General features: G+C 38.8%; 1 protein-coding gene and 1 pseudogene across 1 annotated transcript; both read left to right on the top strand.

Moving 5' to 3' along the window:
• Positions 1-11,155: 11,155 nt before the first annotated feature.
• On the top strand, positions 11,156-13,133 carry LOC101023711 (annotated as a pseudogene).
• Positions 13,134-46,958: 33,825 nt separating this feature from the next.
• Positions 46,959-59,185, top strand: CGA (glycoprotein hormones, alpha polypeptide). The gene is made up of 4 exons (XM_003897874.4): positions 46,959-47,328; positions 56,385-56,491; positions 58,221-58,405; positions 58,855-59,185. Exons 2-4 carry the CDS (start codon positions 56,392-56,394, stop codon positions 58,930-58,932), a joined length of 363 nt encoding a protein of 120 aa, XP_003897923.2. The 5' UTR covers positions 46,959-47,328; positions 56,385-56,391; the 3' UTR covers positions 58,933-59,185.
• Positions 59,186-72,089: the final 12,904 nt, after the last annotated feature.

Here is a 72,089-nt window from a genome sequence, read left to right as displayed (position 1 = left end):
TTCAGCAGCTAAATTTACTTTCCTTCAGCTCTTCATGTATAGATACTTTTCATTCACATGAACCTTTGTATTATTTACAACTAATTCATGGTATTATGACGATGGAGAATTTAGCAAGAAAATATTAACTTACTTCTCTAAATCTCCCCTGAGATTAACGACTTGCAAATGGATTCTTTGTCAGAGATGCAGTCTCCATTTTTTAACACCAAGATAGTCTCCTTACACATCTATCCTCCTACTTGATCAGGGACAAAATATCACTTTTGCTGAAAGCAAACCACTGCTTTGACAGCAATCAAATGATCAAAATTTCACTTTACAGATATAAATTGTTAATGGATTTTTGTAGAAAAAAGTTGTGAGTGATGAATGAGGGAAAACTGAAGGAATCTAGGAGAAACAATTTTGTGACTCATTCAAAAATAAGGATTTAAATGTATTGCTAAATCTTGTTTCTCAGAAGTATTATTTTAATAATTCCTTCAATAATTTTTAGACTACCTTCAACATTGAACCAAATTGCCATAATCTGTAACTGCATGATGTTTCCAAATACAGTCAGCCCTCTGCATCTGTGAATCCCACATCTGTAGGTTCAACCAACCATGGATTGAAAATATTTTTTTAAAAAAAGAATGGTTGTGTCTGTACTGAATATGTGCAGACATTTTTTCTTGTTATCATTCCTGTAACAACACAACCATTTATACAGCATTTACATTGTATTAGGTATTACAATTAATCTAGAGGTAGTTTAAAATATCCTGGAGGATGTGCATAGGTTATATGGAAATACAACACTATTTTATTTTTTAATTAAAAATATATTTTAAAAATTTTTATTAGAACAGTGGTCCATGTGCATACACCATTTTATATAATGGACAAGCATCTGTGGATTTTGGTATCCTCAGAGGTGGGGGTTTTCCTGAACCCAATACCCCATGGATACTGAGACATGACCATATTGATGGATGTGGTCCTTCTCCATTTTCTTTTGTTCCCATAACCCTTCCCAGTAGTTAGGCCACCATTGCCCCAAAGTTCATCACAATAGAACCAAAGAACCAAGGTAGCGACTTCCTGTTTTTGTTTGTGTGAGTATTAATACTGGGTGTCTACTTGATTGGATTGAAGGATGCAAAATAGCGATCCTGGGTGTGTCGGTGAAGTTGTTGCCATGGAGATTAACATTTGAGTAAGTGGACTGGGAAAGGCAGACCCACACTTAATCTGGGTGGGCACAATATAATCAGCTGCCAGCATGGTCAGCATAAAAGCAGACAGAAGAACGTGAAAGACTAGACTGGCTTAGCCTCCCAGCCTACATCTTTCTCATGTGCTGGATGCTTCCTGCTCTTGAACACTGGACTCCAAGTTCTTCAGCTTTGAGACTCAGATTGGCTTCTTTGCTCCTCAGTTTATAGATGGCCTACTGTGGGACCTCACCTTGTAATCGTGTGAGTCAAAACTCCCTTTTTTTTGAGATGGAATCTCGCTCTGTCACCCAGGCTGGAGTGCAGTGGTGTGATCTCGGCTCACTGCAAGCTCTGCCTCCTGGGTTCACACCATTCTCCTGCCTCAACCTCCTGAGTAGCTGGGACTACAGGTGCCTGCCACAACACCCAGCTAATTTTTTTATATTTTTAGTAGAGATGGGGTTTCACCATGTTAGCCAGGATGGTCTCGATCTCCTGACCTTGTGATCCGCCCGCCTCGGCCTCCCAAAGTGCTGGGTATACAGGTGTGAGCCACGTGCCCAGCCAAGTCAATACTCCTTAATAAACTCTCCTTTATATATACATCTATTGTATTAGTTCTGCCCCTCTAGAGAACCCTGTCTAATACAATTTGCTTGCTTGCTTGCTTTTTAAGTTCAAATGTTCAAGTCCAAGTATAATACAGAAAATATAGGCGGTATAACATTTGACAAAATACCTAAGTGAGTTCCACTCTGCCCCCATCTTCCTTCATTTTGTTAAAGAAATACACTATTCAATGACACTTGTTAAAGCATGTTAAAGATGTTATTCAGGACCATGATGATAGGTATTGGGACCATGGCACTGTGATTTTGCACTGGAGACAGATTGGTCTTAACTCTAAAGATAGCATGGACAAGTGAGAATTTATAGCCAAAGAGCAGGATGGGGTCAGTGGATAAAAAATTACTGTAAGAGGAAATATTAGGGTGGTGAGAGGGATTCTGACTAAATAGACCTAAACAAGATTCTTGCTGAAGATAGGCCAGGGTGACTCAACATCACCTGGGGGATGGTAGGAGATGAGGAACTGATCGGATAACAAGGGTGATCACATGTCAACAGTGGAGGGTTCTTGCTAAGCTGACTTAGGGTTCTTTGCTAAAACTGGATTTTGGAAGGAAGTACATAGATGGGCCTAAGAGAAGGTTCAGGAGCCTGGCTAAAGCAAGAAATCTTTGTCAATTCCTACCTGAGAGCAAATTAAAAAACCAAAAATCCTCTTCCTGTGCTGGAAGAGGGAGAGAACATTGGAAATAAAACAAAAGAGACCCCTAGAAAAGAGCCCTGCACCTGTCCAAACCAATCCCTGGATAGGGAGAGGGATGATCTGATAGACTATTGAGATAAATTTAGGTATCCAAGAGTGTGTGTGTCTAGTGTCCTGCTTTTTGCCAGGTGGCCCTATGGATCAGATGAGATGTTTGGGATAGCCTAAACAATAAAGAGACTTCCGAGACTTCCAGGAAGAAGTTCAGTTGCACACAACTTGTTCTCTCTTTCATCCTTAACTCTTTTAAAAACTGTACATAGCAGATACATAATTAATGAACTAGAGCTATTTATAAAAATATCAATGAGGCCGGGCATGGTGGCTCACACCTGTAATCCCAGTGCTTCAGGAGGCCAAGGCAGGTAGATTACTTGAGGTCAGGAGTTCGAGACCAGCCTGGTCAACATGGTGAAACCCTGCCTGTACTAAAAATATAAAAATTAGCCCAGGCCTAGTGGCAGGCACCTGTAATCCCAGCAACTTGGGAGGCTGAGACAGGAGAATCCCCCTTGAACCTGGGAGATGGAGGTTGCAGTGAGCCGAGATCGTGCCAGTCTGGACAACAAGAGCAAAACTCTATCTCAAAAAAAAAAAAAAAAAAAATCAATGAATTAAACAAATATTTATTGAATGTTATGTGTGATCATTTTAGAGAACTAAAGAGGGAGTAATATGCAGCCCATACAATCAATGTTTTAAGAGTCATAGAAAGGAAAAATTCAGAGTGGAATGAAGTAAGACTCATGGAAAAAGCAGGTCTTGGGTGGGAGGTGGCAACCTATTTAGTAAAAATAAAACAACTCCTTCCAGAAAAAAGAAAAAACAAGCAGTCAAGGAAAGAATAGGTCTTCAAAAGGATGGTCTTTTATTTCTGGAATCCCCTCTAGGCTAAACTCAATCACTAAAGCATGAAAATATAAAACTGCAAAAGAATTGAAAACCAATAATAAATGACAACTCCTGTTCCTCTGAAATTGTTCAATCCAGCAATTAGTAAAGAAATGCTCTTTGTGGCCGGGCGCGGTGGCTCAAGCCTGTAATCCCAGCACTTTGGGAGGCCGAGACGGGCGGATCACGAGGTCAGGAGATCGAGACCATCCTGGCTAAAACGGTGAAACCCCGTCTCTACTAAAAAATACAAAAAACTAGCCGGGCGAGGTGGCGGGCGCCTGTAGTCCCAGCTACTCGGGAGACTGAGGCAGGAGAATGGCATAAACCCGGGAGGCGGAGCTTGCAGTGAGCTGAGATCCAGCCACTGCACTCCAGCCTGGGCGACAGAGTGAGACTCCGTCTCAAAAAAAAAAAAAAAAAAAAAAAGAAATGCTCTTCGTTAAGGATTAATTGTGGATGTAGATATACTAAACGACTTCACTTCAGCAGGCAAAAGGGAATTACAGCTTTTTGTTTTTGTTCCCTGGTTAGTCTTCAGGCAGCAATGTTAAAAAACACCAAAATTATTCTGAAAAGTAAATTTCCCTAAAGAATCAAGTCCTTATGTTAAGGACCAAGTGCTGCAGTTTGAGGGAATTTCTCGGGTGCTAAATTGTGAAATCATTGTGTGTGTGTGTCTGTGTGTCTGTGTGTGTGTGCGTGCGTGTGAGAGAGAGAGAGAGTTTCTTGAGAAAACTCTTTCACCTGTACCTCTTGGCTAAGCCTGTTGCTTCATTACTTCCTGCAGATGCTTTTCCCAGAAGATATAACTATTTCATTACTTACTCTGAAAGGGTATTGTGAAGCTGCTATGGAATAAATTGTGTCCCTTTGAAATTCTTATATGAAGCCCTAACCCTCAGTATGATAGTATTTGGAATGGAGCTTTGGACAGTAATTAGGTTTAGATGAGGTCATAGGGCTGGGGCCCCATGATGGGATTAGTGCCCTTAAAGAAGAGATGCCAGATAACTTGCCCTCTTTCTCTCCCTGCCATGTGAGGATACAGCAAGAAGGCATCTTCTGCAAGCCGGAAAAAAGGTTGTTGCCGGAACTCGATCATACCAGCATCCTGATCTTGGACTTCCAGCCTCCAGAACTTCAAGAAAATGAATTTCTGTTGTTTAAGCCACAACAACAGTATTTTGTCATGGCAACCCAAACTGACTAAGAAGCATTGCATTTGCCAGCATGAGGATGCTTTCTGAATGTCAAGTGGTTATTGACTTTTAGTCTACTGGAATGCATTATCATGAACATAAACTACTGCCGCTTACTACTTATATATCATCATGTCAGTGCTGGAGCTGAGTCTAATTACAAAATGCCAGTGGCAAAGAGACACCAACTGTTACTGTTTAAGAGAGTAGTTATACTACTAGACAGCAGAACTAGGCACAAATGGAAAAGAAGCCCTTAATGTTAGCTCAGAGATTAGGAAGCCTCACATCTTCCTGTGTAAGGGCCATGCTTTTACAATTTGGATATATCACAAACTTTCTGTTTATGATAATCTTTACTTATTACCATCTATACAGAGCTCAAGATGTTTTTGCTTGATATGTATGTCTAGTTGAACAAGTATAAACCCAAAAAGCACTCTAATGCTTATGATTTGAGCTGCAATAGCAGACTCTATAGCAATGCCTTCTTTGAAAGTGTGGTGTAGAGAACCTTCAGGATATTCAGACTGAATGACTCAATGAATCCCAGGTTGGTTGAATGGCTTGAATCAGGTATGAGGGCATGTGTAGGAGAGAAACTGCTTGAGTTATCTAAGCCATTCCTAAGCCACGAACATAAATTATCAGCCCCACCTTTTGGAGAGAGTCACATTATCTCATAAATTATGGTGACTGTGCTATATACACAGAATCAGGGGATGTCTGCATGAAAGTAATGACTAGAAGCTACTTTTGAAGACTTGTAAGAACAGTAATTTTTCCTCAAGTGCAAATTCCCTTTATATGAAATTCTGGTATACTTAACCTCATTTCTATTCGTGTTTTGGTAAGCATGAAAATTTTATTTCTAAAATAGGTTACTATTTTGGGGGGCAATTAAGAAAAGAGTGCTGGTGTGGTGGCTCAGGCCTATAATCCCAGCACTTTGGGAGGTCAAGACAGGCAGATGACTTGAGCCCAGGAGCTCGAGACCAGCTTGGGCAACATGGCAAAATCCTGTCTCTACAAAAAAATACAAAATTTAGCCGGGCATGTTGGCACATGCCTGTAGTCGCAGCTACTCAGGAGACTGAGGCAGGAGGATCACTTGAGCCCAGGGTGGTTGAGGGTTCAGTGAGCCATAATTGCACCACTGCACTCCAAACCGAGTGACAGATGAAGATGGACTCTCAAAATAAATAAATAAATAAATAAATAAATAAATAAATAAATAGTCTGGGCACAGGGGCTCACACCTGTAATCTCAGCACTTTGGGAGGCCGAGGCAAGCAGATCACTTGGGGTCAGGAGCTTGAGACCAGCCTGGCCAACGTGGTGAAACCCCGTCTCTACTAAAAGTATAAAAATTAGCAGGGAGTTGTGGTGTATGCCTGTAATTCCTGCTGCTTGGGAGGCTGGGGCAGGAGAATGGCTTGAACTTGGGAGGCAGAGGTTGCAGTGAGCCAATATCATGCCATTGCACTCCAGCCTGGGGGACAAGAGTGAAACTCCATCTCAAAAATTAATTAATTAATTAATTAATTACATTTAATTAAAAATAAAAAGAGAATTAGAAATAGAAAATAGGAAAATGATAAAAATATTGATGGCATATTAGGAGAACAAAAGTTTAGAAATTAAGCTAGAGAAAGAAAGATGAAAACAAATCCAGCTATGGGAATCACCCTGCTACATCTGTTAGAAACAAGGAACTGAGACACCTCTGAAAGGGCAGGTGGACTGGGGGCTGCCTTTAGGCCTATGGTGGGATTCTGGGGGCCAATAGTAAACAGTATTGGGTCACAAATGCAGAAAAGCTTTAAATATTTGAATGAAGAAGCAGGCACACAAAAAGAATAACTTTTAGGATGTCTATTAACCTATAGAAAAGTTAAACAAGTTTACCAGCATTTCCTTGAAACTACAAGGACAGCAGATTCTAAAAAGTTTCTCATAATCTGGAAACGTAAATGTAAATTAATTTATGGTGCTCATCATTATCCATTTGAAATGTTTTAAAATCCAGCTTTAACCTTAGCCCCTATCTAATAGATCAAATGCACAGTGAAAGGAAGACTGTATTTGACAGACGTTTTTACATCTGTTCAGTTTCACTATATATGGATATAAGATATATATACATAATATATATATATATGATATATATAAAAAAGACAAGTTTACCCAAACATGTTGATACAAAGTGGGATAAACATTATAAATGATCTCAATTTCAGACAGGATTTACTGCTAAATGAGTCCAGGTCAGGACAGGTTTTGCTGCCAAGTGAGTTATGAATGCATTTTCAGTTTTAGGAGAGTTTTAGACTTCAGATGCAGAATCGTGGGATTGCAAACCTATATTACTTTTTTTTTAAATGCCAAAACTCAGTTTTGGCTAAGAATTATAGAGTTGTGCCAAGTAATACTTTTTCAACTATAATTGAGGTCATACAATCTGTTTTGCACAAAGTATAGAGTACAAAGGAACAGTTATGGTATCTCCGAAAGGAGTTATGTAGACATTCCCCCAGAGTAACTCTAGGCACAGAACCATTGGGACAATCTTGTCTTGTGAAGCTGGTCATAGGAACACACTCAAAATTTCCACAACTTTTTCAAGTGTCCTTGTTTTTGACAAAGTAGAAGAAGTAAGTAATCCTATTTAGCACACACTTTTGGTCCCACAGATTGTCAGGAGATCAGAGTAGTTCAATTATGGGATGTTTAGCCTATTCATTCCAGGATACTAATTCACTCCATCAAACTCCAGTTTGCTCCCGAACAGTTAACAGCGTGTTCTGCTCAGGTTTCATAATGAAGTGTGTGTGTGTGTGTGTGCGCGCGTGCACGCGAGCGTGTGTATCTGTTTACCAGTAGCATGCTCTCAATTCCTCTCTCTCTTTCAGTATTGCTCCCTTTCTCTCAATATCTCTCTCTCAATATCTCTTTCTCAATCTATCTCTCTTTCTCAACAATTTCCCAATTTTGCTGCTAGGAAAAAAGGTTGCATTGGCTATTACCAAGCGTCAGACTAGGAACAGGTATGCTTTTGACTATTTCGCCCTTTATTAGTTCGAAAATTGCAACTCAGCCTGCAATTATTTTAGCACAAACCAAATCAAAAGAAACATAAACACTGATACCAAACCACGGCATCCTAGATATACAAAGCAGAAGCATTTCAGGAAAAATCAATAGACTGAACAAACAGAGAAACAGAAAATAGTAAATACAGGGAATGTGAGGAAAAATGGATGACAGCCTCCTAGAGTAACTGAATATTGGCTCATAACAGAAAATAAAGATGGAAAAGCAGTGTGAGACCAGGCGTGAACTGATGTGCATGGGCTAAAATGCTCCCATTGCTAATCTTTGTCACCTCTGTGATAAATGTAGGGGGAATAATATTTTTTTATAGCAATAGCTAATGTACATACGGCAGTTTTTATGTGCCGGATATTATCCGGGTGTTTTATATAAATTAGCTTATTTACTTCCTACAGCAACCTTATGAAGAGGGTACTACTACTACTCTCATTTTATAGGCGAAAGGACTAAAGCACAGAGTAGTTCAGTAAACCAGCCCAAATTTTGCAGAGCTAGGAAAGCATGGAGGTGGAATTTAAGCCCAGATAGCTTCTTCTGTCTTCACTGTTAACAACCATCATATTCCAGTGACAAAATAAGTATGGGGACCAACTAGAGAAAGAGTCATTGTAGAACTAGGTTGGAGCGGAAGTGAGAATGTCTAGTGGATTTTTTTTTTTTTTTAAGATGGAGTCTTGCTCTGTTGCCCAGGCTGGAGTGCAGTGGCACCATCTTGGCTCACTGCAACATCCACCTCCCAGGTTCCAGTGATTCTCCCACCTCAGCCTCCCAGGTAGCTGGGATTACAGGCGCGTGCACCATGCTTGGCTAATTTTTGTATTTTTAGTAGAGATGGGGTTTCACCATGTTGGCCAGCCTGGTCTTGAACTCCTGGTCTCAAGTGATCCACCTGCCTTGGCCTCCCAAAGTGCTGGGATTTCATGCACGAGCCACTGCGCCTGGTCCCTTTTGATGAAAGATAGAGGTTGATATTCTTGCCTGCTGAGTTTAGAGCTCAGAGACTGTTAAATCTGGAGTTGTGGCAGCCACTTGCTATCACATGGACACTTTGCCTGCTACCACCACAATAGAAGAAAAAGTCAGGGTGTGGAGAGAGGCCAAACTCTGAAAATAAGACTTGAGCCTTGAATCCAGTCATGTCCAAACTCTCTCTCTTACTCAAGTTTTTAGTTGTGTGAGGCAATAGATTCTCTTTAACAAACCTCATTTGTATCGGGTTCTTTGTCATTAAAAAATGTACTAGCAAATACAGAGTAAGAGTTTGGAAGAGAAATAAGGTTGGTTTCAACAACTCATGCTTGAGGTTGTCAGTAAAACAATAACTGGAGATGTTCCATAGATACTTGGGAATATAAACTAAATGAAAGGTCACATGCAGAGATGCCTGTTCAGAGACTCCTTCAGCAGTTAGAGTTGATTATAAAGAGACTAATTGAGCAATGAGTGTGAGTTAACTCTACAACTCAGGTGGTTGTACAATTGAGTGGAAAATCAAAGATGGAGCTCCAGGGAAGTGTTCTTCTTAATATTTTCAAAATACATGTGCCCGGTCAATAAAATTTTTAAGAAAATTTTCCAATGTAGGCTTAAGTTGTTGCAAAGTGTATACTTTTCTGCCTATTCTGACATTTTAAAGTAAAATGGTTATATCACTCTCTTAAATATATCATATGAATTCCAAAAGCTGTACCAATTTAATATTTATGATAAACCATTAAAAAATACATGCACAAACTCTTCTTTAACATAGAAATGCACATCGTCAGCTTTTTTCTTGAACTCATTTCAATTATATTTCCCTAAAGTATTTTACCCTAAAGTAATATATTTTAATGCTTAGAAATATTTAATAAATCATTTTATACTTCTCTCCATAAAAAATATGTATAAAAACTGAACCTAAGGCACTTTTATTTTCTGTGATTATAGGGCTGTATGCTAAAAATGCTTTTCTAGATTGAGGTATTAAAATGATTTTCAGTACCAACATACCAAAACAAGGTATATATGTTACGATTTGGTAACTAATTATTAATATAAACCATTTTGGAAATGCATGTGGAAATAGCTGTTAGTTATATCATTGCCACCTCTATGCCACCTGCGGTGGTAATAATGATAATAGGAATAATAATAGTAGTAGTTAACATATATTGAATTTTATTATGTGCCAGGCATTGTCTAAATCCTTTTCCTTTTAGTTTACTTACTCTTCGCAGCAACACTATGATGTGGCGACTCTTACTACCCACATTTTAAGTTTGTCTCTGGATTACTATTACTTACGATTACTTATCACTAGAAGAAAATGGGATTTTTAGTATCGATTCTACTTTTTAATTTTAATGATGTACAATCTGAGAAATCTTTACTCCCATAAGTAACTAATGGGAATAGAAGGTTTTATTGTGGCAGTATTACTCAATATTTAAAACTTCGTTCAAGTTACATGCTAAAAAATTGTATTTTTATTTTATTTATTGTTTAGTTTTAATTAATTTTTTTTTTTTGAGACAGGGTCTCACTCTATTACTCAGGCTGCGGTGCAGTGGCACAATCACAGCTCACTGCAGTCTCAAACTCTCAGGCTCAAGCGATACTCCCACTTCAGCTTCCTGAATAGCTGGGACTCAAGGTACGTGCCACCATGCCCGGCTAATTTTTATTTTATTTTTTTTTAGAGATCAGGGTTTCACCATGTTGCCCAAGCTGGTCTCAGACTCCTGGGCCCAAGCAATCTGTCCACCTCGGCCTCCCAGAGTGTTGGGATTATAGGCGTGAGCCACTGAACCAGGCCACATTTTTATTTTAAATTATCTCATTGACAACACAATTAGGTGCTCCTTCAATTCTGTTGAAATCGTGGAATTAGAAACTACCTAACTTGCAAGTATATTTGTTGCTCGGTTAGAGTAATTTCATTTCTGGGAAGTCTCCCAAAGAGGCTTCACTAAGAGTTATCAGATGATTATTAGTTACTTTTACTCTTTCACTTGGAGGCATCTCACTATACACAGAAAATGCTAGGAAAATCTAAAAGTTGTTAGTTCACCTTTGCAAATATAATATTTCACCTGATACGTGATTTATTTATTTTAAAAAAATTCTTGGAGCTTCAGGATTAGTTCATTCAATGTATGGATAACGTCCAACGTGTAAAATAATTGGTCAAACCATCGTTTTGTCAAACTAATAAGCCAAATCATACTTTCTTTTTTCTTTTTTTTTTTTTTTTTTGAGAATGGGTATTGCTGTGTTGCCCAGGCTGTAATGAAGTGGTGCGATCACAATTCACTGTAGCCTTATCTCTCAGGCTCAAGCGATCCTCCCATCTCAGCCTTCTGAGTAGCTGGGACTACATTTATTTATTTATTTATTTATTTATTTATTCATTCATTCATTCATTCATTTTAGAAATGTTGCCTAGACTGGTCTCGAACTCCTGGACTGAAGCAATCCTTCCACCTCAGCCTCCCAAAGTGCTGGATTACAGGTATGAGTCACTGTGTGGAGATTCACGCTTACTTTCCATCAGAATAAAAAAAAAAGACTTCATTTTTGAGTTAATATACATCCCAATCATTATAATCTTCCTTCCCAATTCTAAGGCTAAGATAAATATTTAGGTAAGTCATGAAGCTTTGGCAGGAGTTTGTTACAGAATGAAATAAGGGACTGCCACTTGTCTGAGTCTCTTTTGTTTTCCTTCGAGAAGAATCTATCGTCAGGGATAATGCATTTTGTGATCATGTGTAGAAGTTGGAAGAGATGAGGTTGTTGACTGAAACTGCCATGATTTTTGCTGCCCTACCCAAGCATACATCTATGGTTCACTATGAATAGAAATAGATTGGCCGCCCGCAGCTTCCCAGTCCCAGGACCGGGGGAGGCGCACCTCTGCTCCGGCGCGGGTCAGGCCGTGGCGGAGGGACTGGCCGGTCCCTTCCTCCGCGCCGGCCCCAGCCCCGCGGCTGCCGCCGCGCTCCGAGCCCGCATTCCCTAGCTGCCGCTGTCGTCGCTCACTCGGCGCCTCTCTGCCGGACGCCCTCTCCTCGGGACGATGACGCGCGGCGGCCGCCGCCTGGGGCTCGTCCTGGGGCTGCTGCTGGCGCTGCTGCTGGCCTGCGGGCGCTGCGGGCCAATCCCACCGTGCGCAAGGAGCGCGTGGTGCGGCCCGACTCGGAGCTGGGCGAGCGGCCTCTAGGGGACAACCAGAGCTTCCAGTACGGCCAGGAGGCCTTCCTGGGCAAGGAGGACTCCAAGACCTTTGACCAGCTCACCCCGGACAAGAGCAAGGAGAGGCTGGGGAAGATTGTTGATCGAATCGACAATGATGGAGACGGTTTTGTCACTACTGAGGAGCTGAAAACCTGGATCAAACGGATGCAGAAAAGACACATCTTCGATAATGTCGCCAAAGTCTGGCAGGATTATGATAGGGATAAGGATGATAAAATTTCCTAGGAAGAATACAAACAAGCCACCTATGGTTACTACCTAGGAAACCCCGCGGAGTTTCATGATTCTTCAGATCATCACACCTTTAAAAAGATGCTGCCACGTGACAAGAGAAGATTCAAAGCTGCAGACCTTGATGGTGCCCTGACAGCCACTCGGGAGGAGTTCACTGCCTTTCTGCATCCTGAAGAGTTTGAGCATATGAAGGAAATTGTGGTTTTGAAAACCCTGGAGGACATCGACAAGAACAGGGATGGGTTTGTGGATCAGGATGAATATATTGCGGGTATGTTTTCCCATGAGGAGAATGACCCTGAGCCAGACTGGGTTTTATCAGAACGGGAGCAATTTAACAAATTCTGAGATCGAACAAGGACCGGAAGTTGGACAAAGACGAGATTCGTCACTGGATCCTCCCTCAAGATTATGATCACGCACAGGCTGAGGCCAGGCATCTGGTATATGAGTCAGACAAAAACAAGGATGAGAGGCTAAAGAGGAAATATTGGAGAACTGGAACATGTTTGTTGGAAGCCAAGCTACCAATTATGGGGGAAAATCTCACAAAGAATCATCATGAGCTTTGATAGACACCAGAATATGGCAGACTGTCATAGGCGTTGTTATTGTCTTGGATGGTTGCTTCAATTGTCTAATTTACAGCAGTTGTGTTCCTACAAAAAGCAAGTTTATACCTCAGACTGGGGTATAAAAATTGTTTTTCACTCAGTATTTACTGGAACATGGACATCACTATTCTTTCAGTAAGATTTCTCCCAAAACACTTGAAAACCTTGGTAAATTGCAGTTCTCTCTGGGGATATATTCGTACAACACGACTTTTTAAAAGTTTTTTTTTTTTTTTTTCCCCAGCTGGGCGCCCTGGCTCAAGCCTGTAATCCCAGCACTTTAGGAGGCCAAGGCGGGCAGATCACGAGGTTAGGAGTTCAAGACCAGCCTGGTTTTTTTAGTGAAACCCCTCTACTAAAAAAATACAAAAAAAAAAAAAAAAAAAAAAAAAAAAAAAAGGCCAGGCTTGGTGGCAGGCACCTGTAGTCCCAGCTACTTGGGAAGCTAAGGCAGGAGAATCTCTTGAACCTGGGAGTCAGAGATTGCAGTGATCCAAGATCGCGCCACTGCACTCCAGCCTGGGTGACACAGCAAGACTTTGTCTCAATTTTTTTTTTTTTTTTAAATTAAAACTTAAAGGAGAACAAAACTTGACAAAGCTCTGTTCTTCAGAAGTTGGGTGGGTTGGAGGAGGCAGTAATATGAAGTGACTGCCATGTATTTTAACTACCAGATTTTATATATTTGCCACTGTTAACTAGTTGGAAAGTGGAAATTCTTATCAAAAGTGGTATCATCCTAGGTAAGCTTATTTCAGAATAAGTCTAATATTTCAGATTCTTCCTTCTCGACTTTATACTCTGAGCTGTTACTGTAAGTGGTGTGTATGAAACCTCCATGCATTTTCCAGGATGGACCTGCTAATATGCACAATAAATCCATGTCTTTGTTTTTCTACTAAAAAGCAATCAAGAAAGATAATGTGAAAAAGAAAGGAATGTAGAGGTAGGGAAAAAGATGAATGTCAGACATTTGAAGAACTATAGGAAAATGATAAACACTAAATATACTTGAGGAAACTTTCTTGGTGTGCCAGTGAGGTAGGCCTGATCTTTGAAACAGTGAATAGGAATACAATGTGTTTCCTCGATGATCACTGATTAGAAGGAGGTGGTGGGATCCTTGGGAAGCCAAATGTAGTGAAGTTCTGGATCATGGCCCATCCAGTCCAGTGAATCCATGACCCTCTGCCTCTTCCCCCAGAACAGCTTATACTATGGAATGAGGACAAGGTGATATTCTGAGCCATGGACTGAATTGGCAGACACAACCTGTCAGATGAAAATTTCATCTTGTAAGGAGGAGGTGAATGAAATAAAGGATCCCCTAAAGATTTTTTTTTTTTTAAAAAAGAAATAGGTTTAAGACAGAGAAAAGTGCTGAGACCTACTATGCGTTTATGGTGTCTTCATTAAAGATGGCTTCATCCCATTATCCTCAGCAAACTAACACAGGAACAGAGAACCAAACACTGCATGTTCTCACTCGTAAGAGGGAGATGAATGGTGAGAATACATGGACATATGCGGGGGAACAACACACACTGGGGCCTGTGGGGAGGCAGCTGGTGTAGGGGAGGAAGAGCATCAGGAAGAATAGCTAGTGGACGCTGGGCTTAATACCTAGGTGATGGGATGATTTGTGCAGCACATGCTTACCTATGTAACAGACCTGCACATCTTGCACACGTGCTTTGGCACTTAAAAGTTAAAATATCAACACAGATATTTTGAATTATCCCTGTGTTTTCACTCTAGAATTTTCACTCTCAGGGTTATTCAATACAGTTTTGGAATGCATGAAAGACACGTCTTTCTTTTGTAATAATTGAAATGCAGCTGTGAAAGGTGAGGAGAGATAGCAAGAAAGAACAGGCATGATATCTTGACCATGATGTGTTGTCAAGAAGATCAAGTTTGGAAAAGAATAGTTATGGAATTTGAGGATTTGGAAATTGATAATCTTAAAACTATTCATGCCCCTTTATCCCTTGAAAAGTCGTAGAGTACCTCCAGGGGTATGTCGGTCCCATTTGAAAACTGTGCTTTAGTTATTTAAGGTTTGGGGAAGGTGAATCCGCTGAAGTAAACATCAGAGAAACCCTACAGAGAATGGGTTCTCAACCTGGGATTTTGTGGGTGCACTCAGTGTGGGGCACAAGCCCTCTAAACTTGTACTACAATTTTTGTGTCCTAATACATTTTGGCAAGTGGATAATTTTAATAGCTTTCATCGGTAAGTGACTATCACTAAAAAATGTTTAGATTCCGTATTATGAAGGGAATATACTAGGTCAAGTTTTCTATAACTAATGTATGCTTTCTTATTAGTGAACTTTTTGTTTGTTTGTTTGCTTGTTTTTGAGACAGAGTCTTGCCCAAGCTGGAGTGCGGTGGTGCCATCTTGGCTCGCTGCCACCTCCACCTCCCAGGTTCAAGTGATTTTCCTATCTCATCCTCCTGAGTAGCTGGGACTACAGGTGTGCACCACCAGCCCAGCTAATTTTTGTATTTTTAGTAGAGATGACGTTTTACCACATTGGCCAGGCTGGTCTTGAACTCTTGGCCTCAATGGATCTGCCTGCCTCAGCCTCCCAAAGTGCTGGCATTACAGGCATGAGCCACCACATCGGGCCTTTTATTAGTAAACTTTGAAAGGTCAGTTGATACCTTGTGTGGTTCCAAAAAGGTTTTAACAGCTTAAAAAGCTACAAATAATAAAGCAAAATAAAATGAGGGAACCAGAGTAAATGGAACATCAGGGTTTAGGAACGCTTTTACACTGTTGATGGGAATGTAAATGAGTTCAACCATTGTGGAAGACAGTGTGATGATTCCTCAAGGATCCAGAGCTGGAAATACCATTTGACCCAGCAATCCCATTACCCAAAGGATTATAAATCATTCTACTATAAAGACACATGCACATGTATGTTTATTGCAGCACTGTTCACAATAGCAAAGACTTGGAACCAGCCCAAATGCCCATCAGTGATAGACTGGATAAAGAAAATGTGGCACATATTTATCATGGACTATTATGCAGCCACAAAAAAGAATGAGTTCATGTCCTTTGCATGGACACTGATGAAACTGGAAGACATAATTCTCAGCAAACTAACACAGGAACAGAAAACCAAACACTGCGTGTTCTCACTCGTAAGTGGGAGTTGAACAGTGAGAACACATGGACACGGGGAGGGGAACATCATCATACACTGGGGCCTGTCAGGGGGTTGGGGGAAAGGGGAGGGAGATCATTAGGACAAATACCTAATGCATGCAGGGCTTAAAACCTAGATGACGGGTTGATAGGTGCAGCAAACCACCATGGCACATGTATACCTATGTAACAAACCTGCACGTTCTGGACATGCATCCCAGAACTTAAAGTAAAAAAAGAAGAAAAAAAAAGAAGTAACGTAAAGCTAAGAGCAAGATTGGAGCACAGAACATAGTGAGAGACCTTCATTTTCTTGTTAAGATCAGGCCATAACTGTGAGTACAGTAGTCCCTCTTTATCCACGATTTCATTTTCCATGATTTCATTTACTACAGTCAATCATGATTTGAAAATACTCAATGGAAAATTCCAGAAATAATTCATACATTTTAAATTGTAGGCTGTTCTGAGCAGCATGGTGAAATCTCCTGCCATTGCACTCTGTCCTGCCTGGGATGTGAATCATCCCTTTGTCCAGCATAAACAACCTGTATATGCTACCCCATCATTAGTCGTCTAGTAGCCCACTCAGGTATCAGTTAGGAATGACTGGGAGCACAATTCAGGATCCTAATAAAGCACCCACCTCACCTCTGCACAGAGATGCCTGTGGCAACACCTTTGCAGAGGGCAAGATTCTTCTCCAAAAGTAATATGTGGTGAGTTCTAAAACACAGACAAATGAGCTCTCAGAAGGTCAAATTCCTTCACTCTAATCATGTCCAGAATTATTTTATCCTGGAAAAACTTTTGAGCAACTATAATTGAACATTGGCCTTAGCCATAAAACTATTTCAGAAAAGGAACCACAGAGTATGTAACTTTAAGAAATATAATTTCCTGGTGAACATATTAAGTTAAACTGTAAAATATTGATAATGGACTTATGCAGTTGTAAATTATGAACCCATTTAATGTTGGATGATATTGAACAAAAATAATGACTCTAATTTTAGAGTACTTGGTCTCTAGCTCTATTTTGGGAAGTAATGGTGTAGGAAGGTTGATTCTCTCTTAAAGCCAATCTTGGAGTACCTGAAATAGAGGCATGTTATCTACATATAAAAGAGTATCTTTCTTATTTTCAGAGGAGGGTCATACATCTAAATCATAGTGTCAAATCATAAAGATAAAAATGTAAAAGAGTGAATATTACAGATTCCTATTTTGCCTCAATGGAAATTGTTAGCTGATACATCAAAAAACCACTTCCCCACCTCCAGAATAATGCTTAAGCAAATGCAAATATATACAGATTCTAAATGGGCATCGAAAGCAAAACAAAACAAAATTTTATAGTGAGTTTATTCACTGTGACCAATAATTCATTTTTCCCTCTAAGTCAAAGGACTAGAAGATAAATGAAAGCCTAGAAAATTATTATATGATTTGTAACAGAGCCAGTAACACTTATCAATTGTTTCATTTGATCCTCCTGCGATTTCCAGCCCCCTTGTAGTTAGTGAGCTCGTATGACTAGCTTTGGCCAATAAAATGAAAGCAAAATTGATCTTCGGGCAGAGGTAGTAAAGAGTCTATGTATAATTTTCTAGTTTTTTTTTTCTCCTGATTGAGGAAATTGTGTATTCCCTATGGGGCATCTATAAGTTGGTGGGCATTGGCTAACCTGGGTCTCTGAGTGACTATGTGGAGCAGAGACTTTTACTGACCTGTGATAGACATGTATAATGAGCAAGAAATACATTTTCACTATTGGCCAGGTGTGGTGTCTCATGCCTGCAATCCCAGCACTTTGGGAAACTGAGGTAGAAGGACTGCTTGAGTCTGGGAGTTTGAGACCAGCCTGGCCAACACAGTGAGATTCTGTCTCTACAAAAAAATAAAAAAGTTAGCTTGGCATGGTGGCAAATGCCGTAGTCCTAGCTACTTACGAGGCTGAGGTGAGAGGATTGCTTGAGCCTGGGAGTTTGAGGCTGCAGTGATATGATCATGCCACTGCACTCCAGCCTGGGCTACAGAGCAAGACCTAGTCTCAAACAAAATAAAATAAAACAAACAAACAAACAAAAACTTTACTATGTTAAGCCATTGAGAATTCAGGATTAATTTGTTACTACAATATAACCCAGTCTATTCCAACTAATACATTTTTTGTAATAGATTTCTCCACAAGATAATAGGAGAGGTTAATAATATTAATAAGGAAATAGCTTTATCTAAAGAATGCCTGATCCTCATGGTGAACCTTGGTTTGAGAATCCTAGCGTTAGTTTAAAAAACATGGAGCTAGAATACACATTGGGAGAAAGATATAATAAGCTAGTAGGTTAAAAAAAATTGCCCTTTAAAAAATGGGAATAAAGCATTTCTGGGATCTAAACTCACAGGTTTATGTGTGTAAAGTTAATAAAGGTAAACAAGGTAGCATGCATTCAAAGCAATGCTTAAGGCATACCAATTCTAGGTCAGAAAACGTTGCACTATTCTTTAATTCATTTAGGTTGTGCTATTAAAGTGGATATACTACATATGGGAACAACGTTGATATCCAGTCAGAGAGCATCCTGGGAAGGGAAAAGTCTCAGTTTAGGTTTAAACCTTTGTAAAATGAGGATAACATTTTCAATCTTTCAGGGTAGTTATGAGAAATAATTATATCAACATGATACATTCTAACTGCTTAGTCTATCTGAAGGAAAAACAAGCTTTTTCTTTTTTCTTTCTGCTATACTCTCACTCTCACACTCAACACTGAACATTTATGTGACCAGATGTGTGAGGGGTTTACCCCGCAACATATCAAAGAGACACCAACTGGGTGTCCTATGATTCAATTCAATTCTGACACTATCTGGAGATCTCACAGGCTAAGAACTCAGCCCACACTTCAGATGTCAATTACAAGTAATAGGTTATCATGTACACTTCTGACCAACTTTGTATAAACTAAGGTTCCCAAGCTTCTCCTCCTTGGGTTTGATTAATTTGCTTGGATGTGTCAACCTAAATAACACACAAAAAGAGGCTCTCTAAGAGAAAAAGATATTTATGTGAGGATAGAGAATTGTCATGGGAATATGCAAGTCATAGTAAATTATGTGCATACTCAAGGAAGTAAAGGAAGACAAAGGTTTTTAAAGGAAAAAAATGAGGAGGATTACCTTGTAGTTTTGAAATAATTATACGTAGCTAGAAGGATCAATGACAAGGGTGACACTAGTCTGAGGTTAAACAAGCAGTTGCTGGGCAGATGTCCTTGCGAAGCCTTTTTTTGTATATGGTTGTGATGGTCTTTATGCAAAGAGGTAGTTTTTGCAGAGTCTTTTGTGATAGCTTTTGTTATCAGATATAAAAGCATGAAAACCTCTCTTCATGGCTCTATTTGTCAGATATTTTGCTTGTTTAAACGTTAGTGACTTCATTTTGATTCTGATAACTTTCACGTTTCCTCCTTTCGGTCAAGATCTTTGTCCAAAAGCATCACGGATCAATCATCCTGTAGGTAGGTCTTAATGTCCCTTGGTGCTGGGATAAACCCATCCTGGTTGTGGGGAGAGATTGGTGACTAGGAGTCAGTGTCAAAACCCTTTTAGCCACGTTTTAGCAATAAAGAAGGTTTGAAGGGAGTGGCTCTCAGGTTAAGTCTACCAGGAATCCATTATTAAGTTTAATTTTGTCTTTTCTGTAGTATTTTGTTATCATCTCAAAGTGCTGGGCCTTCTTTTTTTGTTAGGAGTTGTACTTCTGCAAAAATGTAACAAGTAACAGACACAAAGTTTAAAAAGGGAACATACAAAACAAAATTAATAGTAATATGACAGTTTTAGTTTGTGTAATGGTTTTGAGCCATGAACCTAGGTTTAAAGATAACCAATTGAATACATCAAATTACCATAGAGAATTAAGTGAGATCTGTTGTAACCATGTGGCCTGTTTTCTTATTTTGTGTACATGGGTCTCAATTTTTCCAGAGGAATTTATCCGGGTACAGCCTGTAGTATCAGCAATAGCACAGACATTTTCTTATTTAACCAATGAATACCAAAAAATTTCTTAGAATAGTTTCTGTTAAGTTACTAGCAGAAAGTATTGATTGTAAAATTTCAATTATGCTATTATTCTGCCAAGTAAAAAGGTAGGCATTAAGCGGGATAAGACTCTCATTGTGATATAAAGTCTTATTCCAGCATCTTGGGGGAAATCTGTCTACAGTATGAAAATGTCAGCTTCTCTGGCTTTGCAGTTTGAATGTGTCTAATCATAACTTTGGGTGATTTGTTGAACTTTGGTGTGGCCCATCGATCAGACATGAGGCTTGTTTTCTAAAATTCATCTAGTTTCAGCTTATAGGGATTTAGGAACAGAAAAGTTTTCTGTGTTTGTTTTCAGTTGGAAAGTTGTAGGCTAATATTGAAGGAAATGAGGAGAATTCAGGATCTAGTCAAGTCTACAGGTAGATGAAAAGAACCTGAAAACAATGCACAGAGCTACAATCTAATAACAGATTTATTATAGTTTTTCTTTAGAAACATACCTTTTTCTCTCTACTTTGATCATGTAGTTTTAGACTTAAAAACTTCTTGATGCTAGGAAGCCAAACCAAAGCAGAATTTAGATTTTACTCACAGTCTTAAGATTATTTGGCCTTCCATAAAGTGATAATCTTAACTACTGTAAAATTGTGAACTCTGGAAGCCAGACGTTTTATGCACCTTCCTAAATGTGACATTTTAGCCAAGGTCTTGGTAGTAGAACCAGTGTTTCCAATTGTATCCTGCTTATAAGGAGAGGACAGTTCTTTTTTTAATTGAACTTATGGAAACAATTATATGATAAAAAATAAGAACACTTATGAATAGTTTCTGAATTTTGGAGTAATTAGATGGGAGAGAAAGCAAGCGCTTCCATCTTTGTTCACAAAAGTCTACTTCATCAAATTATCGTAAACTATAGATATCTCATGAAAAAAAGTTTCCTTAAATTTGAAAACAAAATATTTAAGTGAAGAACTAAAAATGTTTTAAATAAAAGTCATAAAAACATTATTTTGATCAGTTAATTGATTAACTTTATGTAATTAATTTTTTGTTTCACTTGATCTTGATTAGCAGTTTTATGAACCCATCAATCTCTTTTTTAGAGTTCTGGAAACATGTTTTCAGTCCATCAACTTTAAAGTTATCAGAAATCTGTGCTCAAGAGTGCTTGTTAGAGTCTTTTCCATAAAAAGCAAGTTTGGACTATCATTGATTGCAAATGCTTTTAGAGAATAATCCAAAACAATAACCATGGATGACAAATATTTAGAATATCCACAGTTAAAATTTCATAAAAATTCCCAATAATGAGGAAATTTAGACATTCCAATTACATGTAGCATTTTAAGATGATAACCAGAATCATGACTGACAGTCACATCAGGAACATCAGACTTTTATAAATTTCATGTAATCTTTAGAATACTCAAATTAATAACATATCCATATAAATAAAACTTTTAAAAAGATTTAACATAACCAAATTATTACTGATAACATACTAGATTCTTATGAATTTCTTTTCTTTTATTTTTTTTTGAGGCAGAGTCTCGCTGTGTCACCCAGGCTGGAGTACAATGGCGCAATCTCGGCTCACTGTAACTTCTGCCTCCTGGGTTCAAGTGATTCTCCTGCTTCAGCCTCCCAAGTAGCTGGGATTACAGGTGTGTCACCATGCGTGACTAACTTTTGTGTTTTTTACTAGAGATGGGGTTTCACCACGTTGGCCAGGCTGGTCTCAAACTCCTGACCTCAAACTCAAAATCTGCCCACCTTGGCCTCCCAAAGTGCTGGGATTACAGGCATGAGTCACCGTGCCCAGCCTGAATTTACATAATTTTTGAAACATAACCATAAATGTAAGTGAAAGAGGATCTAGTATCACTTATCATTTGACAATGCCTCCCATTCAATTTACCAGATAAGCCTAATCATTTACTATCTCTACAAATGACAGATGCATTCTTTGATGCTTTCCAGGGACCCAACTGGAAAATCCCAAAGTTAATTATAGGCCAAAAAGACTTAATTTAGGATTCTGATCCTGGGAAACCTTGCCAGAGATGTCAAAATGTTCACAACACTTGATCAAAGCAGTCACAGGTCACTGTAAAATAATATTTATTCATTTAACTAGAGTAATAACCAAAAGAATTCAAAAGTAATACAGAAAGTTGCATGGATATAAAAACTTTACCCTTTTAAAGTTCTGTTTTCCCAAGAACTCACAAACCTTAGCTAGGCATGGTAGCTTATACCTGTAATCTGGAAGGCCAAAGCAGGAGAATTGCTTGAGCTCTGGAGTTGGAGACCAGCCTGGGCAACAGAGTGAGACTTCATCTCTGAAAACATACCAAAACAAAAGCAAAAACAGACAAACAAACAAACAAAAAAACAGCCAGGTGTGATGCTGTTTGCCTGTAGTCCCAGCTATTTAGGAGGCTAAGGAGGGAGAATCACTTGAGCCCAGGAGATCAAGGCTGCAGTGAGCCATAATCATGCCACTGCACGGCAGCCTGGGTGAAAGAATGAGATTCTGTCTCAGAAACATAAAAAACAAAAAACCGAATAAAGACAAAGACAATACAGGAAAATATCTTCATAAAGCTTAAAATATTTGTTTTTTTGTTTTGTTTTTTGTTTTTTGTTTTTTTTAGGTCACTTACCAAAAAGGTAAAGAAAAACCTCCTGTGGTGTGATTGCTTCTACTTATGGGAAGCCCATTTAGCTAACCTGGAAATCAAACCTGATGAAAAGTGTACTTGACTTTAATCAGACACAGGAAGGATGTGTCCAGAATTATGTGTATACACTACATTATGGAGTAATGTAAACAAAAAACTAATACCTTAAGGAGGCAAACAGAGTAACAACACAGGAAGTTTCCTAGTTATATGGAACAATTCAAACACATCAAGAAAAGCCAAGAGTGCAGAATCAAGTTATACTGGAGGAAAATATTGCTTTTCCAGGACTTCAGGGTAAGCATTTTAGTGTCAGGCTATAACAGCAGAATGATAACCAGAGGGGAAAACATAAAAAGTTAATGAGAGTTAAGAAAAAAGTTGAAGGAGAGAGTTATCACCTCAGCCAAGCAAAACGATATACCTATTGAAGGGGAAAAAACTGAAGGTAATGATGTATGACCTGCAAATCACATGCAGCAAGGTACAGGAAAAGTTAAACTTCTGAGATATAAATCTGAGATGCTTCCAAAATTTTTTTACCTGAATAGATAAAATAAGCATTCCGAATAACAAAGACAGTATTTTCCACTGAAGCTAGAGAAATTAAAACATCTCGGAAAGAAATCTGGCAGAAATAGAAACTGTCTATAGTTTAGAAGATGCCTGTTAAAGAAACAGATTTCAGAATTAATCAAAACCTCTTAATTTTACTAAGAGCAAATCAATACTTGGAGAAAACCTTGTTGTTCTAACATAGGGGGACTAAATGTTTTGTTTTCTATTAGTGTATGGTTACCATCAAAGCTCAATCTACAGAAAGACTTCTAAATAATTCCTTTCTAATTAATTATAGCCAACTTGATCACACACAGATTTAAAAAATAAGGCGCAGTGGCTCACGCCTGTAATCCCAGCACTTCGGGAGGCTGAGATGGATGGATCAAAAGGTCTGGAGACTGAAACCATCCTGTCCAACATGGTGACACCCTGTCTCTACTAAAGTACAAAAAATTAGCTGGGCATGGTGGTGCGCACCTGTTGTCCCAGCTATTCGGAAGGCTGAGGCAGGGGAATCCCTTGAACCTGGGATTCGGAGATTACAGTGAGCCAAGATCATGCCACTACACTCCAGCCTGGTGACAGAGCCATACTCTGGCTCAAAAATAAATAAATAAATAAATAAATAAATAAATAAATAAATAAATAAATTCCCCCTGCATGAACCTTATTATGACTTACTCAGATGACTGATGACATGCTTGGATTTTCTGCTTTGTTCTATAGATGACCAGTCATTTTATTTTAGGACAAACATTTACTACACGAAAATCTTCCTTGTACAAAATGATTCTCTCTTGTTTTTAACTTTTATTACCAAAAATACATCTTCATATCCACAACTTTCTTCACATCTCTCTCCTACTTATTGACTCCTCTCTATCTTGTTTCTATTTCTTTCCTATATCCAGAGTTTGGATATAGGAGGCTATTTAAATAGCCTGTGAATTAGACAAAATTATTCTTTTTTCCCCTCAATAAAGAACATATTTTATGCCTTTTTAATACTTTTTCTTATTAAAAATGCATTTTACTTTTTGGGCACACTTTATATACAGAACTGTATACATTAAATAGAATTTTAACTTAGTAACTTTAGTTTTTAGCAACCAATTTTGAACTATCTGTCACATCAGTATTTTTGAGATAAGAATTATCTTATAATTTTTAGAAATCTCTCTCTCCCCATAACATAATTTTCTAGGTATAATAGACCCAAATATATTTAATATTTCAATAAAATTTAAGAAGCTAAGAATAAACTTATTCATGTTCGGCAATTTGTTTCAGTTTTTAAAAATCTTATTTGGAAATGACTCAGACATTTAGTGACTATCTATTTCTTAATTTACCAACTTTAAGATTTCAAATTACATAAAAGTTCTCCTGAGTAGCTGAGACTACAGGCACTTGCCATCATGCCTGACTAATTATTTTTGATGTTTATTCCATTTACATTTACCTAATTTATTTTTTAACAGTTTTCCTAGATTACTTATGAAAACTGAGATATCAGACAAAGCTGGTCATTATTTCAAGCTTTTCCCCTGTTAAACATTTTTTTTTTTTTGACAGTGTCTCACTCTGTTGCCCAGGCTGGAGTGCAGCGGTACGATCAAGGCTCACTGTAACCTTTGCATTCTGGGCTCAAGTGATCTTCCCACCTCAGCCTCCTGGGTAGCTGGGACTACAGACATGTGCCACCATGTCTGACTGATTTTTGTATTTTTTGTAGAGATGAGGTTTCACCATGTTACCCAGGCTGGTCTCAAACTCCTGGGCTCAAGCAACCCACCTGCCTTGGCCTCTCAGTGCTGAGATTATAAGTGTGCACCACCATGCCTGACCCGCTAACCATTTTTATAGTATGTGAATAGTAAGTGTTCATCTAAGTAAGAAACTTAAAATAAAATATATGGATGCTTTGCTGATAACTCAGAAGATTACAGCTGTTTTCATTAAACCAACTGTATTTGTCTATTTCACACTGCTGATAGACATACCTGCAGTCAGCAGTCCATTGATAAGAGGTGAGTGGAGAAACTTTGCCTCTGAAACAGAAATACTGAATTTTAGAAGTCATTGTATAGCAAGAAGCTACCCACAAAATCAGTAATATTCCAGGAATATTCCAAATATTCCAGGAATATTTACCTTTTTCAAGGCTTTAATTTTTTAACCATCTAATCTGAGTATAAATTGGCTCTGGGTAAAGTTTGCAAAGGAATGAAAAAAGGGAAAAATAATTACTTTATCCTAGTATTTATCCAATTTACAAAAGAAAGAGGTTTACTGGACTCACAGTTCCACATGGTGGAGGAGGCCTCACAATCATAGCAGAAGGTGAAAGCCTCGTCTCCCATGGCAGCAGACAAGAGAAGAGAGCTTGTGCAGGGAAACTCCCATTTTTAAAACCATCGGATCTCATGAGACTTATTCACTATCATGAGAACAGCATGGGAAAGACTCGCCCTCATGATTCAATTATCTCCTGCCGGGTCCCTCCCACAACACCTCGGAATTATGGGAGCTACAAGATGACATTTGGGTGGGACACAGAGCCAACCATATGACCAACAAAATCAACGTAGTCTTACTCAGCAAAAAATCTCATAAACAGAGATTATTCTGTTTTCAGCTGGGTTTATAGTTCTATAATCTTTGTTGTCAAACCCTAACACCTTAAAACGTCTATTTGGTGACAAATGTAAAACAATGTGACCTGTAAATCCACCAAAAATATATGTTGACAATTTTGAAGACATTTCTATCTTTATTTTACTAATAATTTTAAAACCAGCTTATTTATTGAAGATTTACTTAAGTCACGTGAACTAAAAAGCATGAGAGTTAATTATTACATATTTTATATGAGTGCTTATTTATCTAAGCCAATCTGAATAGAAGTCCTTAAGGGATTTCTGGTTGAATATGCCAGATTTTTATCATGTAGATACAACATATAACATAACATATGGACATACGTGTAAACACACTTAAACACATATACACACATAAGAATCTTATAACTTTCGTTGTAGAATTCTAGTCATGAGGTAGCAGTACAGACTACTGGTTTATAAAAGACAGTTGGATCTCAATTATATTTCTGACAAAATTGGGACCTAGTCACATGACTAAACTTTATTTGCCCCAGTAGATAATCTAATAAAGACTGTGGACCAAAATTTTGGGTAAAGCAGTTTCCAAGGCAGTTTGATTTTTAAGAAACCTATTTCACCCATTTTTTTTTTTCAGTTTCACCTGAATTTAGGGTTAAATTTTCAATGTCTACAATTTAGGCAGGACTGGCTTAATTGTATAAGAATAACAAAATCTCCAAGTAGCTTTGAACCATGAAGAAATCTATCTTTTGTTTGTTGACCTGGTTTGCTTGATTAGAATCATGAGTGGGAAGAAATTTTAGCATTGTTTCCTCCAGATTTTTATTTTGGCCTCTGTGTGACAGAAAAAGCAAATGTTTTTGTTAGATAGAGATATCTTATATTATTGTGCTGAGCTGAAGATTTTGACTTGCTTGATCTGAGAGTCTAACTTTTATAAACATTTATCTAGTTATTTCTCTTTTATATTACTAATTTTTCAATTAAGTGTTCTATCATCATATGCAATTATTAGTCAGGCAACCTAAACTTGTATTTCTAAGAGGTATCTAAGCTGTTGGTTATCATGAAATTGTTGTGATTTGTAAAGTCATTAATTTTAAGGCCCTTTAAGACTTTTTTTTATGTATAAAATCTTGCCATAAAGAGTGAGTTTTATCTCGAAACTAGAAAAGTCAGCAGATTCAAAGTAGGCAGAAAAAAATAGAGAAATAGAGAACTTAGAAGACTCTACATGTTAACTCTATAGTTGCAAGTATTTTAAATAATGACCATTTGAGCTTTGAATTTTTCTTGATGTAATTTTGCCTAATAGTTTAAAAATGTGCATAAGAACAGGCCATAATACGTAGCCAGCTGGAGTCCCAGAAACACTGGTATGTCTCAATGTTTGAAAATCTCATTTTATCTCTTATTAATCTGTCAAGGCAAAAAAAAAATCTCATAATTAGGACCACAGGTCAGAAATTAGACCAGTATTTTAGATGGTGGTGATCACCTCAGTGGCTTTTAATTAGCCATCCTGGGCCCACCATCAGAATGTTTATTTTTGCTCTTATAAGATTTCCAGAAACAAGCAAAGGAAAAGAGTCAAACCAGATTAAAAGAAATCAAGAGAAGAGTGATCACAATTGTAACCCGGGTGCGCAGTTCCAACAAAATATTAAGCTAGACATGCAGACAAAACCAGAGGTAAATTCACCAGAAAAGACATGTCTCATAGGCAATGCATTATTTAGAAACCGGAGCACTCAACCCAGAAAGACATACATGTCTTTATACCAGAAAGGACTTACCAAAAAAGACAAAAAGTCTTTTATCATCCCAGGAGGAATGTATGGTTCTTTATTAAGGTGGCCTTATCCAAAGCAGATTCAAACCCTGTTTCAAAAAAAATTAAAAAAAAAAAATTAGCCAGGCGTGGTGGCACATACCTATAATCCCAGCTGTTTGGGAGGCAGAGGTAGGAAGATTGCTTGAGCCCAGGACTTTGAAGCTTCAGTGAGTCATGATTGTGCTACTGCACTCCAGCCTGGGTGACAGACTAGAATCTGTCAAAAAAAAAAAAAAAAAAAAGGGGAAGGAGGTTTAGCTTCAGAAAAGATTCAACAGTGCAGGAAAGATGAACCATAGAGGTAGAGAGCTCAAAGGGCTCAAGCGAGCATGCACACTGGTTCCAAGAATTGCTGATTCCTTCCAATAGTGATCTTTTTCAGATCCCACTTCTGACACCATGTATGTCAACCTAAATAACAAACAAAGAGATGCTCTCTAAATGAAAAAGATATTCATTGGGGAATAGAGCATTGAGATGGGAATATATGTGCCATAGTAAACTATGTTCATATTTTAAAGGAAAAAAGTGAGAAGGATTACATAATTATTTTGAAATAATTGCACTTGGCTACAAAGATCAATAAGGATCACTCCTATCAAAGGTTGCACAGGTATCTGCTAGGCAGATGTCCTTATAGAAGTATTTTTTGTATAAGGTTGTGGTTTTTGTAGAATCTTCTGTGATGATAGTTTTTGTTACCAGACATAGAAGCATGAGAATCCTCTCTTCATGGCCTTCTCTGACTCTATTTGTCAGGTTTGTTTTTTTATTTTATTTTACTACATTTTTATACCACCTCCCTCAGGTTTTGTTTTTTTCATATGGGATCTTGCTATGTTGCCCAGGTCAGACTTGAACTCTTGGGCCCAAGTGATCCTCCTAGCTCCAGGGCTGTATTTATTATTAGTGACTTCATTTCTATTTCGATTCTGATAACTTTCACAGATGACTCACAAAACTCAGGAAAATGCTTACTTATGTTTACTAGTTAATTATAAAGGATATTTGCAATGGATATAGATGAACAGCCAGAAGAGATGGATAGAGCAAAGTATTGGAGGGGATGGCATGGAGCATCTGTGACCTCTCTGGACATGCCACCCTTCTAGCACCTCTACATATTCGGCAACCTGGAAACTCATCAAATCTTACTATTTGAAAGTTTTTAAGCCAGGTATGGTGGCGTGTAGTCTTAGCTACTTGAAAAGTTGAGGCAAGAGGATCACTCGAGTCCAAGAGGTCAAGACTGCAGTGAATTACAATAGAGTGAGACCCTGTCTCAAAAAAAAAAAAAAAAAAGGAATTTTTATAGAGCTTGATGTTCAGCCTTCCCAGCACTCATCCTCACCTTTCCCAGAGCTTGGTAGATGATGCCAAAAGTTCCAACTCTCTAATCTTCTAATCACTTGGTCTTTCTGGTGAACATGTCCCATCCTGAGGCTGTGTATGCCACCCCACTCACCTCATTAGCATAAACTCAGGTGTTATCAAAGGTGCTCATTATGAATAACGAAAGCTGTTCCTATCACTTTGGAAATTCCAAAGGTTTTAGGTGTGATAAAAACTGAGTACAAAGACCAAATATATTTCTTATGATTCCACAGTCTGATTCCTGGCCCTCAGAAATCACTTATAACTATGATGATTTTGACGATGGTTTCATTAACCAAGATCTGAGATTCCAGAACTTCATCCAAAAATTCATACCTTGAATAATTTGGCCCTAGATCTTGTCCTTATTATGAGATGTGATGGTTAAATCAGATCTTGTAATCTAAAATGGATTTTTGATTTTTTTTAATGTGTGTCATTCTTCTCTCTCTCTCTCTTTTAGAAAAGAAAATTATGAAGACTAAACTATTAGTAGGGAATAACAAGCCAATATCATCTTCCAATTTTGCTTTAGATCTTGAAAAAAATAATTAAGCATTTTGGATTCCTGCAATCTTTATCAGATTACTTGCTGGGGAGAGGGTACAGTTTGCTGAGTGAAAGCAACATGCATGCAGTCAGCAGTCCATTGATAAGAGGTGAGTGGAGAAACTGCCTCTGAAACAGAAATACTGAATTTTAGAAGTCATTGTATAGCAAGAAGCTACCCACAAAATCAGTAATATTCCAGGAATATTCCAAATATTCCAGGAATATTTACCTTTTTCAAGGCTTTAATTTTTTAACCATCTAATCTGAGTATAAATTGGCTCTGGGTAAAGTTTGCAAAGGAATGAAAAAAGGGAAAAATAATTACTTTATCCTAGTCTAAATATTCAATTTGAGAGAATGAGAAAGAAATAAACATGATATCATCTATATCTATATCCAAGGTAGAAACGTAGCTAAAGTTTTTTTCTAGATTTATATACCTTAACTGCCTTTCAGCACACCCACGTTCTGTGGTTAAATACATTTAGTGAGAATATTTCCTTTTAGATAAGTATGTTTCTATCTTAAAGACTGGCTCACCAGAATGCTTGATAGGGCTCCACCAGAAGTAACCACTAATCCTTCATGGTCTGTTAGAATAAATAAAAGATAGAAAGTCAACAGTTGTTGACTTTTTATTAAACTTTCTTAAGTATAGTCCTCAATATTTAAGATTTCTTTATTGTAACATGATCAGTTGGTAAATTAAAGAAAAGGATTATAATATATTGAATTTTCAGGCAATTTTAATATATATGTTATAAAAAGAACTAAATTTTATAACACATATGTTATATGTCAATATAATATAATATAACTCTATATTGAATCACTTTTATTGAATGTCTTTAATGTACCAGACACTGTTAATGTAGACACTGATGATAGAGAAACAAAATTTTATATGTGAACAAAATATATATGATTCTGCCTTCACATTGCTTATAGTTGAGTAGGTGAGATAAATACTAAACAATAAATAAATAAAAGATAGAAGGATGTAAAAGAGAAGCTATATGTTCAAAAATCAGAGTGACACTTATTAGGGAAATTAAGTGTTAATTTACCTAGGGATAAAAGAACTATTTGATTGGCCAGGCATGGTGGCTCATGCCTGTAATCCCAGCACTTTGGGAGGCTGAGGCAGGGGGATCACCTGAGGTCAGGAGTTCAAGACCAGCCTGGCCAACATGGTGAAACCCCATCTCTACTAAAAATACAAAAATTAGCCAGGCACGACGGTGCATGCCTGTAATCCCAGCCACTCAGGAGGCTGAGGCAGGAGAATCACTTGAGCCTGGGAGATGGAGGTTGCTGTGAGCTGAGATCACGCTTTGCACTCCAGCCTGGGTGTCTCAACGAGACTTGATCTCAAAAAACAAAACAAAACAACAGCAACAATCTGATTGATTTTTTTCCCTTGAAATCCAAAGAGATTAAATATTCTAAAGGTTTTCTGACCTGTTTCTCAGGTAATTTTTGTTCCTTCTAAATTTTGCTTCATATTTTGTCTTCTCTTTTCTTTTAGAACATCGTTATGATTTGTAATTATATGTATTTTTTGTGTTTGTTTAGCATTCATCTCACCTAGTCAACCATCAGAACTGGGAAGGCAGAATCATATACATTTTGTTCACATATAAATTTTGGTTCCTCTGTCGTTAGTGTCTGCATGAACAGTGTCTGGTACATGGGAGACATTCAACAAAAGTGATTAAATACGGAGTTATAGGCTATAATGTTATATTATCATATAGCATATATGTTATAAAACATAATTCTTTTCATAGCATATATATTAAAATTGTCTGAAAAATCAATATATTATAGTTCTTTCCTTTAATTTACCAATTGATCAAGTTACAGCAAAGACATCTAAGATATTGGCCAGGCACGGTGGCTCATGCCTGTAATCTCAGCACTTTGGGAAGCCAAGGCGGGTGGATCACGAGGTCAGGAGTTCGAGACCAGGCTTGCCAACATAGTGAAACCCTGTCTCTACTAAAAACACAAAAATTAGCCAGGTGTGGTTGCACGCGCCTGTAGTCTCAGCTACTTGTGAGGCTGAGGCAGGAAGAATCACTTGAACCCAGGAGGTGGAGGTTGCAGTGAGCTGAGACCACGCCATTGCACTCCACCTTGGTTGACAGAGGGAGACACCGTCTCAAAAAAAAAAAAAAAAAAAAAAAAAAAAAATCTAAGATATTGCAAATTATACTCAAGAAGTTTAAAAAATACTCAACAGCTGTTCATAGCTTAGAACACAGACACTATTTACTGGTGGTGTTGGCAATAGAAATTCAATCTGGAGCAGAATCTGATCCAAATTGGACAAATCTTAGCCATGTGTCCTGGTTGTATTTGATTGGTGTATTAGTTTTCTATTGCTGCTGTAACATATTGCCACAAACATACCGGTTTAAAAGAACACAAATTTATTATCTTATGGTTCAGGAGGTCAAAATTCTGAAATCAGTTTCACTGGGATAAAATTGGTGCCAATAGTCCTGCATTACTTTGGGAGTCTCTAGGGGAAAATGCATTTCCTTGTCTTTTCTAGCTTCTAGAGTCTACCCACATTTTTGGCTGATGACTCTTTCCTCCATCTTTAAAGCCACCAAAGTAGCATATTCTCCCCTTTCTGTCTTATGTTTCCATCCTTACATCTTCTCTCTCTCTTTTATCCTTCTGCCTCCCTATTATAAGGATTACAGTGGACCCACCCAGATAATCCAGGATAATCTCTCCACCTGAAAATTCTTAATTACACCTTCACAGTCCTTTTTACTATGTTCTGGCAATAAGGATGTGGTCATCTTTGTTGGGGAGTGGTATGGTTTGGCTCTGTGTCACCAGCCAAATCTCAACTTGAATTGTAATAATCCCCACATGTCATGGGAGGGACCTGGTGGGAGGTAATTGAATCATGGGGACAGGTCTTTCCCACGCTATTCTTGTGATAGTGATTAAGTTTCACAAGATCTGATGGTTTTATAAAGGGGAGTTCCCCTGCACAAGCTCTCTCTTGCCTGCCACCATGCAAGATGTGACTTTGGTCCTCATTTGCCTTCTGCCATGATTGTGAGGCCTCCCCAGCCATGGAGAACTGTGAGTCAATTAAACCTCTTTCCTTTATAAATTACCCAGTCTGAGATCTGTCTTTATGAGCAATGTGAGAACAGACTAATACAGGGGGAGGGGCATTATTCAGCCTACTACAATTGGTCTAGGGGTAAGAATCTGACCTAACCGAGGTCAGAGTCCTTCTCCTGATTATTATTATTATTTTTTGCCCTGGAACTTGAGAAAAATCTCCTGTAATGATGGAAGCTCTGACATATGGAGTTTAGGATCCAACAGCAGTCATATTTCTTGAGGCATGGAAAAGGTAATATAAAAGAAAAAGAATCTAGTCCGCTATATGCTTATTTTGTAAATAAAACATCAGAGACATAACCATGGGAGAGACAGGTTAAGATGAAAAAATAGAGAGACTGAGGTCCAGGTGTACTTTTGCATCTTATACTTTGGTTATATGAAGCACCACAGTTTCCCCTAAAATTTCCCTCTTTTACCTAAACTAATTTGAGATGAGTTTCCAATACTGACAACTAAAGAACGAACTAATATACTAGTACAATATATAATATTACATATTATATCTGTAATAAAATAAAACTAATATAATAGTAAAATATATTTTATATACTTAGCATTCAGTTAAGCTCTTGCTCACTCCAGTTCTTCTAAACCAAGGTCATGGAAATCACATTTGCACATGTCTGACAAGTTCATAGACAAGCTTCCTGAGCCACATTCCTGGACCAGGGTCTCCAATTATTTGGATAAACCAGGAGGATACTCAAGACCAAGCCCTGGTGAGACTGGAGTAGACCAAGGAAAGAGATGACTGACAGTCAGTCTCTTAGCCAGGAAAGTCTAGGAAAGACCTGAGGCCTCAGCCAGTCAGGTTATACGATACTGAGGTAGAGATCTTCCCCTTTATGTGGGTCTCAGTGAGAGATCTTGTACAAATCCTTTCTCACTTCTCTCTAGCAAACTCCAACTCATTTCTCCAGGTCCAACTCAGAAGTTCCCTCTCCTGTGAAGTCTTCTCTGAGTGTCTCCTTTACCCACTTTCTTCTCTACCACCTTCCACTTTTTCAGAACTTAATTGCTGTATCCTGTGTGTTCCCATAATCCTTTAAGCATTCTTCCCTTAGTGTCATTAAAACATGATATGTTCTATTTGGTTGTTCTTTTTTTTCATGTATGCTTAACTACCTGCCTTGAAGATGAATTCCTTGAGAACGTGACATGCTTCAAACTGTGTTATGTACTATGCTAGGTAAAGAATATGCAATGAGGCTGGGTGCGGTGGCTTACCAGGTAATTTCAACCTTTTGGGAGGCCGAGGTGGGCGGATCACTTGAGGTCAGGAGTTTGAGACCACCCTGGCCAACATGGCGAAACCCCATCTCTAATAAAAACACTAAGATTAGGTGGGCATGGTAGCATGCACCTGTAATCTCAGCTACTCGGGAGGCCAAAGGCAGGAGAATCACTTGAACCAGGGATGCGAGGTTGCAGTAAGCCAAGTTCGCACCATTGCACTCCAGTGTGGGCGACAGAGTGAGACTCCGTCTCAAACAAACAAACAAACAAACAACACAAAAACAAATACCAGAAACAAAAAAATTCCTTACTCCAAAGGAGCTAACAGTCCAATGAGAGGCACAGCAGTAAATTCCAGCAGTGTGTGATGAGGACTATGTCAGGGGTGTGGGAAATACAGCAGGAGCATTTATGGAGTCACTTCACTTAGAAGGAGTGGGCAGGCCAGGGATGCATCAGAAAGGTGATGCTTAAGGTGAATCTTAGAGGTTAATAGGAGTTCTTGGACAGACAAGAGAAAGAACATTCCAGGCAAGGTCACAGAGTCAAGAGAGAACATGGTAGATTCAGTGCACTATGAACAGCGTGATATTATTGAAATAAAAAGTTTATGTTGGGGCAAGATGAGAGATGAGGTTAGAGAGAATGATAAGGGAAAAATTGAAAAAATCTTAAAGGGTTATGCTAGAAAGTGAAGATTCCATTTCCAACAGTGATTGTGAAGTGCCTGTCATAGAATATTGACCATTGCATCGTTGATCGTTTTGAGGCAGAGACCGCTCACAGTCGATACAGAAATCGAAAGGCACAGTCATGGAATTGATGGTTGGCTGTAACACTGACATCTTTGCTTTGGGAAAGAAAAGTCAATATTGAAGCCCTAAATTTTCTGTGTTTTTAAAATTCAAAGATCAAAGACATAAATATGACTGGGCAGTTGTATATAACAGAAAAGATGAGTAAAATTGGAAAGCTTGGAAGTAATACACACTTATTACTTACTTAGGGTTCTTCTGCATTCATAGTAAACTAACTGCTAGTAGTAGGGTTCTTAGCCTGGGTTATATTTATCTTTTTGAGGTTCTGAAAACATCTTGAAATTCTAGGCAAAATTTTGAGCACATGTATGTTTACTTATTTTCCTGGGGAGAGGGGTTTGGGACTTTGCCTAGGTTTAATAGAGTTCTTGGCCCCAAAAAGATCAAAATCCACTGGGCTGTAGCATATACAACTAGAACAAAAGGACAAAGAGGCAATGTTGTTTAGACATTGCATGGTAGATAGTCATGTAGGAATTTCTTTTTGGAGAACGTAGAGTTAGCAGGTAGAACAACATTCAACGCTATAGTAAACAATCCTCCAAATGAAGTGGCATATGATAATAGCACCTGATTTCTTACTGAATTTGAAGATTAATGCAGTGAGTGTTGGAGGGCAGGTGGGGAGGTGTGGGGCTGTGTATCATAGTGTGTAGGAGGGTCTGATGTGCATAGCCCTTTAAAGATAGGCCTCCTTCCATCCTGTGGCTCTGCCATCTTCGACATTACACCTCAAAGGCATGCTGGCATCCTCCAGGTAGCATCCAGGGGAAAAGGGAGAGCAGGTGGGGAAGGTTACATTCCTTTAAAATGCCTTGGTGGGGCAATGACACTTCCCTTCTCACATTCCATTCACAAGAACTGATCATATGGTCCCACTTCTAGGTGTAAGGGAGATGTAAAATGTAGTTTATCTAGATGCACAAGAAGAGGAAGTGTATTTGGTGAATATCTGGCTAGCCTCTGTCATGAGGAATTTGAAAAACTGCTTGAATTCTCATCTGCTGGTTATGGTTTTGGTCTCGTTCTAAATGGAAAAGAGAGATTGAACTAGATATCCTCTATCAAAGATCTTACTATGGTTGTGTGTAAGGGGTTTTGAAAAATGTGTCCTTTGCTTAAAAAATGTATTAGGTCAAGAGCACAACTTCAAGAGTTCTCTGATTCATCAACAGCCTCAAAAATAGTCATCCAACCAATAACTCAGATAGAACTTAAGATAGGGCTCTAAGACTTTAACATGAAGAAAAAGATTTTTCCCTTATATTCCTTTATACGCTGAAGATACCTAGCAGTCTTTTGAGGCCTAGTACATCTTATTGTCAAATGAGATTCACTTTCCACTTTTATTCTCATTAGCTTCCTTCTGAAGTATTAATCCAGGAACTCGTTAACTCAAACTGCAGAACAAGTCAATTCCAGAGGGGAACACAAAGATCAAGTTATGTAGATCATCTAAGAACTAGAGCTTATTAAAATGCTTTACTTTTGAAAGACATTTTCAAGTGACTACTTTAATCATATAGAATTTTGCTAATTAAACAGCCAATTTAAATGCCAACTCTACTAACTGGATTTTGAGTTACAGTTAATTTTAATTATTTCTGTTCTATAAAAATATACATAAGAGCTTTTTAATTTTAATTCCACTTTTTATGCAGCAGTTAACTCACCCACACAGTCAGCTCCAATAGTTGCAAAAACAGAAATAAGTGGTAGCTGAAGGTATAGTTTCCTCATTTTAAGCTTTTTTAAAAATGTATTTTTTTGAATTGTATGGAACAAATTCTGCCCTTTCATGTATCCTACCAGTATCATAAAGGCAAAGCAGACAGTGTGGTCTGTATGAATGTAATCCTGGTCAAATTCTGACTTTAAATAGTCTTTTTTCTGACTTTAGTTTTATTTCCGCATTAAAAAGAGTCCTTCCTTTTCCTCTTGATTGCTAAATCAGTTTTCTGGCTCTGTCTTCATGCCCTTATTTAAAAAATGTATTGAAAACTTACTACTTATCTGTGTGATCATAAGCAAATCCCTGTCCACTGTAGAGCCTTATCTGTGATATAGGAGTAGTCTCATAGGCTTGTTGAGAAGGCCTCAAACCAGATGACGAATAGTAGAGTGCTTTCGAATCTTTCAAAGGCTCTAGAAATCTAAGCTACCATTATCAATACAACCACCAATAACCTAAATAGGTAGAATAGATACCATAAAGTTTGGAGAAGGAGGAGAATATGACTCAAAGAATCTTACTGGGGTGAGAAATCAGAGTGGTGGCGGCAGAACTTTCCTGGCTCATGATGTAAGAGGGGGATTTAAATATGTGGAGAGGAAAAGAGAGGGCGCCTCAGACAGAGCTATATGACGTGTCCTGAAGGAAATGCACACGAGGGGATGAACAAATCAAGCTGGTTGTCTCTGAAGCAATTTGTTAACCTGAGTATATTGAGGAATAAACTTAGAAAGTAGATTAGGATCAGCAGAGGAAGTCTTTTTATTGGTAGGGACCTCAAGTTTGTTTTTGATTAGAACACAATGGGATGAGGTTGATATTTTCAGAAGACTCATCTGGCAAGAAAGGAGAGTGACCAGAGGCACTAAGACCAGTGAGAGGGATGGCATGCCAATCTTGGTGAGAAAAAAAATAAATAAATTAAAGCTTACACCATATGAGAACAAAGAATTAAGAAGGAATGATATAAAAGAGAAGTAAAACACCACTATTATCATCATCATCTACTGCTGCTACCATCAAAACCACAAAAACCATGCATCACATCGCAAGAGAGCATCGTGGATTTGGTGGGACAGGTAAGGGGAGCAGTCAAGAAAGTCTTCAAGCTTTAGAGTTTTGGTGACTAGGAAAATGACATCAACAACCATTATGGTACTCTTGGGGAAGAGAGGGATGCAGGCTTTAGTGTTGGATGTGATGAGTTTAAGGTGGAGGCTATAGATGCAAGTGAAAAGTTCAGGACTCCATGGCTTGCCACTTCTCGCTTTGAATGTTATGCCTTTGTATTATTGAACTGCTTGCAGTCTCTTGTGCCAACCACACTCTCATACTTCCATGCCTTTTTATCTTGCTGCTACCACTAATTAGAATACCCTCTCGGCCGGGCGCGGTGGCTCAAGCCTGTAATCCCAGCACTTTGGGAGGCCGAGACGGGCGGATCACGAGGTCAGGAGATCGAGACCATCCTGGCTAACACGGTGAAACCCCGTCTTTACTAAAAATACAAAAAACTAGCCGGGCGAGGTGGCGGGCGCCTGTAGTCCCAGCTACTCGGGAGGCTGAGGCAGGAGAATGGCGTAAACCCGGGAGGCGGAGCTTGCAGTGAGCTGAGATCCGGCCACTGCACTCCAGCCTGGGCGACAGAGTGAGACTCCGTCTCAAAAAAAAAAAAAAAAAAAAGAATACCCTCTCATCTTCATTTTTAAGTTTTTAAAGTCAGGCCTACTGACACATAATCTACATACAGTAAAATCTATCATTTCTAGACACAGACATAGGTTTTATCAACAAAAATACACAAGCAGGTAACTGCCACTTACTCAAGGTATAGAAAACTTCCGTTGTGCACCTTTGTAATCAATCTTCTCACCCTATTCCCAAACCACTAATTGGTCTCTTTCTATAGTTTTGCCTCTTCCAGAATGCCATATAAATGGAATCATAGGGTTAGCTTTTTGTGTTTAGCTTTGTTCACAGCATAATTATTTTGAGATTCATCCATGGTGATGAATGTATCACTAGTCTGTTTCTTTTTATGCTGAATAGCATTCCTTTGTATGAATGTGCTATACTTTATATCCACTTTCACTAGTTGAAGAACAATTGAATTATAGTTGGCCCTTGAAAAACACAGATTTGAACTACATGAGTCCACTTATACATCGGTTTTATTCCACCTCTGTCACCCTGAGATAGCAAGACCAACCCCTCCTCTTTCCTATCTTTCCCAACCTACTCAATGTGAAGATAATAAAGATGAAGACCTTTATGATGATCCAGTGCCATTTAATGAATAGTAAGTACATTTTCTCTTCCCTATTATTTTCTTAATAACATCTTCTTCTCTCTAGCTTGCTTTATTGTTAGAATAAAGTATGTAATGCATGTAACATACAAAATATCTGTTCATCAACTCTTTATGTTATAGGTAAGGCTTTAAGTCAAGTGTAAGCTATTAGTAGTTAAGTTTTTGGGGAGTTAAAAATATTTTTTTCACATTAAAAATATTTTCAAATGTGCAGGGGTCAGCACCCCTAACCCTTATGTTATTCAAGGGTCAAATGTATTTTCAGTTTTTGGTTATTATGCATAGAATTACTGTAAACCTTCATGTGCAAGTCTTTGTGTGAACATATATTTTAATTTCTCTTGGATAATTACCTAGGAGAGAGATTGCCAGATCATAACAGGAACTTATGTTTATATACATGTATATTTAACTTTATAAGAAACTGTCAGGCCAGGTTCGCTGGCCCATGCCTGTAATTCCAGCATTTTGGGAGGCCGAGGCGGGCAGATCACCTGAGTTCAGGAGTTCCAGACCAGCCTGGGCAACATGGCGAAACCCCGTCTCTACAAAAAATACAAAAAAATATCTAGCCAGGCATGGTGGTGCATGCCTGTAGTCCCTGCTGCTTGGGAGGCTGAGGTGGGAGGATTACTTGAGCCTGAAAGGCAGAGGTTGCGGTGAGCCGAGATAGTGCGGCTGCACTCCAGGTTTGGGCAACAGAGTGAGATATTGTCTCAAAACAAAACAAAACAAAACAAAACAAAAAACTGCCAAACTGTTTTCTGAAGTGATTGTACAATTTGCATTCCCACCAATAATGTATGAAAGTTCCAGTTACGCTGTATCCTTGCCAGTAGTGACCGTTTTGGGTGTCTACTCTCTCCCTCTCATTTATTGCTCTAGGGGAAGTCAGATAATGTGTTGTTAGCAGCCCTATGGAGAGGCTGATGAGGTGAGGAACTGAAGTCTCTGGCCAATAACCAGTGAGGAACTGAGGCTTGTCAGCAACCATGTGAATGAGTTTAGAAGTGCATCCTCCAGCCCCACTTGAGCTTTATGATAACTGTAGCCCCATATGTCAGCTTGGCTGCAACCTTTTGAGTGACCTTGATTCAGAACCACCAGATAAGGGGCTCCCAGATTTCTGACCCTCAGAATCTATGTGAGACAATAAATGCTTGTTGATTTAAGCTGCTCTGTTTGGAGTAATTGGTTGCATAGCAACAGATAGTTAATGCACTGAATGAAGACACTGGCGTGAAGCTCAAGGGAGATCTCAGGTCTGGAATAGAGATTTCATGTGAAGCCATGAGACAGGATAAGTTTTGCATGTTTTGTGCTTTAGGCCAGAGCTTCCAACCCAATTTCTGCATCCAGAATGTCTCTGATTATCTCAAAGAATATAAACAATTCTCAAAACAAAATTCACAATAGAAATACAATATTTTTGGGGTAGGGAGAGGGGGTCATATAGTTAAATAATGACAATGTTGTCTCAATTCTCTAAAATCTAGGAATCAGTCTCCGTATGATTTCTCTCCATCTCTTTATTGGCAACTCTTATTCTGGATTTTATGGTATTCTATTCCTTTGGAAATTTTCAGATATATACAAATTATTTACCTCCCACTCTTTCTCCTTTTTCTTCTTTTTTTTTTCTTCTGGAATCCAGCCTTAGCATTTCAAAGAATGACCCAAGTTAAAACCACTCCCAGGGAGAATGGATTTAAACAGACTGATACGGCATGGTGGCCTTTGAAACTGATCAGGCATAAAGAAAAAGTGGGAAGCCTTTATTCCTTTCTCCCATTTGGCCCCCAACTCTCAGAAAGTACATTTATCCTGGAGATGTGAGTGTGGGGAATGTACGGGTATGGAAAAAGTGTCTTAGTCCATTTGTCTATTTGTGTTGTTATAAGGGAATACAAGAGGCTGGATAATTTATAAAGAAAAGAAGTTTATTTGGTTCACAGTTCTGCAGACTGTACAAGAAGCATGGTGGCTGCATCTGCTTTTGGTGAGAGCTTCAAGCTGTTTCCATTCATGGCAAAAGAGAGGGGAGACATTGTGCAGAGGTCATCTGGAGAAAAAGGAGGTAGAGAAAGGGGAGGGAGGAGGTACCAGCTCTGGGAAGAACTCCCAACCAGCTCTGGGAAGAACTCCCATGGGAACTAACAGAGCAAGAACTCACTCATTCCCATGAGGATGGCACCAAGCCAGTCATGAGGGATCCACCCCCATGATCCAAACACCTCCCATTAGGCCCCATCACCAGCACTGGGGATTGAATTTCAACATAAGATTTGGCAGGGCCAAACAAAGCATATCCAAACCATAGCAGAAGGACTGCTGGCTAATGGCTCATTCAGACTGCATCTAAAAATGCTGGAGAAATAGGGAGTTACCTTGGTGACAGAGAGCTTCCCACTGTCTGAACAGTGACTGGGACTTGCTGCAGTCCCACTGAGGCCTGGGCTGTACTTAGAGGATAAGGATGGACAAAATTCTCCCACACTCCATTTCAGCCAGAGCCCAGGGATAGGGATGATATTAGTGGAGAAGGGGTGTTGAGATAATGTTTGTGATTAGGTTTCACTCTTTCCCCTTAAACGTATTTTCCATTGAATAGCAGCCAAGATTTTAGATGAGGGCAAGTGGCACTACTGCTCACTCCTAGAAGGAACCATGGGACTCCTGTTATCCACACTGTTAGAGTGAACTAAATATGGCCTAAGAAGGACTCCATACTTCTATATTTGAGTCTGTGAACTAACCATAACCTAGCTTAAAAGACAAGATAGAAAATCTAACTTGGGAATACGCACCTGTAACAATAAGTGAGTCTTGGCCGTTCCCAGTGGTCACACTTCAACCACTCATAGACTGTTGAGTGTTCAAACTGTGTTCAAATAAGGCAAACGCCAACCTGCAAGCAATCCAGCTATTTCTGTACCTCACTTCTGATTCCTGGACATCACTTTACTTTTTTTTGTCCATAAATTTGTTCTGACCACGAGGCACCCCGGAGTCTCTCCAAATCTGCTGTGATTCTGAAGGCTGCCCGACTTGTGAATGATTGCTTCTTTTTGCTCAGTTAAACTCCATCAAATCTGATTTATCTGAAGTTTTCTTTTAACAACACCAAAAGCATCATCCAAAGGAAATCTCCTTCCCTTAATAAAAGTGGCTTTGATTCTCTCCCACCAAGTTCTTCCACTATCTGTAAAGCTCCACATGGCCATTTATACAGATACTCAGAAAGAATACCCAGAGGTTCTGAATGTAGTACCCTTACCTCTCATGGCAAAATAGGCCAGCTTTTTAAGGATGAATATCTTTAGGCAAACCCATGCAACATGAAAGATCTCATGAGACTTCCCCTGCAAAATTAGGGTAGGAAGTTATTTCATCATCTACTCTTTCACCTCCCCATCCTGCAATATACATAAAACTGAACAATTCTATCAATACAATTGCTTCTCTTTCCTTCTTGTACACAACCTGTTTCTCCCATGAATCCTTTCATAGTTCATTACTGAAAGCTTTCTGAAATGGAAGTGGGAGGAGACATGTGCAAAGCAAAAAGAAATGAAAAAATGTTAAACAAATTACTTTTTGCCTGTGAGATTTTTCTCCCTTTCTTGGCAGTATTATTTGCCTAGTCTATTGACGTTTCAGACTAGAGAAAGATGAACTATAATTGTACCAGCAGTTTCTTTATCTCTCTGAGGGTTCCAGTGACAGAGGTTGTTAGCTTGAGAAACAGGATGTTTGCATTATTGATTAGAGCACACTGTTTTGACTGAAATAGAAGAGAATATTCTTGGCTGTTTTACATGTGTCAAGTCAGTTTGCTTCTTGTCCATCAGTTGTAGGGAGCTTTTGTTGCTGCCACTGTGTCAGACGTCACATCTCAGGTGATTCTTTCTGACTGTCAGTCACCTTATCTGTTGCTGTTGATTAAAAACCTAATCTCAATCAAGAAATTTTCTGTTGCCTGTTTTGGTGTTTGTGACCAGGGGATAGTTGTTTCGGTGCTTTGAGCTGTTTCTCATAGATTCTTAGAGCAGGATGTTTCAGCTGTTTGTACAGAGGGGAGGCTCACAGAACTAAACAAATAACTTTACCATTTTCGATTTAGTTGTGCTACAGGGGACAGTTGAAGATGAAAACAAACCATATTGCTCCTTACTTAATTCCTGTATTGTTTAATAAAACAATGTTATGCAGTCACGGTTCTCAAGCTTTGACTGATGAAATGCAAATTTCTGGGATCAACTGAGAGAGGTTTTGGTCCAGAAGGACCAGGGTAGGATGGGACCCAGGAATCTGTATTTTAAACCACACCCTAGTAGTTCTGATTTTAGACGAAACATGAGATGTACTTCAGGAAACACAGCTACACACCATTAAAGAGTCAAGTAAAGATTAGAAAATTAGGGTGTTACGAGCCTCAGGACAAGTCAAAGAAAATGTTGAGGGAAAATTTCAGTGCTTCTAATTTATAGTAACCAGACTGTTAGCAAGTGAATGATATGATTTATGTCTAATTTCTCAACTTTGGTTGATACACTTAATAAAGAGACACTAGATAATTACAGCTAATAATAATCTAAGCAAATTTAAAATATTTAATTATCATTGATTGAACATTTTTATTAATATAGATCACAACAATAGAGAATCCAAAAATAGACCTCAAAATATTTAGGAAGTAAGTAGCATTCCAAATTAGTGGAGAAAGAAGAGTTGATTTTACCATATATGTTATTACAACAACTGGCTTGTCATTTAGGTTTAAAAAGAAGCTAGATTTCTACTTCATTTCCAAAATAAATTACAGATGAATTAAAGGGCTCACCCTAAAATAAATAAAACTGTGTACAGTCTAGAATAAAGTATGGGCACTTCTTTTTAGTATCTTGGCATTACATAAACTCTGCAAGTCTAAGAGTAAAAGATACATAAATTTGACTACATAAAAACGATTGTAAAACTACCATAAAAGAGTCAAAAGTCAAACTTAAAGACAGAATTAAGAACTTGAGAAAGATTTTTGAACAGGCAGTTCACAGAAAAAAAATTCACAAATGACCACAACTTATGAAATGATGTTCAGTCCTGCTCAAAATTATTTATGTGCAAATAAAAATAAGGTATTGTTTTTCATCTGTTAGTTCAACAAAAATTAACATATTTCATAGCATTAACTTTGAGGAGGGGTGGAGAAGAGTGAGTACCTGAGCAACTTCTAGTTAAGTTTAAAATACTCATATTCTTTGATCCAACAATGCCACTTCTAAAAACTTATTCTAGAACTATAATTATATATGTAACCAGAGCAAGATGATAATTATAATATTGTTTATAATATTTAAAAATTGGAAATGATGCAAATGATCATTACTAGAGTGCTAGTTAAATAATTAATGGCCTCTTATATTTTGTAATATTCAGAAGTGTGGGTTAGATCCGCACATTTGGATATGAAAGAAACCACCAAGACACATTGTTATATTTTTTAAAAAAGAAAGAAGGCAAGGCACTAAACACTGTGTATCTTGTGTTTCTATTTGTATACAGCAAACCTCCAGAAAACGTATGTATATACATAGTAAATTTCAGGAAACATTAAGAAATTTTAAAAAATAAATCCCTTTGGGAATGGAATTAAAGATTTTGGAGTAAGAGGATGACTTATTTTTCATTGTATATACTTTTCTACTACTTGAAAATTTAAAATTGTGTAATGTGTCATTAAAATTACCAAAGAAAAAGCCACTTGGAAATGCAAGGATTTTACATACCTGAGCTGTTCTGATTACAGCATAATGTCTGTGATAATCATATTTTGCTATTAGAAAGTTCAAATTATGTTGAATAAAACAAACCAAGTAAGCATATGAAACATTTACAGAGATGGTTACTTAAAAAAATTCAGCGTGTAAATGACAAAACTTCATTAGGAAAAAAATTCATGTATTTAGTGTAGCGTGTACATACTTAACTGTGTCATACTGCTTTGCAAGAAGTCCCTGACCTGTATACTCTACAGGGCTCTCAGGACTTTGCCTAGTAAAGGTGGTGAGTTGCCCTGTGTCATCCCAGTTTTTCAGCCAGTCTATCGTTTTGGTGACAGACACTTCAAACTTTAGCTGCTGGGAGGCAACTGTCAATGACAGGAGTGGTATTTGTATCCTTCACCCACCAAACCTGCTCTTATCCAGAGTAAAGAAAATAGAGCTATCAGATATGGGATAAAACTGTCAATAATAAATGGAAGCAGCCACATGAAATAGTGAAACTTAAAAACATGTTTTTGTTTTTACTTTCCCCAATTATGAAAGTAATATATGTTTGTTGTAGAAGTACAGAGAAGTCTAATTTATACCATACTAACAGAGATTCTCTAAGCACAAAGGCAGGGGTTCCTCTAATTTTTATGTTCTATTTGTTATTTTAAGGAGAATTTCAACAGGGATGGGGACTTAAATATAATTTGTTTATACATACTTAGAGTGCAGAAACATAAGAAAGAAACTGGAAACATTGCTTCTGAGTAGAAGAATTGAGGGCGTGGGGAAGATAAGTCAGGTGTGAAAGGAACTGACTTTTCTATTATTTATGTAGCCACATCATTAAAAAATTAAAAAACACTAAACTGCAAAAATTATAACAATTTTCATAAGAATTCCATAATATTCATAATTCTTATATAGAAATGTGAAATAAAAATAAAATCCACTACGAAATCATAAGTCAAACAAAATAATTTAATAAGAGCATCCTAGAAACATTGTTTCTACATAGTCATTCAGATAAAAAAGAAGTAAAAGGATGGAAAGAAGGCACGAATGAAAGAGAAAAAATAGAACAAAGAAGACTGAAATGCCTAAATGGAAAGATTGCCAAAATAAGTCTGCTACATTGAAAATATACTGCCAGTTGGTTGATATTTAAATGATAGAAATTCTTGAATAATGCTGACATCAATCATCACTAGAAAGGCCTGGCATGGTGGCTCACGCCTGTAATCCCAGCACTTTTGGAAGTGGAGGTGGGTGGATCACTTGAGGTCAGGGGTTAAACCAGTCTGGCCAACATAGTGAAACCCCCGTCTCTACTAAAAATACAAAAATTAGCCAGGCGTGGTGGTGCACACCTGTAGTCCCCACTACTTGGAGGCTGAGGCAGGAGAAGTGCTTGAACCTGAGAGGTGTAGACTGCAGTGAGATTGTGCCACTGCACTCCAGCTTGGGCAACAGAGCAAGATTCCGTCTCCCCCACCTGCCCCCCAAAAAGAAACATCACTAAGAAAACATGAATGGTTGGGGGACATACTGGAAGGAAACAACGAAAATCTGAAAAGGTGTAAGAACCTAAACAAATTTGTTTATCACAGAAAATAAATCACAAAACAACTTTTCTTTCTCTGGTAAGTTTCTTTATGTTAAATAAGAGTTACTTTTTGCATCACACAGACCTTCTAAACTCTTCGCTGAAGAGGTCCTTGGTAATTTGTATGTAAGCCAGTTCCTTGCAGAAGTGGCACTGAGCAGAGTAGATAAAGATGGGAACTTTTGAAGGGTTATAATCTTTGTGTGCAAAAAAGAAGCCACAGTAGTCTGAAGAGCTGTGCAAGTTTCAGGATGACACTGGGTTGGGAACCTTGGAACTAAGTGTCCCACACCTGGCAAGCCATGACATACACATTTTCTGTTCAGGCAGAAACTGAGCTTTAAAAGTGAAATGACAAAACAAAACAAAACAAACAAATAAACAAAAAAACAGGCATGTATATTGAAAACCATTCAGTCCTTCTTAGAATTGCCTCATACCTTTCTCATGCATCTTTATTAAATTCAGATGCACATTAATTTTAGAAAAGTCTAAATAGGCGTGTGTTTTATTTTTCTGTTTCCTAGTGAAATAGTGGTATAAGCCTGGAAATGCTCTATATCTATTTTCTGAAATCTGTAGCTCTTGTTTAGGTAAATATCAGGTACTTAGCTAATTAAATGTCTCTTGTTTATGTGAAAGTGTCAAATTTCAGGATGTTATGTGTAAGGCTCAGTAAAATTACGTACAAAATGACAGTGTACTCTCTTTTCATAGGCTGACCTTGTGGTCACCATCACCTGAAAATGGCTCAAAACAAAAATGACCTAAAAGTTGAAAAGATAAGATCAAATTGACGTCATGGTAATTACACCAAGTACCCTTCAATCATTGGATGGAATTTCTTGTTGATCCCAGGGCTTAGATGCTGGTGGAAACACTCCGCTGGTATAAAAAACAGGTGAGGACTTCATTAACTGCAGTTACTGAGAACTCACAAGACGAAGCTAAAATCCCTCTTCGGAGCCGCAGTCAACTGCGCTGAACACATCCTGCAAAAAGCCCAGAGAAAGGTAATATGCATAAAATAATTTTGGGGGATTTTAATTGAGGAGTAAAATATTTGAGAATATGAGGGAGATTCCAGAGTCTCTGCATACACCTTAATAAGAAGAGAGATACACTTTTACTCATTCTCTTTTCAGCAGTCGTGATTGAATTGGGAGGAAGTCTGTAAAATTTGGCTGTGATCATAGGGTAAGATGCTACCTAACAGAAACCAGAAACCCAATGTCTCCTGCTGGGATACTTGAGTGCCTGTCAGGATCTAAAAATTTTCCTCAAGAATTATTGGATGTCATTGGAAAGATATTCTTTCAAATAGCTTCCAGGAGCCAGACAGAGGGCAAGCAGACATTATGATATTGTTTTATTATCCATTTTTAAGTGATGTATAACTATATCTTCAAGCTGGCCCATGATAAAGTGGCTCACTTGTTTGGCTGAATGACCATAGCTTCTCATTATCTTTTGAATAGATGTTCTCATGCAGACTTGAATAGTAGCAGGGAATTTCTTGAACGTCATTGTTTTCATTTTCTTCTTTAATACAATGCTGCAAAAATCAGAGTTGGTAGTATTTCTCTAGCTATTATTCATGAATTTGCAATGATAAGTCTCTTGCCCAAGTCTCATTGAGTAGTTCCAATGAGTTTCTGGAAACTTTTTTGCAGCTAACCTTGGCTATCTTTGCATTAACACGAATTGGTGGCTGATTGGGAAACAGAGACTAGAAAATAAAAGAGTTTTTTGTCCCTTCTAATTAGCGTCGAAGAACAGGATATGGGCATGTGTAAAGAACTATGGGCTGACACTATATGGGTCCCTTACCAATGCAGAAGCTGTCTTTCATCCCACAGGAATTTTGTTTCCTAAGCTCTTCAATCTTTTTCCCAGTCAAAAGTCAGATATTTTGCCTTAGAAAAGGAATCATTTAAAGTTTCTGAAAATATCTTTTAAATAATTACTTGACTTAATACCAATTCAATTATTCATAATATTGGTCAACCAAATTGCATGTAATACATTGCTATATTCTTGAATTATTTAAGAAAGACAAGAGTGGTCCTCATTTATAAAGGGTTCATGGTTTTTCATTTTAATTTTAACTCTGGTTTTCTTAAGTTTATTATTTTTTTTTTTGCAATAAGAGTCATTGAAATTTTAAGTGAGTCATATTTCTTACCATTTCCTGCTGAAAAGGGTAGCATGTGAGAAAAATGTTAGAAAAGCAATTAATTATGTTCCAGAGCAGATTTTCAGTTTCAGTGTACATTTCTTTTTAATGCGAGACCCAGATTTACATGAAAACTCAAAGTAAGAGCTGGGTAACAGAAATGGCTAACTTAGAAGGTAATGTACATCTTGCTTAAAAACAGATCAAAGTAATCTACTTTCACAAAGAGAAAATTTACAGGAGTGAACTTATATTTCTATTGAGAACAGCATGGTTCATAGCACTAAATTTCATTTTTCCAGATTGTGATTCCTAGAGTAGTTTGCTATCAACTTTTGATCTTTGCAAATTCTGGATTTGGTGTATAATGTTACAGCAGTGCCATTGTAATGTTGCACAAAGTAGTCTAGCAATTTCTCGGTTCATCAGGCTTAGAGATAACATTGTAGAAATGATCCAGCATCTTTAATACTCTGTGATTTAAGGTGGGGCACTTAGGCTGAACTAGGGGTAGAATCAATGACAATATTAGAAATCAAATTAGACAACATAACTGAAACAGCGTGATTCATGTGTGACTCCAAGTTATAAAGGAGGACATGGATTCATGGTATACTTTCAGGCTATAGGGGTAGTACAAGTGGAAGGACACTATCTTAGGATCAGATTACTTTCTGAGCAACTTTGGCAAATCGTTTAAATTCTCTAATGTGTAGTTTTCTAATATATAACACAGGTGTGAAGAAAATAAAGCAAGTGAATGTATGTGAAAGCTAATGCTGGCTGGGCAGAGGGGCTCTCGCCTGAAATTCTAGCACTTTGGGAGGCAGAGCCGGGGATATCGCTTGAGCCCAAGAGTTGAAGATCAGCCTGGGCAACATAGAGAAACCCTGTCCCTACAAACAAAACAAAACAAAAACACAAAAACAAAAACCACGCTCAAATTAGCTGGGCTTGCTGGCACACTCCTGTTGTCCTATTTACCTGGGAGGCTAAGATGGGAGGATCACCCGAACTTGGGAAGTTGAGACTGTAATGAGCAGTGATTGTGGCACTGCACTCCAGTCTGATCGACAGAGTGAGACCATGTCTCATTAAAAAAAAAAAAAAAAAAGAAAGAAAAGAAAGAAAGCCAATGCTTTTTCCCCTTTCCCTGATCCCCTGCTGTTCCCCACTGCAGACAGTCCTCATAGCTTGATCAGTTATACCTGAACTTGCTCTCTTTTCTTTTCATTTCTTCTTTTCTTTTCCTTTCTCTCTCTCTCTCTCTTTCCCTCCCCTCCCCTCCCCTCCCCTCCCCTCTCCTCTCCTCTCCTCTCCTCTCCTCTCCTCTCTCTTTTCGAGACAGAGTTTCTCACTGTCTCCCAGGCTGGAGTACAGTGGCTCGATCTCAGCTCACTGAAGCCTCATCCTCCCAGGCTCTAGCGATCCTCCCACCTCAGCTTCCCAAGTAGCTGGGACTACAGGCCCAGATACGGAGTTTCACAATGTTCTCCAGGCTGGTCTTGAACTCCTGGGCTCAAGTGATCCACGTGCGTTGGTCTCCCAAAGCGCTGGGATTACTGGCCTGAGCCAACGGGTATGGCAGAAATGGCTTTTTAAAGACAGTTCTGTAGAAGGTGAAGTCAAATAAATATGTAAAATAAAAAATACATCGGTAAGTTATATTAAACTGGCACATAATAACGTTGCTCTAAAAAATGATGTCAGCATCTTATTTAGGGTTATGCCATCTGAAAACATCATTTAAGAAGCTCATTGTAAAATGTAAAGATTTAAAAGCAGTACAATGAAGTGGTTCAGAGCTAGGAGTTTGGAATTGTAAAGAGACATTTTAAAATCTTGGCTCTGCCAGTAACTAATTATGTGACCTTGTATAGATTACTTCATCTCTATAATTTCTTTACAAAAATGAGAATGATACTACACAGGATTGTCATGATGATTGAATGTATTTGTGAGTTCAAGGTGCCCAAATGAATGTCTGGCACACAAGTGCTCAATTAATGGTAGGTGTTATTTTTTAAAATATGAGATACTATTGTTACCATATCCAGTATTACAGATACTGTGTTGAATGCTAATCCAATTTTGTATACTTTGTTACATTTCCTGTAATCAGTTAACTTAATATGTGACCCTTAATATAAAGACCCTCCCCACCCAACCTGCCATATGCACAGAGGAGAAAGTAGAGGCAAGATTGTGGTTCTGTATCTCAGACTTTGGAGCAATGTTTGTTATAAGAGAGTGCAGTTGTATCAGTTATTTATTGTGATGCATCAAGTTACCTGAAAACTTAGTGAGTAAAATAACAAATTATTATCTTTCAAAGTTCCGCTGGTGGACTGAGTTCAACTGTGTAGTTCTTAACTCGAGTTTCTGGTTCAGTGCAGTCAGATGGAGGCTGCGGCTGGGGTCATCTGAAAGCTCAGCGGGGCTAGTCATCCAGGGCAGTTTCTTCCCTCAGATGTCTGGTGCCTCAATACTTCTTGGCCTCTTTCTCCCTCTCCATGTGACACTTTTACTATCTTCATGTGGCTTGGCCTTCCCATCCTGTGGTGGTCTCAGTGTAGGAGCATTTCTTCCATGGCAACTGGTTTCTAAGAGATGGAAAGCAGGAACTGCCAGGTCAGTTAAGGGATATACCTACTACTTGTCCAGTGTCACTACTGCTATATTCCTGATCTAAGCAGTCATAGGGCCTACTTAGGTGAAATGGGGTACAAAGATAGACGTACCACTGTTTGATGTGAGAGTGACAAGGTCACACTGCAGATAAATGTAGGCTGAGGGGTATTTTTGTGGCCATTTTTGGAAAGTACAATCTGCCATAGCAGTAAACACAGGGGCAACGAACAAGGGGCTTCACTTTGCAGCTCCTCTGATCTGTTTTATTACAAAGAAAAAAAAATCCTTTTAAAGTAAGATGTCAAGATTGATAAATCAATAACCCAGTCCTGTCGACCTTATTATTGAAAAACTTCAGGCAAATTAAATATGGTTCTATGCTATAGTGCACTTAAATGAGAATTCTGCTTGGTGTGTAAAAAGATGGCATGAAAATAGCTCAAATAAACATAACAAAATGTAATCCACAAATTTTTAAAGTTGGAAACATTCTTATATTTCTATAACGATGCACCATATAAAACTTTTCTGGGCTTTGGGTGTTTTACTTTATTGAATGATAAATTGACGCTACCCATCGTTTTATTCCTAGTAGTATTTATTATTACAATAATGTTGACTTTTAAAATTAGATACTTTTAAACAACAAATACATGTAATTCTCATTTAAAACAATAATTTATGGTGTGTGGAGTTTATCCTGTCAAAACTTCTCATTGATTTTTGCAATGTAGATTTAGCATGCAGAGGATTTAAAAAATGCTGATGTGCTAGAAAAAACAGAAGGGTAATGAAAAAAGCGAGATTTTAATTCCATAATTGTGTTAGCATTGTAAAGCATATTTAAATAACAGTTAAAATAGAATAAGTACATCTGTTATAAGTCCCTTAAATTTAGTCAATTAAGAAGCTTCTCAAAATGTGATTATTTTAAGAATGGGCACAAAAGAATTGATATTGTTTTCACAATTCCATGAGCCCTTCAACTTTCTTCTAAATACTGCTCAATCCTTGTATTTACCTTTAAAATAAATATCATAAAGGTCATCATTTTTTCTATTATCCTTTTTTTTTTTTTTTCTGAGATGGAGTTTCGCTCTTGTTGCCCAGGCTGGAGTGCAATGGCACCGTCTTGGCTCACCACAATCTCCACCTTCCTGGGTTCAAGCGATTCTCCTACCTCAGCCTCCCTGCAAACCTCAGCTGGGATTACAGGCATGTACTACCACGTCTGGCTAATTTTGTATTTTAGTAGAGACAGGGTTTCTCCATGTTGATCTGGCTGGTCTCGAACTCCCAACTTCAGGTGATCCACCTGCCTCGGCCTCCCAAAGTACTGGGATTACAGGCGTGAGCCACCTCACCTGGCCTTTTCACTTCTTTTCTCTCTCTTTTATCTGGAAAATAAGTTGGCTCCCTTTAAAAATTTTGAGAAGCACAAACATTATTGAGTGACTGATAAATAGAAATGTGTAAAATAATATAACTATGCTGTGTGCCTTCACTTGGCCTTATTTTCCTCTGAATACTAGGGCAGTTTGTGGATCCTCTCTTTGCTACCTGCTGGGGAAATTACATGGACTGAATACATGAAGCTCCTGCATGAATGTCAAAATAATAAAATATACCTTAACTACTCTGATGTTTTTTTTTTTCATCAAGTACATGTTTTTATTCCCATTAATTTTTCCTCTGTCTATTTTCTTGTCCCTGGCCTACCACAAGGCTCCATGTCTACAAATACTTTTATTATAGCAGTTGTCACTTCAGCTCATTTGCTTTTGTACTGGAGCCCTCGTTGTATCCTGAGCTCCTCAGATGGCAGGACATTTAGTCATATTTGTACCACCCATTCTTTTTTTTTTTTTTTTTTTGACAGAGTCTTGCTTTGTCACCCAGGTTGGAGTGCAGTAGCATGATCTAGGCTCACTGCAATCTCTGCCTACTGGGTTCAAACCATTCTGCTGCCTCAGCCTCCTGAGTAGCTGGGACTACAGGCATGTGCCCTGCCTAGCTAATTTTTGTATTTTTAGTAGAGATGGGTTTTCACCATGTTGGCCAGGCTGGTCTCGGACTCCTGACCTCAAGTGATCCACTCACCTCGGCTTCCCAAAGTGCTAGAGACCATGCCTGACTTGTATCACCAGTTCCTACTGATACAATTCTTGACACAGTTCCTGGCACACAGCAGGTACTTATTTAAAGTTTTAAAATCTTCCAAGCATTCAATTTGGAGCTTACATTTTGCACTTTTTGACATTTGAACTTCTACCAAATTATCTAAAACTCATCTTTTAATAAGATACACAGTAATTATCTGTATCAAAGAATGAATGAATCAGACTGTAGGGGTATTAACCAGTCTCTCCTCTTCCCTTCGATCTTTCAGCCATTCCTTGCCACCACCATTGGAGAAAATTATCAGCTAACATGTTAATAGGTCTCAAGATCACGCTAGTGTCTGGGAGCACTGTTTGGGCATTTTTTGAGAGGAAGTGGGAAGCTGGCGGATCATTGAGGTTGGGGGTGTGATGCATGTATCATGAAAGACACTCACTGCTGCCTTGGGGCTCACAAGATGTTATAAGAATAAGATAAAAACCCACTTCCTGGAGCCAGGGCATATGAGGAAAGAAAATCTGTAGCCAGGTAGCCAGTTTCACTCCAGGCTGAGTTTCCTAACCACTGACCTGAGGTTCTTTAGAGACAGAGGTGGTCATTTGGCAGAAGGTAGAGGTGAGCATGCAGAGCTCCAGGGACTGCTCTGTGGAAGTCGGTGGCATGCAATCTAAACATCCATTTTCCTTTGAGACGTTCCACCTTCAAATCTTTCGTTAAAGCTAAACTATTATTATCTTCTCTGGACCACGCCAGATGCTACACTTAAAGACTTATCCTCTGTTTAATAAACAATGGCTGAACCCCTGTCTCATGCTAGGCAATGTGCTGGGGCTTCAGAGCTTTACCTTCTTTGGGCTTCCTTTCATTAGTTATCATTCACTGAAGGCAGGCTATGTTGTCTCTGCTTGGTAGTTAGCAGGACTAGATGGGGCTAAAGAGGTGAAACCTTAGGTTAACCCTCTAGAAGTCAGTTAGATTTAATCTGTTTGACTAACACAAAATTATGCCTTTAATCCTAGCCTAGTCATCTCAAGAATGTGTTATGAGTCATTTGAGCTTCCTGGTGTAGAGAGTGTAGATTAGTCACCATTAGAAAAACCACAAACCTCACCACTCTGTGGTAGTGGGGAGCAATGGCAACATATTTGCAAGCAAAAGGCCAGGGTGTTACATTGTTTCAAGCACTTGTAACCATCTTGCAACAATTATTAATGTATACATAGGGATGTGTATGTATGTGTATGTGTGTGATACTTGGTGTGTCAAGATATATATTGGTGTATGTATGGATTTAAGGTATGTATATGGCTTGTATGGCACACTGGTAGAGTGTTTACCTATTTCATAAATCACTTAATACATTAATTATATATAATCACAATGAATAATATTGTACAAACATAAAAATCATTTGTTTTGTATATACATAGCCCGAAGGTAATTTTATACACTATTTTGAATATTTTGTGCATAAACAAAGTTTCTGTTAAGTACTTATATGTGGAACTTTCCACTTGTGTTATCATGTTGGTGCTCAAAATGTTTCAGATTGTGGGCCATTTCAGATTTCAAATGTTCAGAATAGAAATACTCAACATGTATTATAAACTTAGTTCTGCTGTCTGACAAATTATTCCTAAGAAGGGTTATGGATTAATATAAACATCTAGCAGAAACTCAGCCCTATTATGTCAGTCTACATGAAAAATAACCAAAAGTTTTCACTCATATGTACCTTTAAGCCTCATTCTGAATTTTTTTTTTAAAAAAACTTTTATTTTGAATAATTGCAGATTTAGATGAAGTTGCAAAAAAAATGTACAGAGAAGTCCTGTATACCCTTCAGCTTGTTCCCTCATTGATAATTATCTCGTATAACTATAGTGCAATGTGAATACTAGAGAACTGACATTGCTGCCACCTATACAGCTTATTCAGATTTAAGACACACACACACACACACACACACACACAAAATACTAGTGCCCTGTTATGCAGTTTTATCCCATGTGTAGATTACTGTGACTAACATCCTTATCAACATGCAGCTGTCCCATCACCACAGCTCCCTTGTGCTATATCCCTTTAGAGCCACACTCACCCTTATACACTTCTTTCCCAGTGCTCACTCCTTGAAACCATTAATCTATTCTCTATCTCTATAATTTTATTTCCACAGTGTTATATAGATGGAATCATATAGTATTCAGCCTTCATTCAGCATAATTCTCTCGAGATCCATTCAAGTTGCTGTGTGTATCAATAGTGTGTTCATTTTTTTTTGTTGCTGGACAGTATTCCATGGTATGACTATACCATCATTTGTATAACCATTCACCTGCTGATGGGCATTTGAAATATTTCCAGTTTTTTGGCTACTTTAAACAAAGTTTCTATGAATATTTATATATAAGTTTTGTGTGAACATAGTCTTCCGTTCTCTGAGATAAATGCCCAAAAGTGCAACTGTTGGGGCATATGGTGAGTACATGTTTTGTTTTATCAGAAACCGCCAAACTATTTCGCAGAGTGGCTGTACCATTTTATATTCCCACCAGCAATGCCTGAGTTATCTTGGTTCTCTGCATCCACGCCAGTATTTGGTGTTATTTTTTATTTTAGCCATTCTGATAGATGTGTAATATGTCATTGTAGTTTTAATTCGCATTTCCTTAATGGCTGATAATGTTGAATACTTTGTGTTTATCCTCCATCAAATGATTGTATATTTTATATCTCATATATAAGTTTATAAATATTTTCTTAGGTATTATCTAGTTTAAGTTCCATGTTTTACAAATAAGGACACTGAGGCTTTGTAACAGGATGACAGAGAATTTAAAATTTAAATTCTGAAATTTAAATTTTAAAGAATTTAAGAAGAGAATTTATTGTAATTATTATTAAACCAATTTCTAGAAGTTAATGTGAGAAATGGGAAGATTCAGTTATCTATCTCTTTCTTAAGGAGAAATTTAAAAAAATTTACATGGTTTTAGTGTATGTTGGGAGCTAAAAGCAGAGAGGTCAAGACACTGATGATTATTATTAGTAGTAATGTTGAAACTACTGGGTGTTGTTATGGCTGGGAAGCCAATTTTAAATTAACTGTTTTTTTTTTTCTTCTATGTCTGTTTGTAGGAGCGCCATGGATTACTACAGAAAATATGCAGCTGTCATTCTGGTCACATTGTCGGTGTTTCTGCATATTCTCCATTCCTTTCCTGATGGAGAGTTTAAAATGCAGGGTGTGTGACCAAGCTTGTGGTTTGAGTAATAAGGACAACACATATTTCTAGATGTACATCAATAACTCCATTAATTACATTTCTACCTCCTTTTCAAAAGTAATAAACCTTTGCTGCTGGATTCATATCTAGGCTCTTGTAGATTGTGAACATAAAATTAAATTAGGTTCAGAAAATGTGCAGTGAAAACGATATCTTACACAACCATTTATGTAGCAGCCTATGCATTTTCATCTGAAATAGATTCCTTTTTATTCTTTATTTGAGTCTTACAAGAAGAAAACCCTCCTTATTCAGTTAGCTCAGTTATTTTTTACATTTCTGCCAGAAGATTTGAGATTTTAACATTGCCTTTGTAGATGAATTTTCACATCAGTTAATAAGTGAGAAAAGCAAAACCATTTTATACAGTAAATTTGTTTTGCTGTATTGTCTGAAAAATCTCATATAGTAGCTGATATAATTCCTTCTGCTTTGAAATTTGTGAGCTACTATTGGTTATGGTTTTTCTCTAGATAAGTGGTAATATTTTAATCCAGGTCCCAAGTGCAGGCATCTGATCTAATATCAGTCTCTCTGCACTCACCAGACTTTCTTAATTCTGACATATTTCTCTCTGTCAATATTTGGAGTTAGTGTGGGAAAAACAATAGCAGATTCTAAGGGGAAAAATATTTTTCCTCTGCGCAAAATTCTCTTTTCAGATGAACGTGATGTTTTCATCTGTCAAGTTTTGTGTTTCCTCTAGGCATACTGTTAGCATTGAGATAGAGAATCTATGCTTGAAGAAAGACTACAACTGAGATTTTCTATGCATATCTGTGAAAATGTTTGTTTTTAAATTTTATTTCTCACGAACATTAATCAGTATAAATATTAAATAGATGTTATAGATGAAGATTAACATATAACCAAAAAGCACTTACTTAGTTTCCTTTCATTTTTGATGGAAAAATAATATTCACTATCCCATCATAAGGAAACATTTGTAGTTTGTTTCATTTGTTGCCTTGCCTTGCCTTGCTGTACTGTGCCGTGCCTTGCCTTGCCTTGCCTTACCTTGCCTTTTCTTTTGAGACAGAGTCTCGCTCTGTCGCCCAGGCTGGAGTGCAATGGCGTGATCTCAGCTTACTGCAACCTCCGCCTCCCGAGTTCTAGCGATTCTCCTGCCTCAGCTTTCTGAGTAGCTGGTATTACAGGCGCCTGCCACCATGCCCAGCTAAATTTTTGTATTTTTAGTAGAGATGGGGTTTCACCATGTTGGCCAGGCTGGTCTTGAATTCCTGACCTCCGGTGATCCACCCGCCTCAGCCTCCAAAGTTCTAGGATTATAGGCGTGAGCCACCGCGTTTTTTCTTATTTTTTTTTTTTTGAATCAGGGTCTCACTTTGTCACCCAGGCTGGAGTACAGTGACACGATCTCAGCTCACTGCAGCCTCGACCTCCCAGCTTCAAGAAATTCTTCTGCCCCAGACCGTCAAGTAGCTGGGACTACAGGTGTGCACCATCACGTCTGGCTAATTTTTTTTTTTTTTTGTATTTTTTGTAGAGACAGGGTTTCACCATGTTGCCCATGCTGCTCTCGAACTCCTGAGCTCAAGCAATTCCATTTCGGCCTCCCAAAGTGCTAGAATTACAGGCGTGAGCTACTGTGCTGGCCTCATAGATTCTTTCTGAATCTTTTTTGGATTATTTTACTCTGCCTTTTTTTTTTTTTTTTTCCTGATAGATTGCCCAGAATGCAAGCCAAGGGAAAACCAATTCTTCTCCAAGCCGGGTGCCCCAATATATCAGTGTATGGGCTGCTGCTTCTCTAGAGCATATCCCACTCCAGCAAGGTCCAAGAAGACGATGTTGGTCGAAAAAAACGTCACCTCAGAGTCCACTTGCTGTGTAGCTAAATCATTGACCAGGGTAAGAACCTCAAGAGCCCCAGAAGCTTTCCAACAGCCCAATCAGAGAAATGTTCATAGAGCCCACCCATGGGATTTAAGGCCAAAGGTGTCTAATGACCCAGCCTCTGTCGAGCATTTGTACAGGTGGGGAACACATTTCTACCCATTAATTAAAAGAGTCAATTGTCTTGTGGGTATAGGCTGGATTTATTCAGAGTGAGGAGAATAGGGGTAGAGGTGACAAGGGGCAGGTTGGGAGAAAGTACAGCTTACTCATGCTAAACATATCTCCTAAAAAGGAGGCTGTGCAAATGTAGTATGCATGTATTTATTTCAGCAGAATGCAGACAATTTTATTTAATATTCTTCAATTTTGCCTCTATGTATGTATGTATGTATGTATGTATGTATGTATCTATCATCTCTCTATCATCTAATCTATGATATGTTTTTTTCCTTCCCCTTTAGGTCATGGTAATGGGGAGTGTCAGAGTGGAGAACCACACGCAGTGCCACTGCAGTACTTGTTATTATCACAAATTTTAAATGTTTTGCCAAGTGCTGTTTTGATGACTGCTGATTTGCTGGAATGGAAAATTAACTTGTTCAGTGTTTATGGCTTTGTGAGATAAAACTCTCGTTTTCCCTACCATACCACTTTGACATGCTTCAAGGATATACTGCAGCTTTATTGCCTTCCTCCTTATCCTACAGTACAATCAGTAGTCTCGTTCTTTTCATTTGGAGCGAATACAGCATTTAGCTTGTTCCACTGCAAATAAAGTCTTTTAAATCATCATTCAATGACTGAATTATCATTTTTCTTCAAAGTAAAGCCAATAGCTTTTGACAGCATTAATGGAAGAGAGTGGGCCATTGGGTGAGTTGGGGCCACATGTGTTTGGTGACTTGACAGTTACCAAATGGTTTGGCGAGCCTTGCTGTTACCACACCTTCTAGTAGCATGTGAGTCCTTTCAGCCAGTGGGCTACTTACAAGACATTTGTTAGGGCAAGAGAAGAAAATATGAGAACTTCTATTTATATTCATTTTATATAATTTTATATATTATATTCATTTTTATATAACTTTAAATTTCCATTTTGATGGATTTTATAAAAGCACAGATACATTAGTATAGTAATACATGTATACAATTTATAAATAAATAATTATCCATATATTGGGAACGTTTGATCAGAAACTTTTTACTGTTAGAAGGGTACAATAAAAAACAAACGAACAAAAGAAAAACGGAGAACCCTCCTCCAGGGTTTGGGAAAGACAAAATCACTCCCAGACTGAAGTTTCTATTTACTTGCTTTGTGCCTGACTGAAAAACGCTCATCTTGTTTGTCCCTGGCAGCAAGGCTATAACTGAATAGTGGCCAAGGAAAGGGCATCATTGCACCCAATTAAAACTGGGCATTGCTCTGAAATTCCGGAGGCATCAGATTTTGTTTTTCACATTCAGATCTGGCTAAGAATGAATAAATGATGATCAAAACATTCATTTAGCACTCACTGTGGTCTAGGTGGGATGCCTGGCATATTCACTTTGTTTTTTAAAATGTTTAAGATGGCCGGGCATGGTGGCTCACACCTGTAATCCCAGCACTTTGGGAGGCCGAGGCAGGCAGATGACTTGAGGTTGAGTTTGAGACCAGCCTGGCCAACATGGTGAAACCCTGTCTCTACTAATACAAAAATTGCCAGGCATGGTGGTGGGCGCCTGTAATCCCAGCTACTCAGGAGGCTGAGGCAGAAGAATCGCTTGAACCTGGGAGGCGGAGATTGCAGTGAGCTGACATTGTGCCACTGCACTCCAGCCCGGGCGATAGAGAGTGAGACTCAGTCTCAAACAAACAAGCAAACAAAAATGCTTAAGAGTAGTGCCATGCTTCAGCGCCACATCCGTTGAGCATTTATACTGAGAGGTGGTCCTTACCTTGAGGACAATGGTATTATAAATATTAAATTATATTAGCCATGGTGGAGATCACAGTTACTCAAAAAAGTTCTACTCCTAATGGAGCCTGTAATTTAAAAAAGATGATTACACTGGTAACTGGTAAGGTTTTGAGAAAGAAATTTTGATCACCACCCATTTGTCAAAATTTTATTTCCAAGCGGCAAGCCAGTTCCTTGTTCCTTAGTAGGCTGGTAAACATATCAGGTGTTAGGGTAAATAAGTTAAAATAGGAAGTACATGTCCTTTTTTTTTTTTTTTTTAACAGAGGCTCTGTTGCACAGGCTGGCAGTGGTGCAATCTTGGCTTACTGTAACCTCTGCCTCCCAGGTTCAAGTGATTCTCCTGTCTCAGCCTCTCGAGTACCTGGGACTACAGGCACATGCCACTATGCTCGGCTAATTTTTGTATTTTCAGTAGAGATGGGGTTTCACCATGTTGGCCAGGCTGGTCTCGAACTCCTGACCTCAAGTGATCTGCCTGCCTCGGCCTCGCAAAGTGCTGGCTGGGATTACAGGTGTGAGCCACAGTGCCTGTTTTTTTGTTTTTGTTTTTGTTTTTTTCTGTACAGACAGGCGTTTTGTCCTGTTGACCAGGCTGGTCTCTAACTCCTGGCTTCAAGTGATCCCTCACCTCAGCCTCCCAAAGTGTTGGGATGATAGGCATGAGCCTCTGTGCCCTGTTTGTGCATGTACTTTTCAAGAAACGTGAAAGGACACATGAAGACATTAGTCCATTTCTTCATTTATTTATTATACTTTCATTGAATGTATAGTAAATGTTGATGTTTTGTTAGATCACTGGGATTTAGACATCAGGAATCTCTGGAAGATAAGATTGAAAAAATTTAAAACTGCTTAATCAGAGAAACAATGGTGGTGATCACTGGTTCATTCAAATATTTAGAAGATATTGACTGAGAACCTACTAAGCGTCAGGTCTGGAGAGCTTGTTTGGAGGGCTCATCAATGATGGAAAGCTTCTGAAACTTCTCGGCTAGAATGTCCTTGTTCATCTGGGACCATCCTATTTGACAGAAAGAATGGAAGAGACACTCGAGGAGTAAAGAGAGAGGAAAGGGACATCCCCATGTCCATTTAGCTCAGCCAGGTCAACCCTGGTGAGCGCTAGGATGAAATGTCATAGCCATACTTACCTCCTGTCTTACCATGTGCCAGGCTGGGTGCTGATCCAGTGATGGCCAAGATGAATAAGACACAGACCCTGCCCTGAAGCAATTCACAGTCTAGTGCAGAAGGGTAGCATAAGCAGCAAATTATAATCAAGAGCGATGTACACTATGGGAGAAGAGTGAACTTTGGTGGCATAAAGGGAGGGATGGCTTATTCAGCCTGTTGGGGCTTGTCATAGAGAGCTTCACAGGGCAACATGATCCTTGAGTTGGGTCTAGAAGATAAGCAGAGAGATGGGGGAGAGTACATTCTAGTTTGAGGAAACAACATAAGCAATTATTCTGAGATAAGAAACACTAAGATGGTCACAGAATTTCAAGGAGTTCAGTGTGATTGCCCTGTGGGAAGCTGGTTGGAGGACTGGAACTGTAGAGATAAATATGTACCTGTCAAGAAGGTCCTTGTATAACATGCAGAGAAATATGGATTTTAACTAGGCTTCTAGTTTCTCAAGCTGGAGGGCCTGAGGGTTCCTGAAGCTGCAGAATAAACAAGCACCTTTCTGCAGGATCAATTTTGCTTGAAGACTTGGGGAAATGTTATTTTTACTTCAAAACAAAAATGGATATATTATAGAGTAGAATGCAAAATTGCCAAAAATAAGAAGAAAAACAGTGACTTAAAAAGAAATTTCATGCCGAGGGTGGGGCCTTTCAGATCCTGCTCTTCTGAGCCCTCCCAAACCTCCAGTTTCACTCTTGCATTAGGAGTACTTAAATAGAGGAGTTTGAGGAGCTCTGTTAACACTAAAGGAAGGGTAGTTGCTGGACTTCCAAGCTTCTGGATGAGTTTGGCTGAGAAAATAGTCGTCATGGCTTTCGGGACAGTCAATCTGAAAACTCCGATGTGAGCTCTCTAGAGAAAAGATTATAATCTCAGCTATACAAGCAGCAAGGAGGAAGAGATGCAGGTGTGGAGGCTGGCAATTTTGTCTCAAGACCATCTGTGAAAATACTTGAAAGAAATCCTAAGGCAGAGTAAGCACATGTTTGAGGGGGTGCTTCTATCAAAAAAATTGTCCACTGTTCACCTCAGCTAGAAAGCTGCTCCGAATTCTCCCCTGTGAGATTCCTTCCTTATGGCTAAAACATGGTATCCCAAGCACCTGAGTTTTAAATGACGACACTCCCATGAGATGCAATGCGGTTGGTCATTAATAGTTTAATGAACTATTACACAAGTTTAACAGACCATTGGTTCTGTCTGCACTGGGAGTTCTGAACCCTTGTTGGCTGGGAAAGGGAGGTGCCTGGCAGGATATTGAAAAGGATAAAGCAAAGATGCAAGACTTCTACTACTTTGTAATTATGTCAAGATTTGACGATGAGAAGAAACTCCAAAGTGATTATAGGGATATTATTGGTGACTAGTACTCAAGGAGGAGATCAATGTAACAGTGATGGCACTTGGCCTTTGTCCGTCTCCTGGGACTGAGAGGAAAGGGCAGAAAATGATGAGAGGGAAAGAGAGATACTGGAAAGGGAGGAGAAAGAAGAACGAAGCTGCACAGAAAGTGTGGGGAGGAAAAATGTGTGATGGGAAGAGAGAGAGGCCGGAAAGGCTGCTGGAGAGTCAGTAACCTCAGAGGTGTCAGAGCTGGAGTCAAGCAGAAAGAATAGGCCATTACCCTACTCATTTCCACCCACTCATGCCGACCCCTCTTCCCTTCTGTATGAATCTAAATAATCAAGATCTCTAGGCTGTATGCAACTATGGTACAAATTGGAAAAGTATGCCCTCTCTAGGCAGGCACAGCACCTTGAGTAAATGGGTGCAGAAAAACATCTTTTCCCTCAGGCAGAGGTGGAGTGGGGTCTGGATAGTTGTTAGCCCTCACTTCCTGGCTGGGCACCTTTGTGCATTACACAAACTGTGCAACCTTACATGGCAGCTCTATCTATAATCTCATCATAGTAATTTGACCATTGTTGCATTTTGAAAAATAATGGCCTAAATTGGTGAGAATCTTGATATCTAAGATTCCAAATGTTGATGTCTTTATTATCCTTATACTGCTTGGGGTGGGGGATCCTGGATAAAATATTGGTCCAAATACTGTTTTGTTTGTTTTTATCTTGTATGGAAAAAGTAGAAGGGAGGTCCAGAATCTGGCAAAGGACAGGAAGGTAAAACCAAAGAATACACATGCAAATGACCATGAAACTGACATGAGGAAATTGGCTAGGACCACAAACATCAACAAGACCAGAGAGACTGACTGACTTGACAAAAAGTTAAACAACATCAAACTGCCTGACATTAATGCAGCTCTTCTACTTTCTTAGAATTTCCCATGTCTAATGTGTCAATGATTTTCACTTAGCCCATTCCAGACTGAAAGTTGGAACATGTGGCACCATCTTCATTTGACAATTGGATAAACAGAAGTACAAAGCTTTGGTTGTATAGGAACAAAGAATATGTACAGGAAAAGTGGGCATCTCCATTTCTGTGCTGCTTCTTTCTAATTCCAACTTCTTTCCAAATCTATGACGTTTTTATTTTATCTGCAAAGAACCTATTTCCCCCCGGACACTAACGGAAAACTCTTCTGGAGATTTGTCAAGGTTGAAAAGCCATTCTATTAAAAGATCTGATATTTGGTCTGTGAACTGTCTACTAATGTTTTGTCTGGAAACTTGGGCTTCAGCTTCACCCTTAGAGCTCTTCTTCCTTTGCTCAATGCCTTCTTCAGATATTTCCCTTGAAACTTAATTCATATCTCAAAGCTATCCTATCCCTCAGGAGGAGAAACATGAAGAGATTTCTGTGTTCTGAATGTCGACTAGGATATCCATATTCTTCTATTCAAAACTGGGTAGCATGAGGAATTGCAAATTTTAAACGCTGTTTTCACAAGGAACTAAAGCTGAATCTGAGTTGCCTCAGAACAAAGAGAGAAGTTAAATATTGCATTAAATTTCAAGATGAGAGACAGAAAAAGAAAGTAACTATTGGATTTTAAAAATGAATTTCCCTTCCGAACTCCAGAAAAGCATATGCTCTGCAAAGCATATACTTTTCTATTGAACGTGACTTCCAGGGCTCGCTCATCTCTAGGACTTGAAAGCTGAGGCTTTAGGAAAAAGAAGGAGGGAAGGAGGGTCAGGAGAGGAGTCTCTGAAGAAGCAGCCAGAAGCTTGGCACATTATTGATAATTTGTAAGAGAGTGTTCAACAAAGACATTCTATTGTTTAAAAACCATTTCCTTTAATGGGATGTTAGCAGAAAGTAGAATAGTAAAGTAAAAGCACTAAAACTGTATCAATTTTCTCCAAACGCTATTGATCAGAAAGTGTGTTTGAATTATAGTCACTTATTTAGCTGTAAATTGTCTGTGAACAGTAATTGATTCTTAGTTAAGTTGACAGCAAGTAGAATTTCAGTACGTGCAAGTTTACTTCTGTATACCTTTTTCCCAATTGCAACTCATGTTGAGGATAACTGGACAAGACCAGGATTAGGGATAGGCCTAGGAAATGGAGATGAACTGGGAGGCAGGGCAGAAGTAGTGGTTTGCCCAAGATGGCTTCAGAGGGATAAAGGAAGAGGAAGAAAGAAAACCCGGGCTTAACCTAGGAATGTACCGCATCTTTGTGAAGATGGGGGAAGTGGGACAGGCTGTGTGTATAAAGGGTTGCTGGCAGGTGCTTGGGTTGAAATCATGGTTGGAGGAACTAAAGTCTTAACCTTGGGTTTTAGGGAGATAATTTACTATCTAAATTAAATTATGGTTACCACCACAGTTATTCTAGTGACTGCGTTTCTGTGCGAAACACTCTGATATGGAAGACAGTGGTAACATCAGAGATGCATTCACTGTTTACATGGGCAGGGTGGGCTCTGAGGGCTCTGGGGTAGGCTCTGTGATTCCTGAAGCTGAAGATACAAGTGCTGGCCACAGCACTGTGAAGCTGAGCTTGGCCAAAGGGAAGCTCTCCCTCACTGCCAGCTATGGATTTCTTCAGTCTGCTGCAGAGCTCACTGCTGCCCCTTGTGGACAAGTGGTCCATGGAGCTTCTGGAAGAGTCAGTGGGTGAGGCTGGGAGTGATGCTGGGCAGGACGGGTCCAGCTGACTGGGCACATTTGTCTTCATGTTTATGGGATCCTTCTGTTCATTTGCTCCTGATGTGCCCTTTTAGTGACATCCAACTACCTGTGGGGTGGCAGCTGTAATACTTGTGCACTTGGCAAGAAATATTTGATAAGCTAAAGCTAAATTCCAAAATTCCTTCTGATTATTATAGGAATTTCAATAATACATTTGTCAATGCAAGGAAGGGAAAAACATTTAGGTTAAAGACGTAAGCTCAAATTTCAAATTGAAATATCTGAAAATATTTTATTTGAGTTTCATTCAAATTTGATACCTTGTATTTTTCTCATAACTGTATTTTTTTTTTTAATCAAGCCCCATTTGGATATCCACAAACACCTTCTAGTTCATCCTATTTTTTTTTCTCTGTGCTAGGACATAAAAGGTTTAAAAACAGTTGGCTAGGGGACTAGATATAGATATACAAAAAAAACCTCCAACAAAGCAAAAATTTAAAAACCCAGAAAACCTCTTTGTGTTTGGTTGCCATCTGCAATAAAGCAAGGCATACACTAAAGCATCTAATGAATATTCAGGAAAGGGAAATCCTGAAAAACATTTAGCAAGCAAAGGATGGAAAATGGAATTAATTATATAGTAACCTGTTATTACTAATTTAAGATGTTTGAAATGCCATTAACATTATCTTCATTTGGTTTGCTGTATTTATTGTTTCATATTAGCGAACATAAAAATATTTATATGCATTTACATAATAACCATTTTACTATCTATATGTATCCCATAACATTATGTTGTATGCCTTAAGTATATATAATCACATTTATTCTTAAGGCTGGGTACACTGGCGTATGCCTGTAATCATAGCACTTTGAAAGGCTGAGGTGGGCAGATCACTTGAGCTCAGGAGTTTGAGATCAGCCTGGGTAACATGGCGAAACCCTGTCTCTATAAAAAGTACAGAAACATTAGCTGGGCGTGGTGGCAGGCCCCTGTAGTCCAGCTACTTGTGGGGGCTGAGGCAGGAGGATTACTTGACCCCTAGAGGTTGAGGTTGCAGTGAGCTGAGATTGTGCCACTGCACTCCAGCCTGGGTGACAAAGTGAGACCCTGTCTCAAAAAAAAAAAAAAAAAAAAAAAAAAGCATCTACTCTAAGATACATATTCATTACAAAGAGAAAAATTACAACTTTACCGTGGAGAAAGCTGGCTGACACAGCGACTAAGGTTAACATCGCCAGCAATAAGGTTGGGTACCAACATCATAAGACTCCCCAGAACCATGCTCTGAGAAGGGCTGAAAATGCATGCACTCCATCTAATTATGAAGAAGTATCAGACAAACAAATGGAGGAAAAATCTACAAAATAACTGGCCAGTACTCTTAAAAAATGTCAAGTTTCATTAAAGACAGGGAAAGATGAGTTGCTATCACAGATGAGAGGGGACTAAGGAGACATGACAAGTAATGCAAAGTGAAGTTCTTGGATTGGATCCCAGAAGAGAAAAATAATATTAGTGGCAAACTGATGAAATTTACATAAAATCTATATTTTTAATTTATTTTTATTTACTTATTTTTCAAGACAGGGTCTCATTCTGTCACCCAGGTTACAGTGTGGTGACCCGATCTCGGCTCACTGCCACCTCCACCTCCCGGGTTCAAGCGATTCTCCCACCTTAGCCTCCCAAGCAGGTGGAATTACAGGTGCGTGCCACCAAGCCCAGCTAATTTTTTGTATTTTCAGTAGAGACGGTGTTTCACCATGTGGGCCAGGCTGGTCTCAAACTCCTGACCTCAAGTGATCTGCCTGCCTTGGCCTCCCAAAGTGCTGGGATTACAGGCGTGAGCCACTGCGCCCTGCCTAAAATCTATATTTTAGTTAATAGTATTGTACCAGTATATCTCTTGGTTTTGATAATTGTACTTTGGTTATGCAAGATATTATCATTAGGGAAAATGAATGAAGGGTATATTTGATCTCTCTATTTTTGCTGCTTTTCTGCAAGCCTAAAATTACTTCAAAATAAAAAGGTAATAAAAATCCTTTTAATCTGATTTCTGCATTCCTTACTCTGCTGTATTGAGTCCCTTTATGAACATTACTGATCCATTTATTTGCCAAATCACAAGGCTCTACACAATTGGCTCCAACCTATCTCTGCAGCCTCATGTTCATATATCACTCTGTCTACCTCCTGGCCACACCCAACTTTTGTCTCATAAACATGTGTTTGCCTTCATATCTCCTGCACCTCTGGACTGGGTGTTCCCATTGCCTACAAAGCTCTCCCTCTTCACTGCATGGGGAAATCCTATTAATTGTTCAAGACTCAGTTCATGTGTCTCCTTCTTTGTGATACCTTCTTGGATTTCTTCTAACAGAATTATTCATTCTCTCCTTTTTCCCCAGTGCTTGTTGAACTTCCTTCTATTACACCACATATTATTTTGTCCACCTATTCATTAAGCAACAAATATTTTTGAGCGTCTGCTCCATACCAGGCAATGTGGTAGGTATTGGATATACATTGGTGAATAAAATAATATAGTCCTCCCCTTCATGAGTTTATAGTCAAGAGGCAAAGACAGAAAATAAACAAGGAAACAAATGAATAGATAAATATATAACTAAAAATTGTGGCAAGGGCTATATAAAAAACCCAATAGCACATAAAAATAGAGAGTAGTGGGGTGGGATGGGTAGACATTTTTGGATAAGACAGAGAAGGCTTCTTTTAAAATGATCTTTCATTTCATCAAAACATTCTCATTAAAAAATTCTGGTAATATGGAAAAGTATAAAATTCAGTATAAAAAATGACCCATAATGCTATCACTCAGAAACAATAATCATAATTAGAGTTTTTTTTTTTTTTGACAACAGAGCACTCTGTTGCCCAGGCTGGAGTGCAGTGGTGTGATCTCGGCTCACTGCAACCTCAGTCCTCTGGGTTCAAGCATTTCTCCTGCCTCAGCCTCCCGAGTAGTGGGACAATAGGCACGTGCCACCATGCCCTGAAAATTTTTTGTACTTTTAGTAGAGACAGGGTTTTGCCAACATGGTTAGGCTGGACTGGAACTCCTGGCCTCATGTGATCTACCTGCCTTGGCCTCCCAAAGTACTGGGATTGCAGGCGTAAGCCACTGCACCTGGCCCATAATCAGACATTTTAATGCTTATATACATAGAGAAGGATAAATGTACAGATCAGAGTGATCATATTGCTCATGTTGTTTCAAATAAGTATTTGATAGATACTAGGTTTTTAATTTATTTTTTATTTTTTATTTTTAAGATAGGGTCTCACTCTGTCACCCAGGCTAGAGTGCAGTGGTACAATCTCAGCTCACTGCAACCTCAACCTCCTAGGCTCAGGCAGTCCTCCCACTTCAGCCTTCTGAATAGCTGAGACCTACTATGCCTGGCTAATTGTATTTTTGGTAGAGATGGTGTTTTGCCATGTTGTCCAAGCTGGTCTTGAGCTCCTGAACTCGAGGCGATCCACCCACCCTGGGCTCCCAAAGTGCCGGGATTATAGGTGTGAGCCACCATCCCCGGCTTGATAGATGTTAGTTCTAAGACAATGATTCTCAATCTTGGCTGCCCATCAGAATGCCCTGAGGTGTACAGGCATAAAGTGCAGAGACAGCGGAATCAGCTCTGCCTGCAGTAGGAGGTTGGGACAGGGACCACTTTATGGAAGTGGAAATGTCTACGCTGGGCTTTGACCTGTTTACATGGTTTCATAAAGTTGAAAAGGAGAACCAAGGACATTCCAGTGAGATGGAACAGCTCAGAGGCATGGTACGTGCTGGAGTGAGGGAGGAAGTAGTCTAGGACTCTGCACAGGGGTTCAGTGCTGTGGGCTGGGAACTGTGGGAGTTATGGCTAAATCAAGATGTGAGGCCCAGGTGACAAAGGGACTGGTCTGTCACTCTAAGGAAAGTTTTGCTGTCAATCTTTGTAAGGAGGTTAGTAAAATAATTACCTCTGTTATTATGTTTTTGGGACAGAGTCTCTCTCTGTCGCCAGGCTGGAGTGCAGTGGCATGATCTCGGCTCACTGCAACTTCCGCCTCCTGGGTTCAAGTGATTCTTCTGCCTCAGCCTCCCAGGTAGCTGGGACTACAGGCCCATGCCACCATGCCCAGCTAATTTTTGTATTTTTAGTGGAGACGGGGTTTCACCATTTTGGCCAGGATGGTCTCGATCTCTTGACCCATCCACCTAGGCCTCCCAAAGTGCTGGGATTACAGGCCTGAGTCACTGCACCCGGCCCCTGTTTTTATTTTTTAAAAATCAGTAAAGAAAGCCAATTAAGCTACTTATATGTTCCTTAATCAAAGTCTCCTGTGACGTATTCTTCCTTGACTTTCAGTCTCATTAAACATTTATCTAACGTAATTTTTCTATGCTTATTAGAGCAGAAAATGAATCTTGTGCAAATCAGCTTTTTGCCCTTTACTTAGTCTCAAGAAGACTCAGAAGCAAACATAGGGCCTAATTCAATGCCTTTCCAGATGAAGAAAGTCCAGCTGTTAGTGGATTTCCAGATTTCAACTGCCTCTGAATTCTTGGTGACCATGTTACCCCATTCATTGTTACTCCATGGTGGGCTTTCCTAATGCCGAGGAGCCTTCCCTGAGTAGAGGACATGTTCTTCTAGCCAGATTGGCCTGCTCCCAGGCCCCAGCTGGTTCCCCACCCCAGTTTCTGCTCCATGCCAGGGCCATGCTCCTGTCTGTTTAGGCCCAACCCATCTAGAGGTCACTTGACATGCTGAGTGAGAAAAAGCCAGCTGGTGTGGCTTGAATGTGTGAGGGCAGGCAGAGGTACTTACATAGGATTTTCACATAGCTTTTATCCTAACTACAAAGAGAAAGGAAATGCCACTGTTCTACCGCCTCACACTTGTGGCAGGCGAGGCCTCACTAACAGCTGTCTCAGCACTGACTGAGTGGTTAAGTTAAATAGTAAAAGCCAGTGCCCTCATACAAAGGCTGGGATGTAACAAAAGCCCATCAAGAGTTTTGCCTAAGCCATTCCCGGGCCTTAAAGCATGACAAAATAATGAGGGAATTCTTACTAGGACCCATTTAGGGGTAAACAAGTTTTATTGTGGGTCTGAAGAAACTCCCCAGGCCTCCACAAACAAGTTTATTGGGGGTCTGAAGGAACTCCCCAAACCTCTGTGATTTAGCAGGAGGCAAGATAAGGGTAATCACCGCAGCACCTGGACCCATTTAGATTAAGTAAATTTACTGAGGCTCCAGAGAAAGCTCTTCAGGACTCAGACCTTAGTTACAGATTAAAAGAAGTTAATCACATATGTCTTTAGATGAATGCATACTTGCATGTAGACATACAGCTTAGAAGGTATATCAGTTCTGGAAAACTTTGTAATTTTGAGTTGATCTGACGATAATTTCCAGGCCTTCTCCCTGTAATGGGTTACAGAAATAAAAACTCTCTTCTTCCCCAGTTCATCTGCATCTCGTTATTGGGCTGCGAAAAATAGCAACCCGACCCTCAGTTTGGTCCAGGAACACACTGACAGTCTGTTCATAGCCAGAGAATGACCATAAATAGTTCTAAAAGTAACTTTGATAAGCAGGATTTAATGATTATAATTATAATACTTGGCTGCAAATAATGGGGACCAATTACTGGTTAAGAAAATCCCACTTTGGGAGGCCAAGGCAGCTGGATCACTTGAGCCCAGGAGTTCGAGACCAGTCTGAGCAACATGGTGAAATCCCATCTCTACAAAAAACGGTACAAAAGTTATACAAGAATGGTGGCTTGTGCCTGTAGTCCCAGCTACCCAGGAGGCTGAGGAGGGAGGTGGAGGTTGGGGCGAGCTGTGATTACACTACTGCACTCCAGCCTGGTCTACAGAGTGAGTGAGACCCTGTTTCATAAATAAATAAATAAATAAATAGATAAATAAAAAAAAGAAAAGAAAAGAAAGAAAATCCTTGATGGCATTTCAGCTCTGATAGTGACTCTTTCTGTGGTGGTGGGAAATTGGTGGCCTGACTCATTTTTCCCAGATGGATAAATGGAGGCTACATTAATGATTCCAAATTCAACTGGAGAATAGAAGGCAGGATTTCCTGTTCCTTTAGGGAATAGAGAGGTCTTACCTTTAGATATGTGCTTCCTCATAAAAAAAATCATATATTTATCCAAGACTTTAAACATGACAGATGTTGTGCTGAATGTTAGATCCAGTGAATTGAATCCCAGTGCTTGAGCCCAAGTTTATGTATACTTTAAAACTCCACAGTTGTTTCTAATATGCGTCACTGATTGAGAACTGCTGTGCCAGATGATTATCAAAACCCTGTTTAATTCGGCATAAGATCTCAAATAAGAATGGGGACTGGTGACATCTATTTTTGCTTTTGAAATTGCTTTCCCTAAGGTCTTAATTTTGAAGCACTGCCTGAAAATCCTGTATTTTGCATTTCTTTTCC

This window comes from Papio anubis, chromosome 6 (assembly GCF_008728515.1).
Source record: "Papio anubis isolate 15944 chromosome 6, Panubis1.0, whole genome shotgun sequence".
Classification (NCBI taxonomy): Eukaryota; Metazoa; Chordata; class Mammalia; order Primates; family Cercopithecidae; genus Papio; species Papio anubis.
This window is presented reverse-complemented; position numbering and strand designations above follow the sequence as displayed.

Coding starts and splice junctions, on each gene's coding strand:
- CGA (XM_003897874.4), top strand. CDS start 56,392: ATGGATTACTACAGAAAATATGCAGCTGTCATTCTGGTCACATTGTCG. Junction 56,492..58,220: donor TGGAGAGTTTAAAATGCAGG/GTGTGTGACCAA, acceptor TTTTCCTGATAG/ATTGCCCAGAATGCAAGCCA. Junction 58,406..58,854: donor TAGCTAAATCATTGACCAGG/GTAAGAACCTCA, acceptor CTTCCCCTTTAG/GTCATGGTAATGGGGAGTGT.